Source organism: Giraffa tippelskirchi, chromosome 9 (genome assembly GCF_054371585.1).
Source record: "Giraffa tippelskirchi isolate mGirTip1 chromosome 9, T2T-mGirTip1v1.2.pri, whole genome shotgun sequence".
In the NCBI taxonomy this organism is placed as follows: Eukaryota; Metazoa; Chordata; class Mammalia; order Artiodactyla; family Giraffidae; genus Giraffa; species Giraffa tippelskirchi.
In genome coordinates, this window is record NC_137283.1 from 2285780 (window position 1) to 2346727 (window position 60948).

Here is a 60948-nt window from a genome sequence, read left to right on the forward strand (position 1 = left end):
AGTCACCCTAAGCTGTCACTTAGGGGAACAATCAGTACTCAAGCTTCCTTCACTGTCTAGTCCTCTTCAATCCTATTCAAGGAGGGCAGAAAGCCCACCTCCTCCAGGAAGCCCTCCTGCTAGTCCAGCTCACGCTCATCTCCCTTCTCCAGCCTCTCTGACTCTCTGGATGGCATCATTTGTTTAGCACTTACTTGTTCTAGAAGGTAAACTTCATAAGGCCAATGACTATTGTGCTCATTTGTATACTTCAGTGTGGGAATCATAGTAGGCTTTCAATGAACAGTAATTAAATGGATTAATTTTATTTTGTGTGATTTTTTTAAATTAAAATATAGTTGATTTACGATATTTTATCAATTTCTGCTGTTCAGCAAAGTGACTCAGTTATATACACATATACATTCTTTTTCATATTCTTTTCCATTTTGGTTTGTCACAGGATACTGAATAGTGCCCTGTGCTATATAGTAGGACCTTGTTACTTATCCATTCTGTATATAAAAGTTTACATCTGCTAACCCCAACTTCCCACTCCACCCCTCCCTCAATTCCTTCTCTCCCTGGCAAACATCAATCTGTTTTCTACATGAAATGGATGAATTTTAAGTTCTTCTAGGGGTGTATGAAAGCGAAAGTTGCTCAGTCATGTCCAGCTCTTTGCGACCCCATGGACTGTAGCCTGCCAGTTTCCTCTGTCCATGGAATTCTCCAGGCAAGAAGACTGGAGCGGGTAGCTGTCCCCGTCTCCAGGGGATCTTCCCAACCCAGGGATCGAACTCAGGTCTCCCGCATTGCAGGCAGATTCTTTACTGTCTGAGCCACCAGGGAAGCCCAGGGGCATATAGATATTCTTGTAAACTTGGGAGGAGATCAGATCTTATTTCTTGTTAACTCTGCCCTTTTCCTTTTTTCTCTCCCATATTATCCAGCAGACACCGTCAGTGGCTAGTTCATATAGCCTTGACACACTCAGAATCAGCTGCAGAAAATTCCCATTCCACAAGGCACTTCTATCAGCTCTGCCATAGCTGAGGGCATGATCCCAAGCCCTGGAGGTTCTCCAAAAAGTCAAATCCCCGGGTATGATCCTCCATCAGTGAAGGATGGGAGTTGGTAGACAGCCTCCAGAGAAGGGGGCAGCAGAGGATAAGACGGTATAAGATAACATCAATGACTCAATGGACTTGAGTTTGAGCAAAATCAAAAGATAGTGAAGGACAGGGAAGCCTGGCATGCTGCAGTCCACGGGGTTGCAAAGAGTCGGACATTACTTAGCGATTGAACAGCAGCAAACTACCACTCCAGAGTCCTTGCTTCTCGGTGGAATAAGTCTGCGTTTAAATGGTTGCACTTTGTTGACTGTCTCCAGAGGTCAGCTCCCATGGGGGATTTTGGCAGTGACCGTGAGCAGACCACTGGGATTGCACCATCATACCAACAAATGTAAATGGTACAATAGTGATTTTTCAGGATTAAGGTTAGTGCCCGACAACCATTGGCCCCACGGCACAGGGGCACATTCCACTCACTTTCAGAGTCCCGGCGCTTCTGTGCAATGTCAGTAAAAGTAGGCGGGGAAGCAAAATGAGGTCAGTGACATTAAGGCGGGCGGGGAAACAGCAGATGCTGCGCCCAGCTTGGCTGAGTGGGCCCAGGGGTGGCCACCGTCCCTCAGTCCTTCTGGCTAGGATTAGAACCGCCCAGATGTTCTCACTGATGTGGTTTCTTGCCAAATCACCGCTGCAATTTACAGCTTACCCCAGTCCAGGGCAGGCTAAAGCTTCTCACCCGCTTTTTCTCAACGGTGTGATTACATCCTTGTAGGGAGGATGTCAAGCAGGCTGGGAAAGGGAAATGCAGAGGTTCCCCCTGTGTGGCCAAACCGGTCAGATCCTGAAGCAGTGAGGGACGGGGTCCAGCCTGGGAGCAGTGGGAGACAAAACCGTCTGAGAGTGTGCATTCTGAAGCCTGTGAGATACACTTTGTCATACTGTGATTTAGGAAAAGGAACACACTCTTGGTTTTTGTCCCTTTTTTCTGGCACGGACCTCCTAAAACCCTTGGAATTTCCTAAATGATAAGAGTGCACACGGTGTCTTTTGTCATGTTAATGAAGTGACTTTTGGCCCTCACCTAAGTGGGGTGGGGATCTGGAACCAAATGTGTGATTACAAAGTTCATCACCCCCACTCCCCACAAGCCTCGGTGCAGGGAAGAGGGGCTAGACATTGCGTTCAATCACCAATGGCCAATGACTTCATGTGATGGATTCATTCACTGGGCCTCTGTGATGTGTGCCTGCTCATTGACTCAGTCGTGTCCAACTCTGAGACCCCATGGACTGTAGGCCACCAGGCTCCTCTGTCCATGGGATTCTCCAGGCAAGAACCCTGGAAATGGGTTGCTATTTCCTCCTGCAGGGGATTTTCCTGACCCAGGTATCGAACCCACATCTCTTTCGTCTCCTGCATCGGCAGGCGTGTTCTTTACCACATGCCACCTGGGAAGCCCTTAAGTTCTGTCAGCTGCTCTAGCAAGTGAATTGAATCCAAGCCTCTGAGGGGGTTGTTGGAAGCTCTGATCTATAGACAGGGTGTCAGACTCCTTACCATGTGGGACCTAGTGCCACTTCTGAGTAGAGGTGTGAGGACAGAGATGAGTGGGTAGGATGCCCCCTGGGGGCAGAAAGTGGCTGGGACATGTGGGGAGACGGTCACCCCAACACACATACATGGGAAATCATGACCTACACCTCATCTGGGTCCTTAGGGATGGTCGGGGCTCATAAAGCAAGTCCCCTTTCATCCCTGAGATGCTGTGGATGAAAATGCAGGTACCTAAGATGTCAATAAAGTGGCAATGAGTTATCAGTTACACTTTGATTCTAGGTATGACTAATTTCCTTAACCAAAAGCCAGAATCTGCTGATGAGTGTTCCATGCGATCCAGTGGCAGAAGGAAAAGCATGATTCTCAGGACTGTCTCGGCTCGTGTGAAAGCTCATCGTGAAGAACAGAAACTGAGACACACTGTCTGGCTTGCATCCGACCAGCAACAGGTCCTTCGCTGTCTCTGGGCTTCAGTGGCTTCCTCTGTGAGACAGGCCCTTCGATTTCAGGATTTCCGGGTCTCGTCCCAGTCTGGGGCTCTGGACACACCAAGGGGACGGGGTGGGAGGCCTGGCTGCTGTTCCCACCATGCCGGAGGGAGGCTTTGAACCCTTTCCTATGATCTCTTTCTCAGTGATTCCAATTTTAGTACCTGTGGAAAGTGAGCAGTTCAATCACTTGTCAACTACATTTTGTCATTAAGCACTCTTTCCACTGTGCTGTTGTTTTAATTCCTTTTTGAAATTTTTATTCATAGGATCACATTAAAGTAAGTCCTTTCCTATTCAAAGATTACACAGATACTCTTCCACGGAGTTTTCTACTGGTTTTCTGATGTTTCTTAAAAATCAACATCTCTAAGGCATCTGAAATTTATTTTTGGAAATGGTGTGCAAAATTGTGTGACTCAGGGAATATAACTATTTCCCCCTCAAATGACCTACAATTTCTTGGCTATTGGACTCTCTACTGACTTAAAATGCCATTTTTATTTGATACTAGATTCTTATGAAAAACAACCTTCTAAATCGGTTTTCTCCTCCGTCCCGTTGACCATCAGTGAGACATTAAAAAAAGAATTTGTGGTTTATTTTACATACATTGAACTTTTTGGTATGTTTATTGACTATTTATATTTCATCCATTTGTGAACTTCCTATATAATTCCTTTAACCATTTTTTATTAGCATGCTATTCATTTTTAATTGATCTGTAAGTCTATCTATTATATGTTGCAAATATTTTTCTCAGTTATCTTTTTATTTGATATTTCAAATTATGTTATTTTGGTTCGCAGTGAGTTTTCTTAGATTATAGGAGCTGTGTAAATTACCGGGAAGTATCACTCTGTTTTCAAAACATGATATGAAGTCCTTCGCCTAAGTTTTATATATATATCACCATGTATATTATTGGCACATAGACAAATTATACTCATATATACCATGTTTTTCCTTTTTCTTTTTTCAATTTATTACATTTTTGGTGTATGATCTGACTTTGTTCTGCCATTATATCTTGACTTTTCTTCTTGATTAAAGAAACAATTCTTGGCAAAGATTTTCCTTTGGGATGTCTTTTTTTGGTCTAAAAATGCCGCCTTTAGCAACATAGTGGCCCATCAGTCTCAACTAAGGATCCATTTCAGAAAAGCCAAGAAAGCAAATCGTACAGTGAGTTTTGTGTACACTTCTGCTTTTGTGGGTTCCTAATTCCCTTTGGTGAATAAATGCACTCATTGATAAACTTGATCCAAAATTGAGACAAAGGAAACCAATTAGAAATACATTTCAGCAATTTGTTCTTCATGATACATTAAAATTGTTTTTAAATTGAAGTATAGTTGATTCACAGTGTTGTGTCAATTTCTGCTGTGCCACAAAGTGATTCAGTCACACACACATATTATTAACATATGTTTTCCATTATCCTTTCATAATGAGTGTAATTTTCTGTGCTATAGAGCAGGACTTTGTTGTCTATCCATCTATATGTAATAGTTTGCCTCTGCTAATCCTAAACTCCCAGTCCATCCATCCCCCACCTCTCTTCCCAGCTGGCGACCATAAGTCTGTTCTCTATGTCTGTGTGTCTATTTCTGTTTCATAGATATGCTCATTTGGGTCATATTTCAGATTTCCCATATGAGTGATATCCTGTGGTATTATCTATCTTGGGTCTTCCCTGTAGCTCGTTTTCTGTCTGACTTCACCCAGTTTGATCATCTCTAGTTGCATGCATCCCACCATGCAAAATTTTAAACTAATCCTCTTTCTATTTTGTAACATCAAAGGTACTCATAAACTGTATTTATGGGGACAGTGATTTTCAGCATTTTGTGTAAGAACAGTTCTGCGAAGAGTGCCACCAAGAAACGAGGATTTCAGAGCTGTGGGGATGCACTTCAAAGCCTGCACTGCATTGCTCTCACTGATCTAGTGATGAAAACGGAGATTCCAAGCGCCGTTTCTGCTGCCTCCCCCTCACCGGCAACCACCGCGTTCGCCGCTGTCCTCCTTCCCGCCCTCCCGGCCGCGGGGTCTGCCGTCTTCCTTTTCACGTGATTGGTTTGTTCTTGCTTCTCATGTTTTCCAACCAGCTTAAATTGGAGGTTAGTTTGGAGGGGATTTTAAACATTTGCAAGTGACATTTCCACAGATTAATAGCAATCTGACTTTTAGAAAGTTTTAAAGAACTCTTGGCTAGATCGCCACACTTCACCTCCTCATAAACTTTTCCCCTTCGCAAAAGCCCATGTAAAAAACTGAAGAGTGAGAAACTCCCACTAGCAACCCACATATTTTCCCTCCAAATGGGCTTCTCATCTTTTAGGCAGTTTTTCACATGGTTTTGGCTTTCACACTTTTGGTCATCTGTCATGTTTTGTTTATTAGAACAGATGGAGATTTAGTTCTATTTTTCCAAAGCATGTAAAACAGAGGGTATAAATATAAGAATTGGCTTTAAAGAAACTAAGGAGACATGGAAGGGAGATGGAAGCTGGAAGCTTGGCTCTTTGGCTGTTTTGAACTCTGCAATGAGTCAGGTTTTGGGTTAAGGGGTGGGGTCTCTGCAGGAAGCAATGCTGAGTCTTCGAGAAGAATCCACCTTATTTTGATTTACTTGATTTTCTGAGGGTAGATCATCCAGAATCTGGGGTGGTACCTTTCTTTCTGTAATTTTTATTTCATACTGGGGTACAATTGATTAACGATGTTGTGTGAGTTTAGGGTATACAGCCAAGTGTGCGCGTGTACATATGTGTGTGTCGGTCACACACGTCGGAGGTGCGGCGCCTCCTGCCCCCATGTGCCACAGTCTCCACTGGCCGCAGGTCCGAGCAGCGCTGCCCACCCGGGCTCCCACCTGTGTGCCAAGGGTGAGTTCTCCGCTGCCATCCGTGCAGCATCCCTCAAGCACCCAAAGGTGCAGGATGTTCTGTGTGAAATGGGCATAGAAAAGGCAGGATGCAGTCTCCCACTTTAGACTTTAAATGAAAATTATAACTCGGAGAAAACTCAGTCCTGGGGATTTTTCATGATGAGATCCTTAGCAAGTTCACACTAAGAACTAAAACACAGCTAAATTAAAGGTTGTTGTTATTGTTTAGTCACTCAGTCATGTCCTACTCTTTGTGACTCCATGAACCCCATCAGGCTCTCTGTCCATGGGATTTCCCAGGCAAGAATATTGGAGTGGGCTGCCATTTCCTTCTCCAGGGGATCTTCCTGACTCTGGGATTGAACGTGCATCTCCTGCATTGCAGGCAGATTCTTTACCACTGAGCCACTAAGGAAGTCCAACATATACACACTACTATATGTAAAGTAATCAACAAGGACCTATTTACAGCACAGCAAACCCTGCTCAGTATTCTGTAACAACGTGAATGGGGAAAGTAGCTCAGGTGGTAAAGAATCCGCATGCAATGCAGGAGACCCGGGTTCAACCCCTGGGTTGGGAAGATCCCCTGGAGAAGGGAATGGCAACCCACTCTAGCATTCTTGCCTGGGAAATCTCATGGACAGAGGAGCCTGGCGGGCTACAGTCCATGGGGTCACAAAGAGTCATGACTGAGTGACTAACAGTGTGTGTGCTACACAATTTTCAAAGCACTTTCAAATTTTAAATAACATAAAGAAATTAACAGGGGAGTTATGACTACCTGGACGGAGGACCCTGGTGGGCTGCAGTCCATGGGGTTGCAAAGAGTCAGACACGACTGAGCAACTTCACTTATGACTACCTGGACTTGACATAGAAGGAAACTGAAGGGCAAGGAAATTAAATGCCTAAAATCTTCTATTTCCCCTTATGCTCATCACTAGAGGTGGTTTCTTTTTGAAACTCTGCACCGTCACAGAGGTCATTCTTATAAATATCATGATGGCCACACTCATATATTTACTGTCAGGTTTTGTAAATTTAGCCCATCATTGTCCTTTCTTCCCATTTTGTCCTGAGTTCTTTTTCTAAGGCAATTATGGTGAACTCTGAACCAAACTTACTTCCATCTGTAATTGAATAGTGCATCTTGTGAAACTAAAATGACATCATCTCTACAAGTCACGGATGAATCTTCTTCAACTTTGCCTCCTTTCCAATCCCAGCCTTCTTTTAAAAAGAGCAAGAAGGTTGTCAAAATTGGCACCTTTTAAATTGGCAGTGTATTAGAAAAATAAAAACTTGCTTTGGAAATAATGGAGGCGGGATGTCAGAGGTGTTAGCTGACGTGCTACCGACAGGTGCCAGCCCGCATGGCTGGTGCTGTTACTGGCCTTGGTGTCTACTGGCCTCCTCAAGACAGTGCCAGGCTTATCTCTTCATCAAAGAAGACAAAATGAGAAGCTGATGCATTCTTAGAAAGAAAAAGAAACACAGCATTCTTTTACTCCTTCCTACAGAGTCAGAAAGACCTGCCATTTACATTTTTTCAATGGGACCCGTAGAAACCTCCGTAGTGCTGTTTCTGAAACTCGCAATTCCAGGACACTTCTTCCTCGGTATCAAAACCCAGAATGCAGTCCTCAGATTTCAGATGCTCAAAGAGGTTTTCCTAAGGGGAATAATTAAGTATCAAGCCCACTGATTGAAGAGAAGTATTATGCAGAGACATTAAAGAAGATGTTGCAAAATCGTTGGCCACCTTTCTATTTTTATTGCTTCCTGCAGAAAGCCTATGGACGGGGGAGCCTGGTGGGCTGCCGTCTGTGGGGTCGCACAGAGTCGGACACGACTGAAGCTACTTAGCAGCAGCAGCAGAAAGCCAGTGTGACTCAAAGATTGGCTGAAAACTCAGAAAGAATCGGAGGAGTTGAAAGCACGCCATCCTGGTGACCTGGTTTTAGATTCAGAGAGCATTTCAGCGTGGAGACTTCATCCCCCACGTTGTGTGCGGAGAAGAGTAGTAACCTGAGGATGACTCAGACATGAACCCCACATGCCTGGTGAGCTGGCACCCCTCTTCCAGTTTCAGGGAACGCAGCATCTCCCAGTCAAGGAATGGATGCTCAGTTCTGAGACTTCAGGGAAGCACATCTTAAAGTTTTGTTGTTGTTGCTGCTGCTGTTGAGTTGTCTGACTCTTTGCAACCCCAAAGAGAGAGCCAAGAGGAACTAAAAAGCCTCTTGATGAAAGCGAAAGAGGAGAGTGAAAAAGTTGGCTTAAAGCTCAACATTCAGAAAACCAAGTTCATGGCATCTGGAAACAGTGACAGACTTTATTTTCTTGGGCTCCAAAGCCACTGCACATGGTGACTACAGCCATGAAATGAAAAGACCCTTGCTCCTTGGAAGAAAAGAAGCAAAGCTATGGTTTTTCCAGTAGTCAAGTATGGATATGAGAGTTGGACTATAAAGAAAGCTGAGCACCAAACAACCGATACTTTTGAACTGTGGTGTTGGAGAAGACTCTTGAGAGTCCCCTGGACTGCAAGGAGATCAAGCCCATCAATGCTAAAGGAAATCAGTTCTGAATATTCATTGAAAGGACTGATGCTGAAGCTGAAGCTCCAATACTTTGGCTACCTGATGGGAAGAACTGACTCATTGTAAAAGATCCTGATGCTGGGAAAGATTGAAGGCAGGAGGAGAAGGGGATGACAGAGGATGAGAGGCCATCACCAACTTGGTGGACCTGAGTTTGAGCAAGCTCCAGGAGTTGGTGATGGACAGGGAAGCCTGGAGTGCTGCAGTCCATGGGATCACAAAGGGTCAGACATGACTGAGCCACTGAAGTGAAGTGACTTGCAACCCCAGGGACTGTAGCACGCCAGTCTCTTCTGTCCTCCACTATCTCCCAGGCTCTGCTCAAACTCATACCCACTGAGTTGATGATGCCATCCAACCATCTTATCCTCTATTGCCCCCTTCACTTTTTGCCTTTAATCTTTCCCAACATTAGCATCTTTTCCAATGAGCTGGCTCTTCACATCAGGCAGCCAAAGGATTGGAGCTTCAGCTTCAGTATCAGTCCTTCCAATGGATATTCAGGGTCTCTGAAAGTTATGTGGTATTTATTTCTACTGGAAACCTCTTCATTTTATTTGTCCCTGGAAAGTAAAATCAGAAAGATCAAATAAAAGTCTGTTTCATAAAATATTGTGGATGTCACTGCTGTCCATTGTGACCACTCTGGTTACCAGGACATCCATTATTCCTGTTCTCCCTATCACCTTACACATTTTCACCGTAAAATTCAAGCATTTCAAAGAATTCCACTTGCCATTCAGACTATCTTATTGGTCACTGAGAAATAGCTTGGTGTGTAGTTAAATATGATATAAAATATGAACATTTCAGCAATACAGAAGGGTAAAAAATGAGGAAATGAATGAATGTTGACATAGTGTAGATTCTGCACATGACCACTGGGTTCTCAACCCTGATTCCACTACTTCCTAGGTGTGCAATCTCGGACAGGTTACTTCAGTCTCCTCATCCTAAAAATGGAGATAAAATCTGTACCTATTTCTTTGGGTTATTGTGAAGATTAAAAAAAGAATGCCAATAAAATTCTTAGCACCACACCTGGTAAACAAAACAGTACCTGCTCAGTAAAATAGATATGCTATTATTATGAGTAGCTTTACCATCCTCCTGACTATCAAGATGAAACCTTCCACTGCCAAATTGATCTCTGATGACTTCTTTTCAGAGTCAAAGCAAAAGCTACTTTCCCCACCTAATGGTCAACCAATAATGAAACCATTTTCTTTTTCTCTTTGCCCCTCATTTCCATGTCCAGCACCTCCTCTGAGACTCACCTGCCCATCATCCCGGGCACAGCATGTCCCTAACTGCCTCTGGTATCCACTCTCCTTTCTCCAGTCTATTCCACACATGTTGACAGCCACAGCTGTGAATACTTCACTCCTTCCAAAGGTTTACTGTTGTGACCACTTTTTTTTTTTTAACAGCTCATTACTTCCATTTTTAAGATCTGTCCTCATATAGTCTTGGATAGATTTGATTATTGGTCCCAATTCTTCATTCCACTGTGATGGGTTTACGTCAGTACATCCATACCTTCACCTTATAGCTTTGCTCTGCCTCCTCTCTGCAGGTGGAGGATACTCCCCTACCCCTCGTGACGTGGTTTGTTGGTGAAATATGAATAGATGTTGCGGGAGCAAAGGTCTTAAGTATATTTTTCATCGTTGGTTTGGCTCGGCTCTTAAACTCTGGCTCTGCCATGAGCAAAACAGTGTTGTCCACCAAGCTCTACTGAGATCAGCCAAACCTCAGCTGACCTGCAGACCCATGAGCATCAGCACAGGTAGGTGCTTAGTGATGTGTGCCACCAAATGCCTGTTATTAGGGGAAATCGCTGACTCTACAGACCAACTACTTTTCCAGTTTCACATCTGACGGCAGTCCTGTGAATGTGCTACAGTCTAGCTGATCACGACAACCTGATTGTCCTGAGCACATCCTTGGCTCTTCCACCTTTGGTATCATAGTCCTTCTTTCTGTCTTCTTGTCAATATATAGTATTTATTGGCACCGGGCTAAAGAATCATGGGTGATCTCTTTGTAATTCTCTTGAATCTCATGGCAGGCTGCCATGTCATTTGTGGTCTAGAATTTTTTAGTTTTACTTTTTCATAACTGAAAGACATACCTTGCCTTTTAAAAAAAACGTTTGTTTATTTGGCTGTGACGGATCTTCATCGTGGCCTTTGAACTCTCAGCTGTGGCATGGGATCTAGTTCCCTGACGAGGTATTGAACTCAGGTCACTGGCCTTGGGTGCACAGAGTCTTAGCCATTGGACCACCAGGGAAGTCCCCAGACCTTGCCTTTTGATTAGGGGTTCATATGTAAGAAAGGTCTCTCCTGAGCTTGGCTGCTATTTTATGTGCCATGTCCATCCATGAGGCAAAGATCCTTCTCTCCATGTCATGGAAGGAGAAGGAGAGACTCAGAGAAGTTACATGACTTGTTCAGAAAGTAAGTGGTGGAGGCGGGGCTGAGGTCTGTTGTTCTTTGTCTCAACACTGTAAGTTATGTAAGAAGCTTCAAGTCGCCAACTTTCAAAGATGCGACCGTGTGTTCCATCAACATCGAGCGTGAGGGAGGGTGCAGCCCGCCCTCCGCCTCCCGTTGCTGATGACCCTTCAGCTCTACCATCTCCCACCTCCTCTCCCTCCTCCATCAGTAACTCTTCTTGCCTGTTCCCTAGACACCAGGCCCTGTATGCCAGATGTTATACTGTAACTACTGTACTTTTCAAGGTACTGTACTGTATGATTAAAAATGTAGTCTTTGTTTTTTGCGTTTGTTTTTGTTTTTGATGCATTATTTGTGTGAAAAGTATTATAAACCTATCACAGGTACAGTGCTATATAGCCAATTGTGTTATCTGAGTACCGAGGCTAACTTCGTTGGACTTAACTAACAAATTGGACTTTCAAATGCATGCTCAGAACAGAAACTGTCCATATCTAGGGGTCTCACTGTACGGTGTTTTGAGGCTCTGCTGCCTTACCTTCTGCATCTCACAAAATTAGTAAGTAATCGCTCTACTCAACAGGCAAATGACATGAACAACCGTGTGTTGTAAGTGTGAAGCATCTAGAGCATGAAGTGCCACATCTTAGTGATTTCATCCGTGATATGATTTACAAATTTAGATTCCAAACCTTAAATAGCTCACGCCTTCCCCTCTTGAGGCCCGCCCTGAATATTGCCAGTGTTTGTTTCTTGAAGTTCTATAGAAGTCGGAAGGAAACCACACAGCAACCACCCCAGGATAGCAGAGAGAGTCTGACCTAAGCCCACAAAAGCCAAAAAACAGCAGGGCTGGAGTCGAAAGCCTGGCTTGACACTTTGTCTCCAGCTCACACCTTGGCACCTACCTTAAGGACTTGGTCTATTTTAACAGCAGAGTGCTAGCCTCGAAATTTTAAACCTTAACTCTGAATCTCTTGACTCCGTGTGTTGAAGATAGACTTTGCATGTTACTATTTTGAAGCAGCCGTTTGTCAGAGCCGGAGAGGAGGGAGGGAATCAAAGAAGTTTAATGGGAGGGGCTTCTCTTTGAATTGAAGCTACTGAACTGCCAAGTTCAAGGGCAGCTTCTCTTGTGGCTGAGAAGCTGACTGGCCTGATTCCAAGCCTGGGGTTCTCAGCCTGGCGGGGCTGACACGTGGGTTGGGTAATTGTGTCACGAGGCTGTCCCATGCATCGTAGAACATGCAGCAGCATCCTGGTTCCGGTCTCCAGCTGTCACACGTCAGTAGTATTTCTCCCAGTGGTGTTGATCACAGCGTCTACAGATATGTCCCTCGGGTGCGAAATCGCCTAAATGGAGAATCACTACTCTGAACGAATAAATAAGACTAAGATCATTACCGGCTTCCTCAGTGGCTCAGTGGTAAAGAATCTGCCTGCAATTCAGGAGACCTAGGTTCGATCCCTGGGTCAGGAAGATACCCTGGAGGAGGGCATGGCAGCCCACTCCAGTATTCTTGTCTGGAGAAGCCCGTGGACAGAGAACCTGGAGGGCTACAGTCCATGGGGTAGCAAAAAATTGGACACGACTGAAGCGACTGAGCACATATACCCGCACAAGATTATTACAGCCTTTTAAACTCAGACGGGAAGGAAAAATTAAGGGATGACGGATGAGCTTATCTAGAAAAAGCATCCTAATAGGAGTTAGATGAAATAATGGGGGAATTATTTTTTTGGGTCTCACTTATTGTATTACCTACAAGTCAGATGGAGGCACCAACAAAAGCACAGTCTAGTGAAGCAAACTGTGCAGAGAAACCTAGTAAATTAACAGTGAAGTCTCGTCTCTTCCGCTGCAGGTGGATTTGAGCATAGTGTGTTGTCATAGCAATGTGGCAGACTGATGCCAGAAGTTTCCTTCTTGATCTTGGGGTTCCATGCCCTCAGAGCCAGAAAACTGGAGAACTCTCGCTTTTTAATCCTCTCCTCATGCTCCGGGTGTGTCTCTCTACATGAAGCAGGCATTCAGTCCGTTCAGTTCAGTCGCTGAGTCGTGTCCGACTCTTTGTGACCCCATGAACTGCAGCACGGCAGGCCTCCCTGTCCATCACCAATTCCCAGAGCTTACTCAAACTCATGTCCACTGAGTCAGTGATGCCATCCAACCATCTCATTCCCTATTGTCCTCTTCCCCTCCTGCCTTCAATCTTTCCCAGCATCAGGGTTTTTTACAATGGTCAGTTCTTTGCATCAGGTGGCCAAACTATTGGAGTTTCAGCTTCAGCATCAGTCGTTCCAATGAATATTCAGGACTGATTTCCTTTAGAATGGACTGGTTGGATCTCCTTGCAGTTCAAGGGACTCTCAAGAGTCATCTCCAACACCACAGTTCAAAAGCATCAATTCTTTGGCACTCAGCTTTCTTTATAGTCCAACTCTCACATCCATACATGACTACTGGAAAAACCATAGCCTTGACTAGACAGACCTTTGTTAGTAGAGTAATGTCTCTGCTTTTTAATTTGCTAAGTTGGTCATAACTTTTCCTCCAAGGAGTAAGTGCCTTTTAATTTCATGGCTGTAGTCACCATCTGCAGTGATTTTGGAGTCCAAAAATATAGTCTCTCACTGTTTCCATTGCTTCCCCATCTATTTGCCATGAAGTGATGGGACCAGATGCCATGATCTTCGTTTTCTGAATGTTGAGTTTTAAGCCAACTTTTTCTCTCTCCTCTTTCCCTTTCATCAAGAGGCTCTTCAATTCCTCTTCACTTTCTGCCATAAGGATGGTGTCATCTGCATATCTGAGGTTATTGGTATTTTTCCCAGCAATCTTGATTCCAGCTTGTGCTTCCTCCAGCCCAGCGTTTCCCATGATGTACTCTGCATATAAGTTGAATAAGCAGGGTGACAATATACAGCCTTGACATACTCCTTTTCCTATTTGGAACCAGTCTGTTGTTCCATGTCCAGTTCTAACTGTTGCTTCTTGGCCTGCATACAGGTTTCTCAGGAGGCAGGCCAGGTGGTCTGGTATTCCCATCTCTTGAAGAATTTTCCACAGTTTGTGGTGATCCACACAGTCAAAATCTTTGGCATAGTCAATAAAGCAGAAATAGATGTTTTTCTGGAACTCTCTTGCTTTTTCGATGATCCATTGGATGTTGGCAATTTGATCTCTGGTTCCTCTGCCTTTTCTAAATCCAGCTTGAACATCTGGAAGTTCACAGTTCAAGTACTGTTGAAGCCTAGCTTGGAGAATTTTGAGCATTACTTTACTAGCTTGTGAGATGAGTGCAATTATGCAGTAGTTTGAGTATTCTTTGGCATTGCCTTTCTTTGGGATTGGAATGAAAACTGACCTTTTTCAGTCCCGTGAGATTCTCATTTTATGGATGATGAGCCTGAGGCCACAGAAGCATCACTTGCCCAAGTTCACAAGGACAGAGGGAGGAATTAACCCCAGGTCTGCCCGGCTCCCACGTCTGGTGTCTTCAGTCACTACAGCAGCTGCATCCCACAGCTAGGAGAGACCTCGGGTTCCATTGAGCTTCAGGAAGTGATCTCATCTTCCAATGAACCCAGGGCTGGTTTGTCCTCTGATGCTGCTGATCATTCATGACATTCAAGGAGAGTGTTGCTCTATGAGATAGGCTTGCAGAAGCCAATGGTGCAAATAGTGTGTGAGTCTGTGATTGTAATCAAAGCCACCTAGAGAAAGGAAGAAAGGCATGTCACTGTTCATACTGAGCCAGCAGGAGCTATTGGGAAGGAGATACTCAAACTGTTCAGAGAAGCGTTTCCAGTGTTTCTGGAAGGATTTCCACATCAGGGAAGCAGGGTAGGATGCAATGGGGGGATATCATGTGTAACCTTCTCACGATGGGTCCAGCAGCTCTGGAGACCCTCTATTGTGGAAAATGCGGAGGCCCAAGGGACCAGGAAAAATAGATGTCACAAAGAGGGTCTGGCCTTTGAACCTCTGAAATTCTGCTAACATAGCTGTATTCCTTGGATTCAAGCTAAATCTAGGCGTTGTTCACTGTTGAATAAAAAACCAGTAGATCTATAAAATCCCAGGTACTACCAATGGAAAGTTTCATTTTAATTTACGATAGCATTTCCCAAGAGTGCATTCTGTAAGAATAAGGAAGAAGTTGATCTGGGTAGGTGGACATTGGCCTGGGTGGTGATATGGATCTGACCCAAAGTTCACAGGGCAGGAAACAGAAGGGAGATGTTTAGATATCCCAGTTATACTCTTCTGATCATTTCAGCAGTGCATTAAAAAAAAAAAAAAAAAAAAGGCTGTGCCGAGTCTTCGCTGCAGTGCATGGGCTTCTCTAGTTATGACGCATGGGCTTGTTGTCTCGCAGCATTTGGGATCTTAGTTCCCAACCAGGAAAGAACCTCACGGCTCCGCATTGGAAGGCAGATTCTTAACCAGTGGACCACCAGAGAAGTCCCCAAGCAGCACGTTTGCTGCCCATCCACCATGTGCTGGGCACTGTGCTAAGTGTTGAGGTTGTAGCGATGAGGAAAACAGTGAGGGGAATAATGTCTTTCAAATAAACATATATTTAAATGTGTAATTAATGATGGCAATAAGGACACTGCAGGCAAGTACAGGGATCATTGGCAGGGCTTTCTGGCTTATTTGAGAGGTTAGTGGAAATTCTTTGAGGATGAAATCTTGGAGTCAAGATCTGCTAGGCAAGGGGACTTATGGAAAAGAGCTTGTACAAAGGTCCTGGGACAAGGAGAATCTTCAGTCTTTGGAGTGACTGAAAGCTGGCAAAAGCAAGAGTGATAGGAGATGAGACTGAAAACACGGGAAAGGGTCAGGTCAGATCAACGGTTTTGCTCTTTATCCTAAAAGAAATGGACTGATGTAGTTAGATTCACCTTCAGAAGGATCTCTGACTGCTGTACAGAGGCATTTGGACGAGGGCAGAGTTGAACGAGAGGAAGCTAGTGCAACAGTTCTGGCGGTAGACAGAGTCACTGTGGCAGCAGAGAAGCTGACTGAAGAGATGCTGGAGATGATGAGGCCGTCTCCAGGCCTTGCCCCGCCTGGAGTCACAGGTTCTGGGCGATTGTGACACGAGGCTTTATGATCTCTATTTCCTGTGACCAGTAACGGTGACACCTGGGCAGCCTGCTCTCACAGTCTTTCACTTTGTAGGAGAAGAGACCGAGTCTGGCAGGTGAAGTGACTTGCTCAAGGCCACGTGATAGTGAGCAGGGCACAACTAGATCCCGGGTTCCTCAGATCTGCCGGGGGGGCGGGGCTTCCCAGGGCACCATGGTCCGCATGTACAGATTCCTTATGTGGAACGTCACACATGGAAATGTACCATGACAAGTGAGGTGGAAAGTAGTATCAGCCTGAACCTCATTTCAGACACTTGAGATGAGCGCAAGACTGACTTAAGCGTCTCTTCGGACCCCTCACTTGTCCCCCAGACACAGGAAGAAGAGTCTGGTTGTGAATGCCATCCATCATCAACTAATGTAAGAGAACTCTGAAACCTACCTGGGATGGGACGTGGGCGGTTGGTGCGCAGGGGGAGTTTTGTTTTTTGTTTTTAGCCTAATAATACCGGAGTGTTGATTCATTAAAAAACCCGGCGCATAAAAGGAACAAGGATTTCCTCATGTACATTAAAGGGAAAACTGGTTAAGAGAGGGTTTTTGCTTACAAACTCGAGAAATAGATACTGGCTAATTTAGGCAAAAGCAAAATAAATAGAATAAAACTAAAGGAAAACCAGAAACACCAGTGACAAAAAAAAAAAGCTCTCAATCAAGTACCCACAAGCAAAACAAAGAGCCACAAAGGAGGAAATTGCAAGGCTCCTGGGAGTTGCGAGGGGCAGCTGGGATTGGGGCCGGAGGAGGAGCCGCGTGCTGCCGCCTCACCTGGGCCAGCCTACGCAGGACTGGGCAGGGTGACTGGGTAGCCGTGCGGGCAGCGCTCTCACTGTGCCTGTTTCAGGTGGGAGTGTCTGGTTGGCTGGTCCAAGAGGGCATGGTTCTCTATTTCAGGAGGGAGCTTCTGACTGGCTGACTCAAGAGGGCCTGGTCCCTGAACCGCGTACCTCCAGCGAGGACACAAGTGGAAGAAGGTTTCGCAGGTAACCGGGTGTGCTGCCATCAGGAAGAGCATGTGGGTCCCAGGTAACCGAAAGGAAGTGGACACTTACAAGTGCCCCTGGAAGGACGGGTCCTGTGTACCCTGTGCTTAGTCGCTCAGTCATGTCCGACTCTTTGCGACCCCAGGGACTAGCCTGCCAAGATCTTCTCTCCTTGCGATTCTCCAGGCAAGAATACCAGAGTGGGTTGCCATTTCTTCCTCCAGGGGATCTTCCCAAACCAGGGACTGAACCCGCGTCAGCCTGCATCTCCTCCATTGAAGGCAGATTCTTTACCCTCTAAGGAAAGTTGTTTTCTAAGCCACAAGGAGAACCCCTTTACCCCCCATCTTATTTCCCCACCACAGCCTCTAGCATCTTCAGGCTCTGTGGTCAGACAGAACCCCTACAGGCTACAGACCACCACGAAGTGATGGAGAAGAGCCGTGGCCCCAGTGGACCCCGTGGTCAGGACCTAACTGCGCGGCCCAGAGATGGAAGTGTGGGAGGAGCGGGAGTGAGGGGCAGACACAGGAGCACTAAACAGCAAAGACAAAGAGAGGACAGTATGTGAGGGAGCCAGGAAAGTCTCCAGGACACCTCTGAAAGCTCGGGGATTGTTGACCCCAGGAAAGGGAGATGTTCCCCATATGCAGTCTGAAGCCACCTTGACCCTCTGTGGTCTTGAAAACATAATTTAAAGAACTATTTCAGTGTTCTTGGGATTGGTGTTAATCGAAATGACTGGGAAAGCAGCCTCCCTCCCAGGCAGATTCCATCAGCAGCCAGTGGACCTGCTCACCCTTTGATCACACAACTTGACCGCTGTCTTCCCGTTGCTTCTTGCCAGTGGCTTTTCTGCCTATGATGAGCACTGAAATGACTTCAGGACCTTTTCCATATGCCGATGCCTGGGCCCCAATTCCATGGATCAGAGTTGAACTGTCTGGGTCTGGGTCTGAGTATGAGTATTTTTGAAAACTCTCAGGTGAATCCAACACAGATTCCCCAGAGTTGAGAATTCTATGTTGATTCTTCCGAGGGGAGATTCAATCAGCACTTTCTGGCCTGGTGGGTAAGACCATGCTGTCAAACAGGGCTGTTTCCTCCAGGGCTCAGCAACCATGAGATTGCCTCCGGCTGCTGTAAAAGTGCCTGGGCTACCCCGACAAATATGCCATGGAGATAGAAGGGCCACAGAAATAGAAAATACTGGGGGTGGTTTAGTCACTAAGTCGTGTCCAGCTCTTGTGACCCCATGGACTGTAGCCCATCAGGCTCCTGTCCATAGGATTTCCCAGGCAAGAATACTGGTGTGGGTTGGCATTTCCTTCTCCAGGGGATCTTCCCAACCCAGGGATTAGACCCATGGGTGGATCTTTACAGGTGGACTCTTTATTGACTGAGCCACCACGTAAGCCCAGAAAATACTGACGTATACCTGTAAGGCTAGAGCTGGGCTTCCCAGATGTTTCCTCTGAGCTCTCTAGAGCACAGACCCTAGTGGAGAGCTCCTTCTGCTAAATTAATGCAGAGTGTGGTGCCTGAGGGTGAGATAGGCCCTCCCTCACGGTCCTGTTCACTCTCCCAGGGACACTTTCTCCCCAAGTCATTATTAGCATCTTAAGGAAGCAGTGTGTCAATGAGCCCGGGGCATGGGGACAACCATAAAATGGCCTCTTTGTTTTATCTGTCCCCTGAAACATTTTTTCTCAGTGGGTCTGTCTCCTCCTGCTCCTGAACGAAATTTCCAGTGTGGCCCGCCTCTGTGTTAACAGGCTCTGGCCTCCCCTTGCCTCTTACAGAGGCCTTTCAAAGAGCTGGAGCTGGCTTCGCGAAGTTTCTGGTGCAAGCAGTAAAGAACCTATCTGCCAATGCAGGAGACATAAGAGATTTGGGTTTGATCCCTGGGTGGGGAAGATCCCCTGGAGGAGGACATGGCAACCCACTCCAGTATTCTTGCCTGAAGAATCCCACGGACAGGGGGGCCTAGCGGGGTACAGTCCAGGGGGTCACACAGAGTTGGATACTACTGAAGCGACTTAGCATGCACTCCTTGGCTCCACCGCATCTCAGCCTAGAGGCTGCTCCTGGCAAAGCACTCGGACAGGCCTTCTCCCTCTAGGTTTTCTCAGTGGGAGTCAGACCCCAGTCCGCAGGCTGCTCTGATTTTCAGGGGTGAGTCTACCTCCCAAGTTAAGGTTTTCCAAGGGGTCCTTCTGAAGGCTCCACCAGGACCCTTTGGTTAGACAGGAGCAACCCTCCAGCTCTCCACCTAGGATAGGGCGGGGGAGCAGGGCGCCCAGGATGCCAACAGCTCTGTCCCAACAAATCTCTTAGCCAGGCCCATTCACTGTGTTCCAGGGACGCCTCCTCACTGGACTTGGGAGGAGAGGTGGGCACAGTGCTGCCCCCTTACAGGGGCCTCGGGTGGGTTGGGGCCCACGGGGCTGACAGCAGAGGCTCCCCACCTCCCTACATTCTCTCTCTTCTGCCCTCTCATCCTCTTGTTACCTCCTTGAACCATCTAAGGGATTCAAACATCTTGAAATGAGTTTTCAAATCCATTTTCTTTGTAAATCTGCATAATCTAAACTCTATCCTATGGGTGCTGAGAAATTCTAAAGTGAAAAACGGTGCAGACCTGCCCTAAGTAAGGCTGATAGGTACAGGAAGGGCAGGTGAACGTGAGTCAGAGATGCCACAGCTAAGCTCTCAAGGTTCTCTGGAGAATCCATAAGCAATTAAAATTGTTTCCTTTGATACCTTTAGTGGGCTTATTCTTGTACAAAATTCCATCCTGACCTCTTAGCTGGCCGTCAGCTGATCAGTTTACCCAAACACGTGCGAACATGATTCCCTGCTCAGGACCCTCTGAGCTGTCTCCTCCACACGCTTCTCTCCAAATCCTGAGCTTGTCTGCTTATGATGACATCCATCCACGTGTGAAGGAACGATTTGCATACAAAATAACAAGCAGCAACATGAATGGACCTAAGATAATCATACTATATGAGGTAAGTCAGACAGAGAAAGAGAAAAATCATATGATCATCACTCATATGTGAAATTTTAAAAAATGATACCAATGAACTTATCTACAAAACAGAAACAGGTTCGCTGAGTTAGAGAACAAACTTATGGTTACCGGAAGGAAGAGTGATGAGGAGGGATAGATTGGAAGTTTGGGATTGACATGTACACACTACAATATATAAAACAGATAGCTAACAAGAACCAAAGTATAGCACAGGGAACTCTGCTCAATTTACTATTAAAAAAATGGGGAAAGAATTTGAAAAAGAATAGATACATGTAAATGTATAACTGAATCACTTTGCTATACATCTGAAACTAACACATTGCTAATCAATGATACTCCAATATAAAATAAAAATTTCAAAAACAGCAACAAATGGCATAACTGGGAAGAGTCTCCGCATTATCCCTTAACAGGGCCTCAGTCTAACGCCAGTTTTAATGAGAATCTCCTTCTCTGTCTTCTTAGTAAGCAATGGTGGCAGAAGTTACTAGTTTCTCTCCAAAACCCATCTTCTTTTTCTTATATATTTTAGAAGCTCTGAGTTTTAGGTGGCACATGTCATTATGAAGAAAGGCCTTCTTTTCTCTATAAGACTGTATAAACATTGCAAGGAAGGAGTAGAATTTGCCTGGCTCTGTCCACCTCTGGCTTCATCAGTATTGTTGGAGGATAAGGTGTCTAGGACAAGTAGTTCCTGCAAGAGCCACACAGGTAGCCTGGTTCTCAGAAAGAAGAGCGTCTGTCCCTGTGAGAGACTGGCACTGCGTAGATCAAAGACAGAAGTTGGAAGCAGGGCTTTTTAGATTTCTGAAGCTGAAACAAAGCTCTAATTCAAAATGATACACGTACCCGTATGTTTACAGCAGCACTGTTAAGAATACCCAAGACATGGACCACCTAAATGTTCACTAACAGATGAACGGATAAAGGTGTTCCAGTGACAGAGGAGTGGGTAAGGAAGATGTGTTACATATATACAATGAAATATTACTCGTTCATTAAAAGGAATGAAATAATGCCATTTGCAGCAATGGATGGACCTAGAGATTATCATACTAAGTCAAGTAAGTCAGAGAAAGAGAAATATCATGTAATACCCCTTATATGCGAAATCTAAAAACAAATGATGCAAATGAACATATTTGCAAGATGAAACAGATTCACAGACTTAGAGAATGAACTTATGGTTCCCAGGGAGGAAGGGTGGGGGGAAGGAATAGTTAGGGAGTTGAAGATCAACATGTACACATTGCTGTATTTAAGATGGATAACAAGCAAGGACCTACAGGGAACGCTGCTCAATGTTCTGCGGCGGCCTAGATGGGAAGGGAGTTTAGGGGAGAATGGATACACGTATATGTATCCCTGAAAAAAAAGATGTGATATAAACACAATGGAATATTACTCAACCATAAAAAAGAATGGGATAATACCATTTGCAGCAATATGGATGGACCTTGATATTATCATACCAAGTGAAGTTAAGTCAGACAAAGGCAAATATCATATGATATCAGTTGTATGTGGAATCTAAAATATGACACAAATGAACCTATCTACAAAACAGAAAGAGACTCAGACATAGCAGACAGACTTGTGGTTGCCAAGGGGGTGGGGGTGGGAGAAGGATGGACTGGGAATTTGGGGTTAGCAGATGCAAAGTATTCTATATACTGACAGAATTGATTAATAAAAGGTCTTACTGTAGAGCACAGGGCGCTATATTCAATATACTGTGATAAACCATAATAAGAACATGACAAAGAATATATGTATGTGTGTATAACTGAGTCACTTTGCTGTACAGCAGAAATTAACAAGACACTGTAAACCAACTATACTTCAATAAAAAAGAAAAAATTTCTGAGGCAGAGTCTCCCTGTTTGGATTCTGTATCCTTTCTTTGGTCCCTATAAAAGGTGATCTAGGCTAATTGCCAATTTGTATATAAAGTAGGAAGGCTGAGTGTTTTCTTTGATCCTGAACTTACTTTTATTTCTCACTTGTGCTACCTTGATAAATCTACTTATTATCACTTTTACCATTTTGCCCGATATCCTGCATGATCTCTGTTAGGGTTCTGTTAAAAATCTTATTCACACGTTTGTGTGCTTGTCTTGATTATAGAAATTTTTACTTTTACTGCTTCCTTGTCTTTGCTTTATTTCAAATCCATTGATACAATCTTTAGGTCACACAGACATCACACACACACACACACTACACAAAATAATATCTCGAGTGATAGGAAACAAAGCCAAAGCTTTGGAAATCAAGACAAGAAACCACTTTCAGAATAAGCAAACCCATCCAAAAGGTAGGGGGCATGCGGTTGTGGGGGTGGTGAAAGGAGAATACAGCTTTAGCTTTCAGAGAAGAGAATAAGTAAGAAATGACTAAAATGGAAAACTTATAGAACTCTAAGTATGTTATTTAATGGTTTGAAGGCAAGCGCCAAAGATACAGCAAAAAAGGAGATGAAGGTGGCTATTCTGGGGAGCAGGAATTACTGGGAGAAAAAAAAGATGGTTCAGGGAGCCCACAACTTTCAAATATTGCTATAAATGGTTGTGAAATCATGTGCATGATCATTTGATAAGGTGAAAATATAATAAGAAAGGCCCTAAACCTGAGCTAATGGCTGTGGACTCTGGCCTGGCTTAGCTGTGTCAGTCAGGTTTTCCGTTTGCCTCTCAGAGTTGGGTTTTCACATTCATCCTTCTCTTGGCTTCATCCCTAGTTTTGGTGGCACCTCTGGAGAAGGAAATGGCAACCCACTCCAGTGTTCTTGCCTGGAGAATCCCAGGGACGGCGGAGCCTGGTGGGCTGCCGTCTATGGGGTCGCACAGAGTCGGACACGACTGAAGCGACTTAGCAGCAGCAGCAGCAGGGATAAACCCTGGTTTCTCTGTGGCACTTTACAAGATAGAGATGCTGCTGCTGCTGCTGCTAAGTCGCTTCAGTCGTGTCCGACTCTGTGCGACCCCATAGACGGCAGCCCACCAGGCTCCGCCGTCCCTGGGATTCTCCAGGCAAGAACACTGGAGTGGGTTGCCATTTCCTTCTCCAGTGCATGAAAGTGAAAAGTGAAAGTGAAGTCGCTCAGTTGTGTCCGACTCTTAGTGACCCCGTGGACTGCAGCCTACCAGGCTCCTCCGTCCACGGGATTTTCCAGGCAAGAGTACTGGAGTGGGTTGCCATTGCCTTCTCCAAACTAACAGCTTTATTGAGGTGCAATTCACATGAGTCACCCCTTTGACGTGTCTAATCGATGGCGTTTAGCGTATTCTCAGAGCTGTGCAATCAGTACCACCATCAACCTTAGCACATGTTCATCGCTCCCACGCAAACCCCGTGTCCATCGTTCCCCGTTTTCCCCATGATCTTCCAGCTCCCGGCAGCTACTGATCTACTTTTCCTCTCTCTGGATAGTTCACATAAATGGAATCGTGCAAGATGTGGGCTGACTGCTTTCACTTAGCATACTTTTCAACTATCAGTGCTTCATTTCTTTTCTTCCTGAATAATATTTCATTTTATGTAGATACCACTTTTCATGTAACCATTTGTCAGTTGATGGACTTTAAAAATTTTTTATTGGACTATCATTGATTTACAATGTTGTGTTAGTAAAAAAGAAGAGTTTCTTCAGAAAAGAGGATTCTCTTAATGAGAGATGACTTTCTTTTTTTTTTTTTATAAATTTATTTATTTTAGTTGGGGGCTAATTACTTTACAATATTGTAGTAGTTTTTGCCATACATTGACATGAATCAGCCATGCGTTTACATGTGTTCCCCTTCCTGGACCCCCCTCCCACCTCCCTCCCCATCCCATCCCTCTGGGTCATCCCATTGCCCCGGCCCTGAGCATTTGTCTCATGCATCGAACATGGAATGGTGTTCTGTTTCACATATGATATTATACATGTTTCAATGCTATTGTTCATTCTTCCTTTCCTTGCTGATAAAACGTGCTCACCGGGAGACCCCAGGAGGGCGCTGTGCTGGGAGGGGCCGCCAGGACTCTTGCTCAGAGCAATTCCAGCTCTGGATCTCACAAACCCCTCTTGGAAAGCCCTGCGCGCCAACTGCCCACCTCCCTTAGAAGGCAGCCTGAGCCCCCCGCCACTGCACGCTCTTGGGGTACCCCTCCTTTTCCAGTCTCATTCTTCCCTCAGGAGCTTCTTTTTTAATTTTAATGTTATTAGAGTATAGCGGTGTTAGTTTCAGGTATACAGCTAAGACATTCAGTTATACATGCACATATATTCATTTTTTTTCAGATGCTTTTCTCATATAGGTTATTATAGTATACTGAGTAGCGCCCCCTGTGCTATAAGTAGGTCAGGGTTATCTATTTGATATATAGTACTGCATATATATATATATATATATATATATCACACACTATTTGTGTGTTCATCCCAAGCTCCTGATTTATCCCTCCTCCTTTCCCCTTTGGTAACCATAAGTTTGTTTTCTGTGAATGTGTTTCTGTTTTGTAAGTAACTTCATTTGTATCTTTTTTTTTTTCAGATTCTGCATGTAAGCAATATCATAACATTTGTCTTTGTCTGTCTGACTTATTTCACTTAGTTTGATCATCTCTACGTCCATCCATGTTGCCGCACATGGCATTATGTCATTCTTTCAATGGGTGAGTAGTATTCCATTATAGATATGTGCCACATTTTCCTTATTCATTCATATCTTGATGGACATTTAGGTTGCTTCCATGACTTGGATGTTGTAAATAGTGCTGCAGTGAACACTGGGGTACATGTATCTTTTTGAATTCTGGTTTTCTCGGGATATGTGACTAGGAGTGGGATTGCTGGATCATATGCTAGCTCTATTTTTAGTTTGTTAAGGAATCTCCATATTGTCCTCTGTAGTGGTTATACCAATTTACATTCCTTGCAACAGTGTAGGAAGGTTCCCTTTTCTCCACACCCTCTGCTGCATTTATTGTTTGTAGACACTTTAATGATGGCCATTCTGAAAGGTGTGAGGTGGTACCTCATTGTAGTTTTGATTTGCATTTCTCTGATAATTAGTGATGTTGAACATCTTTTCATGTGCCTGTTGGCCATCTGTATGTCTTTTTTAGAGAAATGTCTATTTAGATCTTCTGCCCATTTTTTGATGTTTTTTTAAAAAATAGAGTTACATGACCTAAGCAGCTTATTCAAGCAACCTTCTTTTTCACCTGTGTGGCTTTCTCTGAAGACAGTTTTGGAAATAGTATTTTCTCCATCTCATTACATTTGCAGAGATTTTACTGTCTTTTAAAGGGCTTCCCTGGTGGCTCGGTGGCAAAAAATCTGCCTGCTAATGCAGGAGATGTGGGGTTGATCCCTGGGTTGGGAAAATACCCTGGAGAAGTGAATAGCAACCCACTCCAGTATTCTTGCCTGGGCAATCCCATGGTCAGAGGAGCCTGGCGGGCTACAGCCCATGGGGCCGAAAGGAATCCTACACAACGACTAAACAACAAGTGTAGATGGCCAGGTGGCCCAGGCTTTTTTCTTGCCTCAGTCTCCTTGTCTGTAAAATGGGGGTAGCACGGCCTCCCCACCACATCACTGTGACAGAATGTTCAGAAGGCCAATGATCAGAGCTGCCACTCAACCCTGAGCACAGTGGAGGTGCCATCTCCCAAGGCTGCCTTTGCCAGGAGGCCCAGGTTGGGGGTTTGCAAAAGTGAAAGTAGCTTTAAACCCCATGAGGTCAAAACCTAAGGTGCAAAAAACCCAGTAACTTAATTCTCACCTCCACAATCATTGTAAGTAAAACCAAAGAGGGAAGAGAAGCTAGGAGCTTGCCAGGCTAGCAGGCAGCACCAGCCAGCTGCCCCGCTGTCTGCACAGACCCAGAGAATGTGCCAGACTCACCCGTCCCTGCCTCTTTCAGAGCAGGGACGCCTGCCCCACACCTGCTCTCTGCCTCCCCACTCCCTTCCTTCTATTTTTATAACTTACAGAGGAACAGGAAGGGGCATATATAGTTTTTTTCTAAATGTTTTTCAGCACTCAGGGTCTGTCTGTGTTCTAGAAGTTGTGAACTTGTCACAGAAAATGGTTCTCATCGAGGGCACAGGCTTCAGTCCTTCAGGTCTTCCCCTAGCTGGTAGGGAAGTTATGCATCTCCTCTCTAGCTGTACAGGGAGCCCTGGCTCACAGTGCATATGGAAATCAAATCCAAAGTCACAAGAAGACCTCAGATTCTTTTACCCACTGGGGACAGTGAAGGTGGCAGCAGAACTCAGGTTTCAGATGAGTCTGTGTCTCCAGGGAGCCCCCGGGGCAAATGGTGCAGAGCCGGGCTTCTGGACTGCAGTCAGCACTCAGCCGTTGTCACGTGTGCGGCGTTTAGAATGAAATCCTCTGTGCGAGTAGACAATAGAACGTGTAAGTAGCCTCCAAGTCAAATGCACACCCTTCAGGGCAGCTCCTGGGTGTCTTCTTTTTTCCCTGGCAGCCACTTTCAACCAGTTCTGTTTTCTGTCACCGACTTAGTTTCCAGTTCTGTTTTTCTCCTTTTCTTTTGGCCAGATGAATTCTCTTAATAGGTTTGCCATATTTAGAAAATAATACACTTAAATTTGAATTTCAGATAAATAATGAAAAATTTTTAGTAAAAATATGTTCGATGTAATTTTTGGCACACATGTAGAGCAAAAGGTTACTTGTTATTTATCTGAAATTCCATGGAACAAACTCACACTAAAAGTTATTCATTGTTGATGTGAAATTCAAATGTAGCTGGATCCATATTTCATCTGGCAATGCTTGTAGGTCTTTTTTCCCTCTCCTCTTCTTTGCAGAGAAAGACTTTCTTGAAACCACAGGGAGAAATACAGGAGGACAGGCATGTTAGTTCCCATGCTGTGACCAACTGTGATGAATTTCATATTGAACAGAGGAGTTAGGATGGTTTCAGTTTGATGATTAAAGGTAGGGGAAATAGAATCGTTTTCAGCTTGCTTCTCCCAGGGAAGAATAGCTTTCTCAACTGATATGATAAGCTGTGAGGCAGGATACTTAATTCTGCAGCATTAAATTCCTAGCAGATAGGTTTATTGAGCAGACGGAAGATTTGTTTTTTGAGATGGTTCTTCTAAACTTGGAGAATGTCAACTCAGGGAGCCAGGCTTTCTCCAGTCAGTGTTAAGTATAAAGGTCATGAGCCAGGTGCTTCTCAAGTTACAAAGTTTAAAGATCTGTCTCCTACTTTCACCATATTCGAGTTCATTTTGGGAACATGAGTAAAAAGGCAGTTAAGCTTTAGAGTAGTATACTTGCTGCATGAGCAGCATATGTTTAAAATGCTATATGTTATGGAGGAATTCTGTTCCCTGTAATATTTGTTGTGTTTGTTTTCCTTTGAAAAAGTTTTTAAAAGTTCGCAGATTTACATAACCTTCTATAACCAATACTCCCATGACTTCATGAATTAGCAGATCTGTATCTTTGCATTTTTGCCGTATATATAGTTTTACACACTATTTCCCCACATCTTAGCATCTCTAAAATTGGGTCCATTTTAAAATGAATGGTATATTGTGGCAACTTTTTTTCCTGAATGATGCAGAAAATAATAGTGAGTTTTATAATTGATATCATCTCAGATTTTATCACCATGATTTTTACTATTAAAATAGCATGACATTACAGATACAATTGAAAGACTTTTTTTCCCTCCTAGCCCTTACCGTCTCAGCCCTGCCAGTCTCATTTGCCTTCACTTTTCAGAGGTAAAGACTATCAGATTGGCGTGTATGTTTCAGACCATAACTATATATATTTTCTTAATATATAGTATTGTTCTCTGTGTTATTGTTCTACATGCATCTATCTTTTTTTTTTACTTACAATTATATTGTTAAATCAATCCATGTTGATTTATATAGAGATATTCGTTTTATCTCCTTTATTATATTCCATTGCATGAATAGACAGCAATTAATTTATTCATCTTCTTATTGAGAGATTGAGGTTGTCCCCAGTTAATTTTTCCAGTTTCTTATTATTACAAGCAAGAATTCTCTAATATGTAGAACTTAATAATCTACATTTAGGAATGGAATTTCCACATTGTAGAATGTGTACATTTTCAATTTTCACTGTATCGGTAATTTAACGAACCCTGCACTTTGTGGTGTTTTAGCCTCATGAGTGAAATCTGGATTTGTTATTGTGTGAGGCTTGGTTTTTTTCTCCTCAAAGGAAAGCCCTTGCTATTTTGCCTTCCACCCACCTCTTTACCAGAAATCATAATAGTATAGTGATAAAGTCACTCCCCATAAATGTCACCTTTGAAACTTCTTCTGTGATGGTTTGTGGGCCATGGGTCAACCGAGCCACCCACACTTCCTAAATCATCGCTGCATTTCCAAAGACCTTCTGTGCTTGAAAGGCCACACAGCCCTCTCAGGCACCTTTGTCGATCACCTGGAGCTGGGGAGCAGCAATAATCACAGTGTGAATTTTAAAGACACGGCGGGGTGTCAAGGGCCTGAGCTGGGCGTTTTTATTTGGTCCAGCAGCGCCAGGAATTTAATAAAAGAAAATAACTTAAAAAGTGCACAAAAAAGAAGTGACAAGGTGTGAGTTACAGGTAAGTTTATAACAGTAGAAAGGAAGAAGTATAGTTAGGATTCTACAGTAGAAGGAACCTTCTGATTTATAAATAAATCAGGATGGGTTTCAATGAAAAAGAATTGTTCCAGAAAGTGCACATAACACGTTAAATGAAGAAAATGACATACCGTGCAGTTGAAAGAGTAGGACTTCTTTTAAAGAGTGTATTCATGGAAATGTCTCTGGGAGGGTATCACCAAGGCATAACAGCGGCTGTCGCTTGGATGTGGAATGATGGATGGATCCTGTTTTCTTCTTTTCTCATCTGTCTTTTTACTTTTCACATAATGAACGTGTATTATTTTTGTAACCAAACCAATTGAAACAATGGGCTAGGATTTTGTTTGCTTGGGCCTGGTTTTGTGTTGAGAGTGGACATGGGAGGTGAGTAGGTTGGTAAGAGAATTTAAGAGCAAGGGAAACAAGCTTAGGAAGACATTATCTGGGGACAATTAATTTTTCTCGTGTGTTTGCTTTATCCTTGTTCTCCAAACTCTTAAAAGGAGTCTAAGCAGAGATAGCTGGCATCTTACAGTGAATAATTCAGTTTTTCTGCACTTACTTCTTCACCGGAGGTGAAGAATTTATGCTCCCATTAAAGACCTGTGGAGTAGACTTGCTAGTCATCCTTGATAGTAAATTTAAGAAAGGTATCCAGTGCTTTCTTTAGTTTCTTCTTTTAAATTAAGTTTGGAGGAGACCAAAATCTCCTCTAGAATAACATTCTCTTTGCAGCTTCAATATTTCTTCCTTGAATCTTCACCGTGGGGGGAAAAAATCAAGGGAAGAAGCTCTGTATACCTCTGTGAGTTGGTAAGGCTACCAGATTCAAAATGTACAGGTGAGAGTGTCCATAAAGTAAATAAGGGGGCCTGCAGACAGGTTCCTTAAGGGCTGAAGGAACTCCAATTTAAATATTTTAAAGTTACTCATCGTAAACTAACCAAACCATTAAAATGTTAAAATCTAATGCTACTTGGTTTATAGGATACAGAAATACTGGCATGTGTTCCTACTGATGACGGACTTAAAATGGGTTCTATTTTTATGGAAAGAATTCTAACAATACATAAGAATAATCAAGATGAGTTTTCACTCCTCAAAGGAAAGACAATTTGTATACAAATGGACAAAAGGCTGTTTGTTATCTTTGCATGATGTGACTTCAGAGCTACTTCACTGGAGTTCTGACCCCTTCCAACGATCCTAGGATTCAGAAAATCACCACACTTTAGAGATGGAAGGAAACGGGAAGCCCTAAGGGAATGGCTCTGAAGAATTTAGAAGACCCTGGCCCCCCGGGGGGTAACTGAAGAGGCCGTTCTGCAGTTGGCGGCTCTGTGATTATGGTCTGGTTCTTTCATAAAAACCGCTGCTCGAGGCAACTCCCCGTGAAAATGGGCTGTTTGGTCACACTTGAGGACCTCAGGGAACCTGTCCAACTTCAGCATTTTATTTTACTTTTTAAAAGACTTTTAGATATGGATCATTTTTAAAGTCTTTATTACATTTACAACATGGCTTCCTTTGTTTACGTTTTGACTTCTGGGCGGTGAGGCATATGGGACCTTAGCTCTCCCACCAGCGACTGAACCCTCAGCCGCTGCACTGGAAGGGCAAGCCTTAACCACCGGACCTAACTTCTGGACCTTACTTCTGTAAGAAGTCCCTAACTTCTGTATTTTAGAGAGGCGGACATGGAGGTGCAGAGGGAGGAAGTGACCAACTTCAGGTCGATGGACTTGCCTTCACTGCTTTGTGGACGGGAGACGAGGGTGCGGAAGGGCAGCAGCGTGGGTCATGCCTGCCTTTAGGGGTTGGGATGTTTGAATGAGGCTGAGGAGTTGCTGGAGACAGTGGTGCTTGGGGACGTGGACCACGTGCCAGAGCTGTGCCCCGCATTCCAGACAGACAATAGCTCCGAAGGGGGTGTGAATGGCACCCACCCCATCCCCACAGCTAACCTCAAAAAAGTGTTACTTTCACAGTCAAACTGAGGACCGTTGAAATTCAGGCAGTGTCAGAAAACAAGCATTTATTTGGAACCAAAAGAACAATTTGTCTCTTTTCCTTTGCATTGTCTGGCTCATTCATTTTCCCAGAGTAAAACATCTTCAAACAGACTTTCCCTGCTTCTAGAACACCCCATCCCAGTCTAGGCAAACACAATCTTTAGCCCGAAGAAAAGGCATTCCCACACCCTTCAGTGAAGACAGCAGGATGATCATTGCCTCCAAGAGGGGTCATTTTGGTAAATAAAGCTAAAGCAGCACATACTTGTTCTCCTGAGCATCTTTTTATTAGCACCATTGGGAGGTCCTTCCAGGGTCCATCACATTTATCAGAGTGTGGACATTTTTCCTCTCAAAGCACCAATTTTGTTTATGACATTGCTGGAGTTTTGGATGGTAACTTTACCTTTCCTTTCTTCATCTCATGGTCTCTCAGTCTTGGGGATTATCTACATTTTGGACCAGCTAATTCTTTTGTGGGGGCTCCTCTGGTGGCTCAGTGGTAAATAATCTGCCCGCCAATGCAGGAGATGCGGGTTTGATCCCTGGGTTGGGAAGATCCCCTGGAGAAGGAAATGGCAACCCCTCCAGTATTCTTGCCTGGGGAATCCCATGGACAGAGGAGCCTGGCGGGCTACAGTCCATGGGGTCGCGAAGAGTCAGACACAACTGAAGTGACATAGCACTCACAACCTACATTCTCTTCACCTAAAACACTACTGTTTTGCTGAGTGTCCGGGGTAAAAGTAACACCCGTAAGCGCTGAGCCCTGCTGGGTGTTACAGCCGCCTGCGGAGATGGGCACATGTGATCTTCACGTCACTAGGATGTGAGCTGCACGAGGCCCGGGACCATCACTCTAGTTACCAACACCCCCGAGGCTTTCCACGGGAACTAATGCGTGACGGCACATGGCACAGGGTCCAGCAGATATTCCATACGGTGCATCCATGATCCAATACATTTAGCTTTTTATCTTTTAACTGAAGTATGGTTGGTTTACAGTGTCGTGTTCATCTCCGCTGTGCAGCAAAGGTAGTCAGTTACACATATACGTGTATGGGCTGTGCTCAGCCACTCAGTGGTGTCTGACTCCCTGCGGCCCTGTGGACTGTGGCCCACCAGGCTCCCCTGTCCACGGGGATTCTCCAGGCAAGAACACTGGAGTGGCTTGCCATGCCCTCCTCCATATATGTGTGTGTATATATATGCATGTATAGTTTTTCATACTCTTTTCCATTACGGTTTATCCCAGGATATTGAGTGTAGTTCCCCGTGCTGCACAGCAGGACCTTGTTGCTTATCTATTCTATTTATAATAACTTGCATCTGCTAACCCCAAACTCCCACTCCACCCCTCCCCCAACCCCCTCCCCTGTGGCCACCCCTGAATACACTTTATTGAAGAAGATCTTTGACTTTTCTCTTTTATAACCCAAACCCAGTTGTTGGTTTTTTTTTCCGGCAAATTGCGTTTTCTCTGCTTGCCAAGTCTATCGAGAATATGTTCCTCTCTCACAGCCTGCCCTATCAGCAGCCTGACCTAGGCCAGCGTGATCTCTCACCTGGATGACTGCAGTCGGCTCCTGACTGGTGTCCATGCTTCTGTCCTCTTCCTGCTGTGTTATCTGTTATCAGCCCAGCAGCCAGCGTGGCCTGCAGGATGGTTCGGGCCACTTCTTTCAGAGCCTTCTGAAAGCCTACCGTCTCACCCGGAGTAAAAGCAGAACCCTCCAGCGGCCTACGGGGTTCCAGACAATGTGCTCTTTTCAGCGCCTGTCTCCTTTGTACGCCTCCCTATCACTGACTGCATTTTGTCCACCCTAGCTGCACTCTCCTCAACCCGCCAAGCACACTCCCGCTTCTGAGCCTTCGCACTGGCTGTTCCCTTTGCCAGGAGCCCTGCTCCCACAGATCCCTCACCAACCTCTCTCTCCTCAGATTTTTACTCAAAATCATCTTCCCGAAGAGTCCTTTTGCTGCCCACTGTGTTTAAAGCTGTAATCCTCCCGACCAACTTGACTGCTTCATTTTCCCTCGTTGAGTGGGTCACCTTCTGATAAACCAGAGGGTTAGCTCCATGAAAGAAGGGATTTTTGTCTGTTTTACTGGTTATTCAATTTCCAGCACCCAGTACCATTGGACGAGTAAGTACTGGAATATTTGTTACTTAAGTGAATGAGTGAGTGACAGCCCAGAGATGCTAAGGGCAGAGCTAAGATGCACAGCCCAGCCACCTGCCTCAGTGTCCTGTTCTCCTAACCGTTCTCAAACTTCGCTGAGCATCAGAATTGCCTGGGGGTGGGGGGTGCTTATGAAAATGCAGATTCCTGGGCCTTCAAGGAATCGAAGTCTGGAGGGAGGGGAATTTAGGAAGCTCCCTGGAGAGTCCTACACAGCTCACCCACTGGCTTGGCAGCCTTCTGAATGTGACGAGGGATCTGCTTGCATCAGCCGGATCTGAGTCTGGGATCTGAAGCGGCCTCCTGACCTTGAACCGTGACTCCACTGCCCACTCTCCGGGTGACTGCCTTTTTTTCCTTGCATTTTCTTTTTCTAATCAGAAACTCTTTGAGGAAAGGACCCCAATATCTAATTGTGTTGATGTCCCATGCACGTAATTTCCTAACTCTATGGGCTTGGTCAATTGCAGACTTTCTTCATCAGTTTTCTTATCTGTAAACTGGGGATAATAAATACTCATTCCTATCTCGTAGGATCACCATGAAGATTCAATGGACTTAGGTTATGAAATTACCAGAACAGTACCTGGTATACAGCACACATTCAACAAATGTGAGCTACTATTACTGTTGGGGCTTCCCAAGTGCCTCAGTGGTAAAGAAACTGCCTACACTGCGGGGGACCCGGGTTCGATCCCTGGGTTGGGAAGATCCCCTGGAGAAGGGAATGGCTACCCACTCCAGTATTCTTGCCTGAAAAATTCCAAGGACAGAGGAGCCTGGCGAGTTACAGTCCATGGGGTCACAAAGAGTCAGACACGACTGAGAGTTACTGTTAACACCATGACTTTCTAGTCTTCAGCCCAGACCTGTGAATCCACCTCTTCTGGTGTGGCCCGACAGCATGTAACTCAAGCATCCGGTGTGATTCTGATACACACAGAGGTGTGAGCAGCCTTAACTCAGTCCATCCCAGGGGAAGCAGGAGTCAGTCTTCTTCAGCCTGACAGCCATGTGCTCACGGGGCGGTGGGTGAAGGCAGGCGTCTTCCAGCACCGTGAGCGACCCAGGAGATACCTGGCCTGGCTAGAAATGACACAGTTTGTTTAGAGTTCGTGTTCATTTTTATAATGAATGAAGCAGACCCCTCAAGTGACTGTGTAGCCCACGTGTGCATATTTCTAACACAGGGGCAAGGAATTTCTCGACAGCCTTGACATTCAGTCAGCGTGGTCCCAGGATACACAGAAACAGCATCCCTGAAGCAAGTTTATTAGTAACATGGTTCTAATCCCAAGTTAGAATCCCTAACACGGTTAGGTCCCCTCCTGGACCTACTTCATCAGAAGCAAATTCTAGAACACTAGTTCTCAGACTCAGCTACATGTAGGAATTACTTGGGAAGCTTAAAAAAAAAAAAAAATACTGATAATTGAATTGTATCCCTAGAAATGCTGATTCATTTGGTCTGGCATGAGAACTGGGCACTGGAATTTTAAAATCTCTTCAGGTGATTTTATGTGCAACTAACACACTATGATAATCCTGTGTTGATGACTCAAGATACCAGCTGTTCTCCGGGTGCTCTGAAGTGGGAGAGACTGACTCAGGAAGCTAAGCTTAGACTTGGGATTTCTGCTTCTCTTCCACGGGGAATGGCTAAATCCGGAGTGGTTCACAACTGCAAATTAAAAAACAAAAACGGCATTCGATTTACAGAAAAATCATATATATTTACACATACATATGCCATCTCCTCTCTGGGATTGCAACTTTTATCTAATAAGGAAAGGGATAAGACAAGAGGATGAAACTTACAGAACAGAGAAAAGAAAGAGACCGCTCACTTCCCATCCCGCCCTACAAACAGAGCAGCCCCCCTTAACTTAACAAGGCAAGTTTTATGCTAAATACATATTTTCCTGTTGACTCTGCTCACCCTGGATCCATTCTCAGATCTACCAAAGCAGATGATTGCATTGTGTTTTGTTTTGTTTTCCCAATTAGGTTGCTGCTTAAGATTTTTCCCTTTATAAGCATGTTTTATGAAGAGAATGCATAATCATCTCCTGAATCCATCCCATTAACTGTCTGGCACTTCAGCTTGCTTTTCTGGGACCCAGAGATAACTTCTAGCCTATCTCTCTTGTGGGGAAGATTACATGAGATAATGAAGCAAAGATGCTTTGAAAAAGGATAAAGGAGCTTAAGACCAGTAGGTAAGAGGAAGTGTCATCAATACGGCTCCATTTGTTGAGAGTCAATGTGCCAGGCACTGGGTAGTTTACATATTTTGCGTCTGATGCTCACAGCAACCTTGCAAAGCATAACTACCTTTGTTTTACAGACAGGAAACTGAGGCTCAGAGACATGCAGAGGCACAGGGGCCCTCTGCCAGTAATCAAGAGAGCCAGTTTTCAAACCTTGTTTTTGCTGGCCCTGAAGTCACTTCCTCAAGCTGTCATTCAGAAGCTGCCCCAGAGATTCTAACGTAACTGGTCTGTAGGGCGGCTTGGCCTGGGGGACTTTTGAAAGATCCTGGTGATTTAATAGAATCAGTGCTAGAGTAACACTAAGCTAGAGTACCACTAAGTACCCATAAAGAAACTAGTGACTAAATCACAAATGAGAATTATGTAATAGAGTTATACACAATCAAAAGTGCATCATTCTAGCCAAACCAATACAGAGAAATTGTCATCAACTCTGAGTGTGACTTTAGATAGCCCTGGATATATATGCAGCATGGCCTATTTATTATAGTGTGTTACAAATATTTGATGAATATGTAAAGGGATTCAATGGTGGGTGAATCAAGGAAGAAACAAAAGAATAACACAGTTGAGCATCTGGAAAGGTACATCCTGTTTGCTTTTATTTATTTTTAATGTTTTTGTACATGGGCAAAATGAGAAGATCCATGGACTCGAAGTCAAGAGAATTGTGTGTTTTTTATATGATCTTTGCAACAATGCAAAATGAATTTTTACTTTTTAAAATTAATGTTTATTGGAGTATAGTTGCTTTACAATGTTTTGAAGAGAATCATATCTACTGTGGAAAGTCAGATAAGCTCTCTGAAACTCAGTTTTACTATTTATCAAAAGGGGGAGATGATCCTGTGGCTTTGTGATAACAAGCAAGACTAGTGTCTGTAAAAATAAACCTTCTAATTAGTAAAGTGCCGTATTAATGCAAAGGAATATTTTAATTTTTATTATGCAAGCAAGAGAAACCTAAGAAGTGTAAGTTTGGTCAGCAGTTCTCAAAATTTAGCATGTATCAGAGTCCTCTGTCAGAAACCTACACAACATTTTAAATCAATTATACTCTAATGAAAATGAAGGAAAAAATATCCTCTGAAGAACTGGTAAACATGAGTCTGGGCCCCACTCAGATCCTGAGTCAGCACATCTGGAGACTACATGTATGTAGCTCTGACTTAGACAAGATTACCAGGTGATGCTTAACCAACAACATACTTTGCTTCCCTTTTCCATCTCCTAAGGCTTCTCACCTCCTCCTTTAATTCCCCTTATCTTCTCCAAGCCTCAGAACCAGATTACTAGAAAAAAAAAGCCTCATTCATTCATATTTGTGAATAAATTGACATCTTTTACTGCATCTTGTAATATTAGAATCTTAAGGTAAATTATGGAACAGAAACTGTTCATCTCCTTAAAAAGTAACCAGGTTTTAACCAGTAAGTATTGTTTCATCATGGAGGGTGTTGGGAGGGAAGGTGAAAGAACAGCTTAGGTTTGAGAATAAGAGAGAACAAAGGTGATGAATGGACCTAGAGATGATCATATTAAGTATAAGTCAGAAAGAGATAAATATCATATGATATCACTTGCAGGTGAAATTTCAAATATGGCACAAATGAACCTATCTATGAAGCAGAAACAGACTCACAGACATAGAGAACAGACTTGTGGTTGCCAAGGAGGAGGGGGGGGAGAGAGAGAGAGAGAGAGACAGGGAGTTTGGATTAGCAGATGCAAACTATTATATATAGAATGAAAAACAGCAAGGTCCTACTGTATAGTACAGGGAACCATATTCAATATCCTGTGATAAACCACAATAGAAAAGAATACTTAGTACAATATACACGCATAACTGAATCACTTTGCTGTTTAGCAGAAATTGGCAGAACCGTGTAAATCAACTATACTTCAGTAAAATAAACTTTAAAAAAGAACAAAGGTGGAGAGGAACGGGAAAGAGGGCATGTACAGGAGGTGGACTGAATCCTTCAGAGTTCTGACCAGTGCGAACCCCTGATGGACAGACTAATCTAGGCTCTCAGAGGAGTACTCTTCTTGTGCTTGTCTAAAATGAAAGAAAATGGGGAAGTCTGGTGGCAATATTTATTGATGGGAACAACGTTTCAGCATGCTAGGATATTAGATGATAAGATCCTAACTGTAAAACCGTTCATTAACTTAAAAAAAGTAACTCTGCTATATAATAAACAGTCACATAACTCAAAAGGCATGGGAAATCAGTGAAAATTGTGGAAAAGATGCTCTTGGGATTTGTCACCAAGAACATAAAAACCTGGGGAAAATCTATCAGAATTAACTTGACTGAAATCTGGGGGCTAGCCAGGAGTTTATAGCAAACATTTGAGTACTTAAACAAGTAAAGACCACCGAAGCATGGCAGGAAATTTTGGTGGCATTTTCACTTTCCTTAGCCCCTTCATTCTCCCAGTGTGGCGGCGCAGTGGTCTTAAAGGCAGCAGCACACGCTCTCAGCACGGAAAGCAGGTCTCGGGGGGAGCAGAGAAGATCTTGTTCCTGAGGAACTGTGCTTGTTTGTTTGGCCTGGCTGGAGTTTCTCTGGAGAACTTGTGCAAGGGAATCCTTCTCCCCGCCACACACACCATTATTTTTTTTGCCTCACTTGGAACTCTACTAGGGCTGACTGGCCACGTGGAAGACACCTCCCCAAACACTGAAAGACAAAGAACAAGCCACTGCTATCTGGGGCAAAAGTAACAGTCTGGGAAACAATAGACACAGAAAAAAATACAAGAGGAAAAGTTGAGGGGTAATTTTTGAGGGGAACACATTTTTGAAAGGTTCCCATATATACTAGTGAATCTAGAAAGACATGTGTATACCCAGGGCAGACACATGCTCAGAAAAATACAGAGAAAGTCGTACGATTTCATCATGGCTGAGTTTTATGCTAAGTGCAAGCAGGAGGTGAAGGCAAAAGCAGAGTTGAAAAATGGAGTGACTAAGGAAGGAGTGACCCAACAAGAGCCTATCTACAAAAATCTCAAATATCATCTCTTACTTTTTTTCAGCTTTTCTTCATTTCTTGGCTTCAGGTATTTAAGGATATGTCTGTCAAACAAACCATTAGCTGAATAGTAAGCTAAAAGAATAGAGACTTCAGAGCTTCCCATGACAAAGAATACATTCTTCACAAAACTAGTTTAGAAAAGTCACTGAGCAAACAACAATCTGTAACCCACAGCAAGCAACAACAACAACAAAAATCCCAGAAAGGGGAGAGAATTTGACTTCCAGAGTAAGTGCATGATAATACTCACAATGGCCAGTTTTCAACTCAAAATTGTGAGGCATGCACAGAAACAAGAAAGTATGGCCTATTCAAACAAACAAACAAACAAACAACAGAAACTGCATAGGCACTGAGCATACTAGACTTTAAATCGACTGCCTTAAGTATGCTCCAAGGGAACCAAGGAGAAAGAAATCTCACCAATAGAGACTATTGGTAGAGAGATGAAATTTATAAAAAAGACCTGAATAGAAATGTTGGAGTTGAAAAGTACAATAATAGAAATTAAGAATCCATTAGAGAGGTTTAACAGCAGATTTTTTTGAGAAGATAGAAAAATTCAGCAAATGTTAAGATTGCTCAAATGAAATCATCAAGTCTGTGGAGCAGAAAGAAAAATGAGTAGAATAACAACAAGAACAGAACCAGCAGAGCTTAAGGTACCTTAAGGTACTTACTTAAGGACTCCATCAGCTCTACCAACACACGCATGCGAGTCCCAGAGGGAGACGGGGCTTCCCCGGTGGCTCTGTGATGAATAATCCTCTGGCCAATGTAAGAGATGTGGGTTCAACCCATGGGTCAGGAAGATCCCCCAGAGGAGATGACAACCCACTCCAGAATTCTTGCCTGGGCAATCCCATGGAAAGAAGAACCTGGCAGGCTACAGTGCTTGGGGTCACAAAGAGTTGGACATGACTTAGCAACTGAGCGCATACACATGCAGAGAAAGAGGCAGAAAAAATATTTGAAGAAATATGCTCAAAAATGTCCTAAATTTGATAAAAGACATGAACCAACTACCCAAGAAGTTCAACAAATCCCCAGATGCACAAGATGAACATAAAGAGACCCACACTGAGACACGTAATAATCAGACTGTTAAAGGACAAGGATGAAGAGAGAATTCTGAAAGCAGTGAGAGAAAAGCAACACTATAAACAAAGTTTATAAACAAAGTTCATAGTGTTATAGTTTTCTTTTCTCAACAGAAGCCATGGAGGCAGCGGGACAACATATTTAAAAGTGCTGAAAGGAAAAAAATCTTTCAACCAAGAATTTTATATTTGGAAAAACTATCCTTAATTTCTCCTTAAAATACTAAGGAGAAATTAAGACATTCTCAGAAAAACAAAAGATGAGGGAGTTCATTGCTAGTAGACACGCCCTATAAGAAATGCTAAACAGTCCTTTGGTTGAAATGAAAGGTCATTAGATGGTACCTCAAAGCCATTTGAAGAAATAAAAAGCAATGGAAAAAGTAGCTACACAGGTAAATATAAAGGCCAGTATCCTTTTGTTTTCACTTGTAACACCTATTTTTTAATATATGACTTAAAATTAAAGGTATAATACTCTAACTATAAATATATGTAATAGGTGCACATGTATTTTCTAAGATGCAATTTGCAATAGTAACAACAAAAAGGGGAAGGATGATGATGTATAGGAGTAGAATTTTGTACACTACTGAAGTAAAGTTTGTATTAACCCAAACTAGATTGTTATGTTAATTGTAATCCCCAAGGTAACCACTGTGGATATAGTTTAAAAATATATGGAAAAGTAATGATAAAGGAATCAAAACAGTACACTACCAAATATTATGGAGACTCAGAAAACTATAAGACACTGATGAAATAAATGGAAGATGACACAAACAGATAGAAAGATACACTATATTCTTGGATTGGGACCTAATTAAACTAAAAAGCTTTTGCACAGCAAGGTAAGCCACTGACAAAACAAAATGGAAGAATGGAAGAAAACATTTGCCCATGATATGTCTGATAAAGGGTTAATATCCAAAATATATACCCAGTTCATCTAACACAACATCAAAAAAACAAAAAACCTGATTAAAAATTTGACAGAAGACCTGAATAGGCATTTTTAATGCCATTAATCAGAGAAATGTCAATCAAAACCTTAATGAGATGTCACCTCACACCTGTCAGAGGGCTATCATCAAAAAAACCACAAACAACTAATGTTGGCGAGGATGTGGAGAAGAGGGAACCCTCATACACAGATGGTGAGAGTATAAATTGGCATAGCCACTGTGGAAAACAGTATGGCCATTTCTCAAAAAACTAAAAATAGAACTACCATATGACCCAGCAGTTCCACTCCTGAGTACATATTTGATAAAAAAGAAAACACTAATTCAAAAAGACACATGCACAGCAATGTTCATAGCAGCATTATTTACAATAGCCAAGATATGGAAACAACTTAAGTGTCTATCAATAGATGAATGGATAAGGAAATGTATATATGCACAATGGAATATTATTCAGCCATAAGAAAGACTGAAATTTTGCCATTTGCAACAACATGGATGGACTTTGAGAGTATTACGCTAAGTGAAATCAGTCAGATAGAAAAAGATAAATACTGTATGATATCACTTATATTTGGAGTCTAAACAATAAAACAAACTAGTGACTATAATAAGAAGGAAACAGATCCACAGATAAAGAGAACAAACTAGTGCTTATCAGTGGGGAAGGAAAGGGCGAAGGGGAGGGCAGGGGACTTCGAGGCACAAAATATCACACACAGAATAAGTGAGCTGCAGTGCAGGGATACAGTGAAGATTTTACAGTAACCAAACAGAGTACACTGTTTACAAACTGTGAATCACTGTATTGTACATTTGTAACATACAACATTCTACACAACCATATCTCAATTTAAAAAAATTTAAAAATGAAACCAGAAGTTGAATCTTTGAAAAGATTGATAAAATTAACAAAATTAACAATCCTTTAGTCAGACAAAGATAAAAAAGATAGGAGATTCAAAATTACTAAAATCAGAAATGAAAGTGGGGATAATACTACCAACCTTACAGAAATAAAAAATAACTAAAAGAGAATAATACAAACAGTGTACATCAACAAATTACATTACTGACATGAAGTGGACATATTCCTAGAAGCATCAGACTACCAAAACTGACCCAAGGAGAAATACCTATGCACGAAAGTGATGGAATCAGTAGTCAAAACTTTCCAAAACTCCAAGATCAGATGACTTCATTGGTGAATTACACCAAACATCAATTCTTCTCAAGCTCTTCAAAAAATGGAAGATGAGAAAATTCTAACTTATTCTATGAGGCCAACATTAACCCTGATACTAAACTCAGACAAAGATATCATATGGAAAAAGAACTGACCAATATCCCTTATGAATATCAGTGCAGAAAGGCTCAAAAAATACTACCAAACTGAGTCCAGTTCAGTTCAGTCACTCAGTCATGTCTGACTCTTTGCGACCCCATGGACTGCACCATGCCAGGCCTCCCTGTCTAACACCAACTCCTGGAGTGTACTCAAATTCATGCCCATTGAGTTGGTGATGCCATCCAACCATCTCATCCTCTGTCATCCCCTTCTCCTCCCACCTTTACTCTTTCCCAGCATCAAGGTCTTTTCAAGTGAGTCAGTTCTTCACATCAGGTGGTCAAAGTATTGGGGTTTCAACTTCAGCATCAGTCCTTCCAATGAATATTCAGGACTGATTTCCTTTGGGACAGACTGGTTGGATCTCCTTGTAGTCCAAGAGACTCTCAAGAGTCTCCTCCAACACTACAGTTCAAAAAGGCATCGATTGTTCAGTGCTCAGCTTTCTTTATAGTCCAACTCTCACATCCATACATGACTACCGGGAAGAACCATAGATTTGACTAGATGAACCTTTGTTGGCAAAGGTTTTTTAAAATGCTGTCTAGGTTGGTTATAGCTTTTCTTCCAAGGAGCAAGTGTATTTTAATTTCATGGCTGCAGTCACCATCAGCAGTGATTTTGGAGCCCCCCAAAATAAAGTCTGACACTGTTTCTATTGTTTCTCCATCTATTTGCCGTAAGTGATGGGACCAGATGCCATGATCTTCATTTTCTAAACGTTGAACTTTAAGCCAACTTTTTCACTCTCCTCTTTCCCTTTCATCAAGAGGCTCTTTAGTTCTTCTTTGCTTTCTGCCATAAGGGTGGTGTCATCTGCATATCTGAGGTTATTGATATTTCTCCTGGCAATCTTGATTCCAGCTTGTGCTTTATCCAACCCAGCATTTCTCATGATGTACTTTGTATATAAGTTAAATAAGCAGGGTGACAATATTCAGCCTTGACGTATTCCTTTTCCTATTTAGGATCAGTCTGTTCTATGTCCAGTTCTAATGGTTGCTTCCTGACCTGTATATAGATTTCTCAGGAGGCAGATCAGGTGGTCTGGTATTCCCAGCTCTTGAAGAATTTTCCACAGTTTATTGTGATCCACACAGTCAAACACTTTGGCATAGTCAATAAAACAGAAGTAAGATGCTTTTCTGGAACTCTCTTGTTTTTTTGATGATCCAATGGATGTTGGCACTTTGATCTCTGGTTCCTTTGCCTTTTCTAAATCCAACTTGAACATCTGGAAGTTCACTGTTCACATACTATTGAAGCCTGGTTTGGAGAATTTTGAGCATTACTTTGCTAGTGTCTGAGATGAGTGCAATTATGTGGTAGTTTGAGCATTCTTTGGCATTGCCTTTCTTTGGGATTGGAATGAAAACTGACCTTTTCCAGTCCTGTGGCCACTGCTGAGTTTTCCAAATTTGCTGGCATATTGAGTGCAGCACTTTTACAGCACCATCTTTTAGGATTTGAAATATCTCAACTGGAATTCCATCAACCCCACTAGCTTTGTTCGTAGTGATGCTTCATAAGGCCCACTTGACTTCACATTCCAGGATGTCTGGCTCTAGGTGAGTGATCACACCATTGTGATTCTCTGGGTTGTGAAGATCTTTTTTGTACAGTTCTTCTGTGTATTCTTGCCATCTCTTCTTAATATCTTCTGCTTCTGCTTTCTGTCCTTTATTGAACCCATCTTTGCATGAAATGTACCCTTGGTATCTCTGATTTTCTTGAAGAGATCTCTAGTCTTTCCCATTCTATTGTTTTCATCTATTTCTTTGCATTGATCATTGAGGAAGTCTTATCTCTCCTTGCTGTTCGTTGGAACTCTGCATTCAAATGGGTATATCTTTCCTTTTCTCCTTTGCCTTTCACTTCTCTTCTTTTCTCAGTTATGTGTAAGGCCTTCTCTGACAACCATTTTTGCCTTTTTGCATTTCTTTTTCTTGGCGATGGTCTTGATCCCTGCCTCCTGTACAATGTCACAAACCTCCGCCCATAGTTCTTCAGGCACTCTGTCTATCATATCTAATCCCTTGAATCTATTTCTCACTTCTACTGTATAGTCATAAGGGATTTGATTTAGGTCATGCCTGAATGGTCTAGTGGTTTTCCCTACTTTCTTCAATTTCAGTATGAATTGGGCAATAAGGAGTTCATGATCTGAGCCACAGTCAGCTCCTGGCCTTGTTTTTGCTGACTGTATAGAGCTTCTCCATCTTTGGCTGCAAGGAATATAATCAATCTGATTTTGGTGTCAACCAGCTGGTGATGTCCATGTGTAGAGTCTTCTCCTGTGTTGTTGGAAGAGGGTGTTTGCTATGAGCAGTGTGTTCTCTTGGCAAAACTCTGTTAGCCTTTGCCCTGCTTCATTCTGTACTCCAAGGCCAAATTTGCCTGTTACTCCAGGTATTTCTTGACTTTCTACTTTTGCATTCCAGTCCCCTACAATGAAAAGGACATCTTTTTGGGTGTTAGTTCTTGAAGGTCTTGTAGGTCTTCATAGAACCGTTCAACTTCAGCCTCTTCAGCATTATTGGTCAGGGCATAGGCTTGGATTACTGTGATATTGAACGATTTGCCTTGGAAATGAACAGAGATCATTCTGTCATTTTTGAGATTGCATCCAAGTACTGCATTTTGGACTCTTTTGTTAACTATGATGGCTATTCCATTTCTTCTAAGGGATTCTTGCCCACAGTAGTAGATATAATGGTCATCTGAGTTAAATTAACCCATTCCAGTCTATTTTAGTTCATTGATTCCTAAATTGTCTATGTTCACTCTTGCCATCTCCTATTTGACCACTTCCAATTTGCCTTGATTCATGGACCTAACATTCTAGGTTCCTATGCAATATTGCTCTTTACAGTATCGGACTTTACTTCCATCACCAGTCACAACCACACCTGGGTGTTGTTTTTGCTTTGGCTCCATCTCTTCATTCTTTCTGGGTTATTTCTCCACTTATCTCCAGTAGCATATTGGGCACCTACTGACCTGGGGAGTTCATCTTTCAGTGTTATATCTTTTTGCTTTTTCATACTGTTCATGGGGTTCTCAAGGCAAGAATACTGAAGTAGCTTGCAATTCCCTTCTCCAGGGGACCACATTCTGTCAGAAATGTCCACCATGACCTGTCCGTCTTGGGTGGCCCTACACGGCATGGCTCATAGTTTCATTGAGCTACACAAGGCTGTGGTCCATGTGATCAGATTGGTTAGTTTTCTGTGATTTTTGTTTTCAGTCTGTCTGCCCCCTGATGGAGAAGGATAAGAGGCTTATGGGAACTGAATCCAGTAGCATGCTAAAAGGATTATACACCATGACCAACCAGGATTTATCCCACAATGCAAGGGTGGTTCCACACATGAAAGTCAATCAATGTAACTCATTAATCAATGTAATTAATCAAATTATGGAAACACACATGAACAAAATCATCCTAATTGAAGCAGAAAAAGCTTTTGACAATATTGAAAACCCCTTCATGATAATAACACTCAGCAACTCAGAAATAGTAGAGAATTTCCTCATAATGAAAAAAGTTATATATAAAAAACCCACAGCTAACACAATCAGTGGTGAAAAGCTGAAAAATGTCCTGCCATTTAGATCAAGAACGAGACATTGATGTTCACTCTTACCACTTCTATTAAACATGATAATGAAAGTTCTAGGCAGAACAATTAGACAAGAAAAAGATATACAAGATATCTAAATAAGAAAGGAAGAGGTTTAGCTGTCCCTATTCGCTGGTGACATGATCTTATATATAGAAAATCCTAAAAATTTCATTAAAAAGTTATTAAAGGTAATAAATTCAGCAGGAAACAAGGTCAATACAAAAAAATCAGTTGTATGCTAACAATGAACAATCTAAAAATGAAATTCAAAAATTCTATTTACAGAGCATCAAAACTAATAAAATACTTAAGAATAAATGTAACAAAGAGACAAATAATTATACACTGAAAACCATAAAACATTACTAAAAGAAATTTAAGAGGATCTAAATAAACAGACATTTGCTATCTATGGATTGGAAGACTTACTATTGTGAAGATGGCAGTACTCACCAAAGCGCTGTACAGATTCAATGTGATCTCTATCAACATTCCAGTTTCTTTTGCAGAAATAGAAATGTTGGTCCTAAGATATACGGAATTGCAAGGGGCCCCAAATAGCCAAACGAGACCTTGCAAAAGAACAAAGCTGGAGAACTAGCATTTTCTGATCTCAAAACTTATTACAAAGAAATTCCTAGGATAAAAATAGACATAAGGGATCAATGGAATAGTACTGAGACTCCATAAATAAACCCAAGTATCTATGATCCATTGATTTCCAACAAGGGTGATAGAACCATTCAACGGGGGAAAGAACAGTCTCTTTAACAAATGGTGCTGAGAAGTAGATAACCACACGCAAATGAATGAAATTGACTCCTCGTGTAACTATATAAAAAATACACGCAAAATCAAAGAACCAAGCATAAAAACCCAAACTGCAAAACTCGGGAGTAACCTTCATTGTCATGGATTTGGCAATGCATTCTTAGAAATGACATCAAAAGCACAAGTAACAAAAGAAAAAAAGATAGGTATACTGGACTTCACTAAGATTAAAACATTTTGTGTGCCAAAGAATACTATCAAAAGAGTGAAGAAACCCACAAAATGAGAGAAAATCCTTGTAAACCATATATCTGGTAGGAGTCAAGTATCTGGAATATTTACAGAACTCCTAAAATTCAGCAATAAAAGGACAACAAAATTAAAAGTGTGCAAAAGAATTTGGATAGACGTTTCTCCAAAGCAGGCATATAAATGGTCAACAAGCACAGGAAAAGATACTCAACATAGTCATTAGTGAAATGCAAATCAGAACAACAATGAGATACCACTTCAAATTCAATAGCATGGCCATAATTTCTTTTTTAAAGGAAGTTAGCAAGAGTTGGCAAGGATGTGAAAGAACTGGAATATTCAAACGTTGCTGGTGGGAATGAAAAATGATGTAGCCTCTATGGAAAGCAGTTTGTGGTTCCTCAGCAAGTTTCACAGAATTTCTATATGATCCAGAAATTCTACTCCCAGGTACAAAGAAACAGAAACTAAGTGTTCAAACAAAAACTTATATATGAATATTCATAGCAGCAAGATACTCAGCCATAAGAAGAAATGAAGTACCGATGCATGCTACAAGGTAAATAAACCTTGAAAACATTAATGAAGCCAGACCCAAAAGCCCACAGAGTATAGGATTTCATTTAAATGAACTGTCCAGAATAGGCAGATTCACAGAGATAGAAAACAGATTTGTGGTTTCCAGGGAAAGGAGGTAGGTATGGGGCTTTCTATTGGGGGAATACAATTTTAGAACTAGATAGGTATGACAGTTGTAAATACCATGAATGAAATTAATGTCATTGAATTGCACGCTTTTAACGGGCTAAAATGATACATTTTATGCTATGGGTATTTTACCACCAAAAAGGAGTCAAATGTGAAAATGTACATTGAGAGAAATGCGTTCATACCACGTCTGTTCCCTCCACCTGATTCCCTGTTCTACTCTGACTCTTAGGGGTAAACACTACAGAATTTTATTGTTTACTTTTTCCTTACGTATTTATGAAATACAAGCACATACACATATATATTCTTATAGATATCTTTCCCCTCCAATAAAATCAACCATCGTTTGTATACTAATCTTAACTTTGTCTTTTTCAGTTAACAATATGTACACCCTGAAGATCTCCCGAGATCAACACATCGAATGTTCCTCCTGTTTCACAGCTGCAGGCCCACGGCTGTGAAAGCGCTCCTTGCTCTAAAGACCCACTGAATTTCATCCGACCTCTGAAAAAGAATTATTACCCTCTTGATAGAGATGTTAGCTATGGCTATGGTGTAATCATTTTGCAATATGTAAGTGAATCAAATCAACACCTGAAACTTACACAAAGTTATATGTCAATTACATATCAATAAAACTGGGGGAAAAAGAAAGCTCAGCACTTTTCCTCCCTTTATTTCCAATCTTAATAATTAGACCTGCTTTTCATCAAAAGCCTAAAAGATCCAAGTGCCCCCAAAGCAAAATCCCCTACCAGGATGCAAAAGCAAGGTGATTAATTTCCTTGTGGTCTTCCTCATCTACGCATTTCCCATGGCCTTCTCCTCACGACAGGAGCTATTGGGGATTGGTGATAGTGGTTGAGATTCTGCAGTATAGGAACCCTAACCCTGGCCATCTTAGCATTTTATCCATATGGGAAAGTGAGTAGGAAGAGAGGGTAAGAAATGGGACATCTACTCCTAGACTTCAGAATTTGTCATAGGATTCTCCAAACTCCAGTCTTTGACTCTGAATCTTGAATGCATCAAGAAGAGGGGGTCAATCTTCACGGGATCCCAAGCATTTCAAATAGCTTCTCTCTTGCAAAGCATCAAAGGAAACCAGCAATTCTCAGCTACTTTTCTAATTCAAATCAGAAAAGAAGGCAGTTAGTACCTTGCTGAAATAAACCCAACCGAACTCCAGATTTCAGCTACTGTAAAAGAAATTATTTTCTTCACATGTGTATTTAACACAATGAGTGAACAAGTGAAAAGGAAATGACTTTGCACAAGGTACCATGGTTAGTCTCCTGACTCAGCACGTTCTTTGGTGTAGATGCACCCCACCTACAAGTCAGTTTCTGATCACTTCGCACGGCTGCCTGCTGGGCTGGAGCAAAAGCAGATCTGCCTCAGCTGCCTGTCTCCATCCTGCTATTCCTTCCACAGCCGGGTCCGCTCCACCTCCTCATGGTCCATAATCCCTCTCATACCGGGTTCTGTCTCTGCAGCCTGCCCCACAGGGCTGCATCCACAGCGCCGACTCGAACGAAGCTCTTCATTGGTTCCACGTGATTTCTCATGGGTGTGTACCACGTGTGGAAATGCACCCTACGCTCACTGAAGGCCAGCTTCTTCTCCTGTGACCACTTCTGTTCTTCCTAGGCCAGTAGCTCTCAAGGCAGCTATACAAGGGACGGCTAGGAGCTGGCTGCGCTCGGGAGGTGGGCGTGGCGTTTCTCTCCGCTGCTTCTCTCCCTGCAGGCCGTGGCCACCCCGGGCCTTGAGCCTCTGCGTGTGTTTGACTTCCTCTATCTTGAGGCTGAAGAAGTCAAAGGCAGGTTGAACTGGGAGGCAGGGAGCAGGTCAGAAGGGCGAGTGCTGGGGGATAAGTGTGCCGGGGTGCTCAGCAGTAGCTCCTTGGGGGCCCCAGGCTCCAGGGCTGGGTTGGGGGCCCTGCTCAGCACACAGAACTCTCTAGGGCCCCCCTGAAGGGTGGGGTAGAGATGTATGTCTAGGAGATTAGATAGGTTGATAGATAGATAGATCAATGGATAGGTATTTGGGATATACATATATGGGATCACCTGGACTTGCCTGTAGAATCAAGTGAGAGGACTTATTTTCTCTGGTAGTGGTTGATTGCCACATTATTTTCTTAAAATCGCTAGTTTTGAGTTAACTATGTAATTTTTGTTTTTCTGTTAATCATGCTACCGTGTTGCTAACAAGATTCTAAATTTTAAAAAGAAGACAAAATCGATCCAGAGAGAGAGATTTTAAGGAATTGGCCTACCTGATTGCAGTATTTGGTGAGTCTGAAATCTGTAGCGCAGGTTGGCAGGTTAGAAGCTGTAGACTTAAGGCAGAATTTCTTCCTCTCCAGGAAACCTCAGTTTTTGCTCTGAAGGCTTTCAACTGATTGGATGAAGCCTACCTACATTATCAAGGGGTAACTTCTTCACTTAAAGTCAACGGAATATAGATGTTAACCACATCTACAAAAATACCTTCACAGCAGCACCCAGGTTAGCGTTTGATTAAATAAGTGTGTATTGTAGCCTAACCAAGTTGACACGTAAAATTAAGCATCACGCCTTCTCATCTGATTTATAAATACCCCAAATGCTGGAGCAGCAGCTATGTGGAGGGCTTGGGGTGTGCTCTGTTGCATCCATCTACCTCAACTATTTCTGGCCCACATGTCTTCTTCCTTCTGGAGACATCTGTTATCTTTTAAAGTTCCGATCTGCTTTCATTTTTAGTTCAAGGTCTTCTCTTTCTGGGCTATCCAGGAATATGTCTTGCCTGGTCCCCAGCTCTGTAGCTAATCAGACTTTTGTCTGGTAGCTTGAATGGTATGAGACTTGGTAGCGATTGTTGATGCCATGGCCACCGTTCACTATCATGTGGGTTGTGTCGTACACAGCTCTGGGCAGTGACATTTATATCCTAGGCTGTGTGAATGGTAACCTGCAGAGGAGCGCAGTGTAGAGTTTTACAACCCCCAACAGAGGGTTACAACTCCCAGACAGCCATCCATCCAACCATCCATTCATCCATCCATCCATTACCTCGTTTATCTCATGACTGCTGCCCTTAGCCACCTCTGGAAGGAATCCACATTCAACACTTCATTCATCTGGGAAGACCCAAGTATGGTGAGATCATCTGAAGTTACGAATACCTGATTGGTGTGTGGTAAGTCGCTCAGTCGTGTCTGATTCTTTGTGACCCTATAGACCATAGCCCGCTGGGCTCCTCTGTCCATGGGATTCTCCAGGCAAGAATACTAGAGTGGGTTGCCATGCCTCCTCCAGGGGATCTTCCCCATCCAAGGACAGAACCCTTGTCTGTTACATCTACCTACACTGGCGGGCAGGTTCTTTACCACTAGCACCACCTGGGAAGCCCAAGGGCAAGTTTAAATCCTCCTTCATTCTTAAACCCTCAGGGTAAATAAGCTGAGCAGATTTTTTCCCTGAAGCCAGATCTTGATAAGCCTGTAAGACAGGTAACAAGCCTGACAAAGAATTTGAGAGTATTCTTTGAAGGCAAAAATTCATGAAAACACACTTCACAGATTTCTCTGCAGTTAACCTTGTCCTGCACTGCTGTAGATGAATTTTGACTGTATTTCTCTGAAAGAAGTACTAGAAACTGACCTCTCTCCTAAACCACTGCTCATAGGACTTTTCTCTTTCACCAGGTGTTCTTGGCCTTTAGCAAATGCTAACTGGGCCCTTTCATGAGTCAGGCACTGTATGGGCCCCAGGCCTTCTCTCCTTGGAGGGGGAAGTCTCCAAATCTAGTCTCCCACTCACGTCCTGCCCCTAATTTCCAGTAACGACTTTTATCCCAAATGCCTGAAGATATTGATAGTCTGTGGGCTGAGAAATAGAGCCTGAAGATATTGATAGTCTGTGGGCTGAGAAATAGAAGTATTTCTGGTTTATTCAATAAAATGTAGCTCCTGGGAACATGGAACATTATTGAATGGGGCCATGGAAGCATTCAACTTAATACACAGACTGGACAGAATGCAGGTAACATGTGTGGTTGTCCGAAGGAGCAATAAAAGGGCAGGTAGTCTGCGCTAATGACACAGATGAAGCAAAGGAAAAAGAGATGGAGCTAAATGATTTCTGTAAGCTTTATGCTTCCTTTCAGCAACAAGTTTATTAGGTGTAAATTGATCTTGGCAATACATTTACATATATTTTCCTTTTCCTGAGAATTTGGAAAAGTACAAATCATAGCTCTTTGGGGACTTGAGAGACCAACCTGCTGGGTTCCTATTGCAGAAGCAATAGGTTAGACCATCTCTCCATCTAGAAATCTATTTCCCACTTGTTCTAGAACAGTTTTAAGGACTCTTACAAAAATACATGGATTGTACCAAGATTAAAAAAGAAAAACAGGTGAAAAAAGTAAGCAATGGAAAAATGAAGACCTCTGTGAGTCTACAGCTTGCAGATAGCTTTCTATTTTGTTGAACTTCTCTATAAGAATGCTGTTTCTTACAACTTACCATTTGTATAATTTCATTTTTTCTAATAACCATATCTTCTCCGTGTTTTACATCTTTGAAGTTTCTTTTACAAAAAAATGGCATCTTAGATAAATAAAATATAGTAGTTGAGCGCCTATAACTAAAGTCATACCTCATTTGGTGTTTCATATGTATGTCAACCAGATTTTCAATCGCTTCTCGTGTCCACGTTTTGTTTTTATAACTAGAATTATAAGTTTCTTAAGGAAAAGAGAGTCCCTAATAGTGCTGGGCCCTTTATATGCACTGTTTTATTGTGAATTCTTTCAATAACTCTCTGTGGTGGGTTCTTCTTACTTTACAAACAAGGAAATTGAGGCTCAAGGAGGTCAAGTCCTATAGCCAACTGATAAGCAGGCTCAGGACCTAAGCTCAAATCTGACTCCAGTACCCGTTCTCTCCCCCAACTGTTCCAGTCAGCATCTGCTCTCTCAAAGTCACAGGTCAGACCTACTATCGATTTGGGGTTCCCCATAAAGTTTCTGCTCCTTCTATGTACCGAGTAGGTGCTCAATAAATTCTTGTTAATTCAGTTCAGTCCAGTCATTCAGTCATGTCCGACTCTGCGACCCCATGGACTGCAGCACGCCAGGCTTCCCAGTCCATCAACAACTCCCGGAGCTTGCTCAAACTCATGTCCATTGAGCCAGAGATGCCATCCAACCATCTTATCCTCTGTCGTCCCCTTCTCCTCCTGCCTTCAGTCTTTCCCAGCATCAGGGTCTTTTCAAATGAGTCAGTCCTTCGCATCAGGTGGCCAGAGTATTGGAGCTTGAGCTTCAGCATCAGTCCTTCCAATGAACACCCAGGACTGATCTCCTTTAGGATCGACAATTGAAAGAATGATTTCTATCTCATGACCTTTCATAGGGCAATCCAGTTGGCATGGGGCCAACTTTGATTTCTACTTTCTTTTATTCTGGTTCAACCTCTTTGGGATGACTTAACTGTGTTGGAACTGCCAAGAACAGAAAAAGTAAAAAGCAGAGAGCCTCTTGAAGGGCAAATCATGCCTTTTAACTCCCCCACTTTTTGCTGAAAGGGTCTTTTTGTTAAGCCCCTGGTTGTAGGAGTAACTCTCTGTGGGGAGGTGAAGGTGGGGGTCTATGTGGTTTTGACAAGGGTGGGCTAGAATTTACCCTGGAAATCTTGACTAAAATGTTTTTGTGGGTCCCGGGCACAGTTAGGTTCACACCTAGGAAACTCTCTGAGGGTAAAGCCGCAGCTTGGTTAAATTGGGTGACTCACAAGTGCGAAGGTTCATATTTTAGCACCTGGCAGTCAGAGGCAGAATTAAACCACTTAAAAATGAACCCTGATGAAAACTCAGAAGTACTGCAGGGGCTCCAGGCCATGGCATATATTAGACTCTTAATTGCAGCAAAGAACTCAATTACCATCTAGTTCATCGTCGATTCATGTTAAAGGAATATGAAGCGACAACTCCAGGCGGGCGAGTTGAGCCTTTGTTTCCTGTCTTCAGGTCATGTTCTGTTCTCAAATGGACCTGATTTCAGAAGCTCCTCCTAAAAAGTAGGGTCCCTGTGATATTTACTGGATAGGCTTGCAACAGGGCAATTTCGAGGTCCTGAAAGTTATAATATATATTTTCAAAAAATATTCAAGCCTCAGAAACTTGCAGAGGTAAGAAAAAAAAATTATAGTTGTACAAGTATACCTAAAATTCAGTACTTAGTTTGTTTAAGGATTGCTCTTGTGTTTCTTCAGAAAAAAAATGCAATTTTGTGCACTGGGGGGAGTGCACAAAATTTTAGAGGAGGGGAAGGCCCTACTGCTTGCTAGCGTCCTAGTAGCCTCAGCCACCTCACTGAGCAGAGAAGACAGAGGAGTCGGTGACTGCAGCTCACCATACGTTCATATGTTCATATGTTCAGCACCTTTCTGCCTGGGAGAATTTGCAGATCTCTTAGAACTTCTGTTTAATTGCTAACACTTCTGGTATTCTTTTGGTGGTTCTTCCAGGGCTATCAGTTTGTAAACATGATGGAAGTAATGAAAATGAGAGTGGTTTAATTGCTGGCTGGTGGAGAAAGTGCTGGGGGAGGTGTGTGCTTGTAGTTCGGCCATGTACTCTGCCTCCTTGGCCAGCACGGTGGCTCTACAAGCTTATGCTTCGTAGATTTTTAAAGCATAAGCTATTTAGATTTCCCACCTTTTACAGCTTTTCAGACTATTGTCTTTGCCTACAGTTTGAGATACTTACTTTTATAGAAATATTGAAGCTTATTTTTAATCGATTTTAATTGGAGTATAGTTGCTTTACAATGTTGTGTTAGTTTCTGCTGTACAATAAAGTGAATCAGTTATGCATATATATATATATATATATATATATACACACTCTTTTTAAGATTTTTTTTTCAATTTAGGTCACCACAAAGCATTGAACAGAGTTACCTGTGCTATAAAGTAGGTTATTAGCTATGTTTTATATCAATAGTGTATATGCGTCAATCCTAATCTCCCAATTCATCCTGGCCCCCTGCCCTCTTGGTAACTATAAATTTAAATTTATTTTCTACCCCCTCGACTCTGTTTCTGCATTGCGTTAACTAAGGTTACATAGTAACTCAGATGCCAAGCTTGTGTCTCCAAAGTTCTTGGTTCCTTGGAGAAATAAGAATTGGATCCACATTAAATTTAATCATTTCAACCTCTTTTTCTTATTGGACTTCAAGCTCTGTGTGGAGAATCATGTCTGATTTGTTTCTCTCACAGTGCCTGGGGATGAGGCAGGAATGATATGAATATCTGGTTGATTAATGAATGAATTAGTGAATAAGGCAGGGGAGGAACTGTGCCTGCCTGTCATATCTTCATTCTGAAGTATAGACCTTGGTACTAATATATGTTCAATAAACAATAACAGAATTGGATATCTTCCTGGAGCTCAAACATCAAGTTGCTGCAATGACTGAATATATATTATTGATTTTTAGAGACAGTATTTCAGGTTGGCTCGTCCCAGATAGAGTAAACAGGGCTAGATCTTATCCTTGCGAGGGCCCACAACAAGGAGGTGCCTCTGTAGGTGCTGTGTCCTTGCCTGGGTTTGGAAGGCTCAATCCCTGGCTTGTTTACTTTGACTCTTTTAACTCTTTACTGAGTGTATTCAAAAATCAAATCCATTTGTCTTCAGTTGTAGGAATGGGGTGAGGTGGGGACTCTACACCTTGGAGCCACATTACAGAAACCAGAACCACCTAAAATACAGCCCCCTGGGGACAGTGTAATGGACAGTGAGGAACATCGGATGATAGTCTAAAGGCTCAGGAGGTGCCTGCTGTGCCAGAAACTATGACAGGCTTAACTTCTTTGTCTTTTTCTCTTTGTCTATAACAGGGACATCTTTTGAAGAAAAACAGTATCAAGGAAATCATGCCCAGGGTAGAAAAAAAATTATAGCTGGATGATACATACATCTGTTTACAAACATCCAACCACATGGTGAATTCCAGTTTGCTCAGAAGTCACTTCTTAAGGATGAATTTCCAATGCTTTGTTAGAGATCTTGGAAATTCAAATCCAAGTATTTCCCATTCCATCTGTTAAAGGAACCTATAAATGCTGTTTAATAGCCTTATTTGAGGCATTAAAAATTGAAGTTCATGATTTGTTCTGCTTTTTCCCTTTTTCTTCCTATTCCAGGCAAGATAACATTTGTCAACTCAATCTTCGAGTTATGTAGGACTCTTTTGCCTCCCTGTCATCCAACGTCCAATACTTTGATCTAATTGAAATACTTTCTCAATGTGCTATCAAAGAAACTCTTAACAATTACACATCAACAGCCTACAGGAAACCACCATCTTGATGTTAGAAAAGAAACAGGATGTACTGCTTATCTCTGGGTCGCCAAGATTTCTGAAGCACTTACCTACTCTGCTTGCTGGGCTCAGGCTTTGATACCAAAGCTGTCACTTCATTTATGGCATTTCCCAAGATTTAACCTAGTTCTTTATAACACCACTGCAAAAGTTCACATGCCAGGAAAAAAGGTAGTTCTTAAAACAATTCAACATCTAATAAAAACTTCGTAGTGTTTTCAAATTACAGCTTCATATGAAGAGGAGGATCTAACACATATACAGTAGGAACTAAATCTTGGAAGACACATATAAATGCACAGATACACACACACTTTGGCAAAGAAGATGGGATGAGATGTACCATATCACAGAGCTGCTTGCTTTAGGTAGTGGACGCAGGACAGAGTTTTACCTGTTTATTTCTGTTTATCCATGTTATCCATTTTATCCAAGAAGCTTATATGACTTTTGCAATGGGTGTGCATGCTAAGTTGTTCAGTCCTGTCTGACTCTTTGCAACCCCATGGACTGTAGCCCGCCAGTCTTCTCTGTCCATGGGATTCTCCAGGCAAGAATCCTGGGTTGGGTCGCCATGCCCTCTTCCAGGGAATCTTCCCAACCCAGAGATCAAACCCATGTCTCTTACATCTCCTGCATTGACAGGTGAGTTCTTTATCACCATTGCCACCTGGGAAGCCTGTTTGTAATGGGAAAAGATTGTAAAGAAAAATATGATTGAAAACTATCAAATAAAACCCTAGTCCTCAGCAGACATTCCATATTGAATTTTGAGTGGAGTCTATGCACCATAATTTGATAAAGGAAGAAACCAAGGCTCAGAGAACTAAATTTCTCACTCTTGGTCTAGGGGTAGAGGTGGGCAGGGAGCAATGGGAAGCCTGCAATGGGAAGCCTGGATTAGAATCTCAGATAGGTACTACACCTCAATAAGACAAAAAGCAAAGGAAAAAAAAGCCCTACAGCATTGTAAATCAACTATACTTCAATGAAAAATTTTTAAAGAGAGATCCTATTGTTAAAAGCATCTCAGGTAGGAGCCCTGTGTATTACCAGTGTAGTTACTCTTGCTGAACCCTTAATGGATATGTCACATCGGGGTAGGTCTCTAGATTGAAAACCACTTTAAGATCTTCTCCAAGAGTTCACTGGAAGGAAAGCGCAATTTTCTTAAAAACTGTGATCAAATATCCCGTCCCCCTTGACTTGAATAATGATAGGCCTGATGATAAGAAAGCAAGTTTTCTCTTCCCTGGCAGTGGGTGAGCTCAGTTACCCTACCCCAGGGGGGCTGGTCTGCTAGGCAGACTTGAGGCCTGGGGTCTGTCTTCTCCACTGACAACCTGAAACAGGCATTGTCCACCGAGAAATGCCTAAACCCAGAGACAGGGGAAGAGGGTGGGGAAAATGCCTTTCTAGGAAAAGGAAAAGAGAAAACCAGATTTTGATGCTGTGAACAGAGTCAAAAATAAAACACAATAACCTTGAAGGAGAGATTTTATTTTTAAATTCCAACTTACCGCTGAGTAAACTATCATTGGAAAGTTAAAACATTTGTCAAAGATGATAATTGGGCTTCCCAGATGGCTCAATGGTAAAGAACTTGCCTGTCAACGCAGGAGACAAAAGAGACGCAGGTTTGATCCCTGGGTGGGGAAGATCCCCTGGAGAAGGAAATAGCAACCTACTCCAGTATTCTTGCCTGGGAAATCCCATGGACAGAGGAGTCTGGTGGACTATAGTCCATAGGGTTGCAGAGTTGGACATGACTGAGCACGCAAGATCATAGCTAATGAATGACGTAGGCAAAGTCTGAATCGCAAGTTGCCTTCAGCCCAGACTCATGAAACTTCTAATCTTCTCTCGAGTCATAAAACCCTATTTATTAGGAAGTATAATACCCATTGCATAGAACAGATATAACAGAGTGTTAGACCAGAAGTTTTGGCCCAAGTGCTAGGGTGCAGATGATTTCACAGACTGGCACTCTCAGAACACTTACCTGCTAGACATCTGGGATGGATGCTGTTGGCACCCCATCCAGGTCCCCTTTCCTGGTGTAATGCCTTTCTCCCCCAGATGCTGTGAGTTTTGGTTCCAAAAGGCTCACAGCTGTTTCCTTTTCTGGAGAACTGCTCTAAGCTGAACAACCCATGGGACCCACCTCACCTGGGAGGCAGCCTCATGACTGATGGAGATGGAGGTCTGAAGGATGCCCCTAACACAGGACTCGCCATGTTACAGAGCACCTCATCAGATCCGGTTGAGTTCCATCTCCGGCTGAAAGCACACCCGCACTCAGCCTCTCCCCTCATCTAATTTGGCTTCCCTCGTCCCCTGCCTCCCTAAAGCATCCCTCCAATAAATCACTTGAACAAGAATGAAAGTCGTTGGATTTAGGAAAAACCAACACATAAGATGCTCAGTTCTGTTTGAACTGCAGGTCAGCAAAGAATGTTATGTGAGTATACACGTGTCCCATGTAATATTTGGAACATACTTTTACCGAAAAATTATTCGTTGAAATTTAAATTTAACAGGACATCTTGTATTTTATCTGGTCATCAACTCAAATAAGAATTCAGATTTCAGACTCTGCTCCTAGGGATCCTGGCCCACCACAACATCTCATCCACATCAAATACAGAAAAGTAACTGGCTGTGAAAATTCAAGAACAGTGCGGAAGGATTTCACTGGTAATTCCCTCCTCTGCTTCCCCCAACATGTAAGGGCGGGGTAGCAGGGTCCTGTGGCTACAACTGGGAAACTGCATTCCCCTCTGATGGTAATCAGAGTGTGGCTATCAGGGCCCACATGTAGAACTCATGGGAGGCGTGTGGACCTGGGGTCACTTTTAAGAGAAATTATGCCCTAGAGGGTGACCCTGGGAAGGGAACCCCAGCAGGTTGTCAGGTGGGCATCCAGCCAAAGGCACAAGAGCTCAGGACAGGGGTTGGAAATCTTTTCTCTAAAGGGTCTGATGGTAACAACTTAACCTGCCGCAGTTACTGACTCTGTGGCTGTTGCACAGAAGCAGCTAAAGGCATTATGTCAATGGGTGGGCATGGCTCTGTTCCAATAAAACTTTATTTACAAAAACAACAAGGGTGGAATTTGACCTCTCTGCCATAGTTTGTCAGCCCTTCCTTGGTTTAGAACAAAAAAGAGAAATTAGAGGAAATGAATAGGGAAATCTACAGAGAATCTATGAATTTTTATCAGAGAGTCCCTTCAAATGTCCAGTTGTCCTACGTCTACATCAGGCTGGTGGAATCAGGTATTCTGTCCTTCTTCTCTGTTCTTCCCAAACCACAGCTTTGGGAAGGTCAGAAATGACAATGAGTAAACTGGAGGAGAGTGGGAAAAGGAAAGACTTAACTTTCGATCAGATTTGCAGGTCTGACAACGGGACTGGGCATTTTTGATTCTTGAATTGAAACTGTGGTGTAAAGTGACTGTGGGATTTCCCATTAGCATCAAGTGACCAGAAGAGGCACACAGCCTGGTTAGTTTTCAACCAGTGACAGAGAAAGGATGCTCTCCACTGAGTACATCTGAAAGTGGTAGTGAGAGACAGAAATAAAGGTGATTTTTGATTACCTGGTATATGTCCTACTGTTGGAGGTACCTCATATTTACATCTGTGGGTCCTAGTCTGGGATATAATCTGACAATGTTCTCAACATTGGGGGCCCTCCAAAGAAGCCAAGAAAAATGCCTCTTGAAACAGAGTAAGTTTTAAATACCACTGAGGTCTGGAGATCACAGAGCTAGGGCAGGGGCGGGCTAGTTAAACTTTCCTGTTCCCTTAATTCTCTGTCTTCCTCTCTGTTCAGTCAGAAGAGTCAGGTAGAGAGAAGAATCAGAACTATGGATAAACAACAAGGTCCTACTGTACAGCACAGGGAACTAGATTCAATGTCCTGTGATAAACCAGGATGGAAAAGAAAATACGAGTGTGTGTGTGTGTGTGTGTGTGTGTGTGTGATATATATATATCTCTGAGTCACTGTGTGGTGTAGCAGTAAATAATACAACATTGTAAATCAACTATATACTTCAAATAAACAAATAAATAAATAAATTTAGAGACTTCCCTGGCGGTCCAGTGGCTGAGGCTCCAAGCTCCAAATGCAGGGTCCCAGGTTCAATTTCTGGTCAGGAAATTAGATCTCATATGCTGCAACTAAAGATCTTGCATGCAGCAACTAAGACCAGGAACAGCCAAATAAATCAATAATATTAAAAAAAAAAAGAAGAAGAAAGAAATTTTTTTAAAAAGCTATTGAAGCTCATGGAACTCTGCTCAATGTTATTGTGACAGCCTGGATGGGAGGAGAATTTTGAGGAAAATGGATCCATGTATAAGTATGGCCGGGTCCCTTCCCTCGTCACCTGAAACTATCACAACATTGTTAACTGGCTATACTCCAATACAAAAGAAAAAGATTTTTTTAGAAAAAGAGGTATTGACGGGCCAGTGGGGAGTTGGGGAGGGGGAAGGATGACCACACCCTGCCTTGAAGGCCCAGGGGGCTGGTGGGTGGGGTTACATTTGCTTTGTTCAGAAGTGACTTGATGCTCTACAGTTAGATTCCTGAATTAAGACTGTTTGGGACTTAAAGCAAGTGTAGGACTTCCTGTGCCTGAGAATTAGTAGTTGGGTCGCTGCCTCACTGATCCTGCTGGGGAAGGAAAGGGCTGTTCCCACTGAGCAAGACCGGAAACACAAAGTTTCCATGGCTACAACACAGGACTCCCCCACATCCAACTGGCTGGGTGGACAGGAAAATGGGAAGCAGAGCAGGATTTGGGGAGACCTGTGTGCTGGCTCCTGCCCCACCCCTACCCTATTGCAGTTCCCGGGCCAGGAAGGCCTGCCCAGGACACCAGGGTTTCACCGTGCCTAGCTGGCCACCACTGTAGCCCCGCTGACCCTCCCTTAATCTGGAGGCCTGCAGAAAATGGCATAAAACCGCCTATAAGTGTGATAACACCAATTAACTACCTCTTGGCATGTTCCTTGGGAATGTGCCTCACATGGACTTCAGAAGACATCCTAGAGCGATGCTATATTTCAGGATTCAGCTAACTTTTCCTCTAAGGGGCCAGATAATAAACAGGTTAGGTTTGGTGAGCCCTACAATGTCTGTGGTGGCCCCTTGGGGCTGCTGTTCTAGCTTGAAAGCAGCACGGACCATCTATAAAAAAGTCAGATGCTGTGTTCCAATGAGATTTTATTTCTAAACACAGGCAGGTGTCCTGTTTGGGTTCGCCAATCCCTGCTATGTGGTGCCGAATTATCCGTTCTCTGTTTTTCTAAAAGAGGCCCGCTTTTTCATCCAGAACCACCCCTCCCACCAGCTCCACTCCCAGGCCACGTG

At 42.9% G+C, this 60948-nt stretch overlaps 2 long non-coding RNA genes across 4 annotated transcripts in view; both read left to right on the plus strand.

Annotated features, from left to right (window-relative positions):
* LOC145520489 (uncharacterized) overlaps positions 1 to 307 on the plus strand; it is a 3659-nt gene extending 3352 nt beyond the window's left edge. Inside the window, exon 3 of the long non-coding RNA XR_014064508.1 lies at positions 1 to 307. This exon is cut by the window's left edge and continues 491 nt beyond it. This is a non-coding gene — a long non-coding RNA (uncharacterized LOC145520489).
* Positions 308 to 16189: 15882 nt separating this feature from the next.
* On the plus strand, positions 16190 to 47832 carry LOC145520488 (uncharacterized). Of its 3 annotated transcripts, XR_014064505.1 has the most exons (6): positions 16212 to 16274; positions 16534 to 16581; positions 17116 to 17204; positions 34533 to 34977; positions 35091 to 35302; positions 47554 to 47832. It is a non-coding gene; the product is annotated as an uncharacterized LOC145520488 (long non-coding RNA). The 3 variants fall into 3 exon arrangements; XR_014064506.1 differs by lacking the exon at positions 34533 to 34977 and having other exon boundaries at positions 16190 to 16274; positions 17116 to 17247; XR_014064507.1 differs by lacking the exons at positions 34533 to 34977; positions 35091 to 35302; positions 47554 to 47832 and adding exons at positions 21108 to 21196; positions 24843 to 27916 and having other exon boundaries at positions 16217 to 16274.
* The last annotated feature ends 13116 nt before the right edge of the window (positions 47833 to 60948 follow it).